The sequence below is a fragment of the Brienomyrus brachyistius genome, unplaced genomic scaffold, assembly GCF_023856365.1.
Source record: "Brienomyrus brachyistius isolate T26 unplaced genomic scaffold, BBRACH_0.4 scaffold50, whole genome shotgun sequence".
In the NCBI taxonomy this organism is placed as follows: domain Eukaryota; kingdom Metazoa; phylum Chordata; class Actinopteri; order Osteoglossiformes; family Mormyridae; genus Brienomyrus; species Brienomyrus brachyistius.
This window is the reverse complement of record NW_026042325.1, coordinates 1,563,890-1,617,733: the sequence shown is the minus strand read 5'-3', so window position 1 is coordinate 1,617,733 and position 53,844 is coordinate 1,563,890. Positions and strand designations below refer to the sequence as shown.

The window sequence follows — 53,844 nt, the reverse complement described above, 5'->3', positions numbered from 1 at the left end:
GTATGGCATGTTACCTACCAAGAAGATAATCGGGTACCTCATACATTTTCTGCGCGCAGCACATCTTAGTGACACACTGAGTAATTGCGTTCTTATAATTGTATTTAATGCAAAATTAAACTACTCAGTTGGTTTCAAACTGTCTGCCAGCGAAGGATAGGGTTACAGTGTCGCTAAGGTTGCCCGTATCGTACAGTCAGTACACCGATAGGGGGCGCTGCCTGCCTGAAACAAGGAGCAGATGGCTTATGCGCATGATGGGATCTGTAGTCTATGTGTGAACTACACGCCCCACAATGCAAGGGCCGCTTTGTTGCCGGAAAGCTCGAGACCAAGATGCAAGAAAGCAATGTGGAGAGGTAGGCTGTGCTGGTATTTAAATTGGTAACATGGGGAAAAGCCGACCTTTCACGATGCATTACTGCTCAGTTTACCCTCGCTGTTTTTTTTTTGTTTTTTGTCAAAGATGAGGTTTTTGTGCCGGGTGAGCCGTGCGGGTTTCAACCCTGACTGTTGACGCCCCATCCGCGGTCCGTTCTCGTTAAAATGAATCATTGAACTGCAATTGAGGGACTAAACTATTTGGGAAGTTGGGTGTTTAATTGGGATGTAAGCAATACGGAAAAGGGTTCGGGTTCTTCGACACGGAAATGGAGAAAAGGTTTGATATACAAATAGCTTCTATATTTAGATGTAGACGAAAATGCTCCAAAGTTATGAGGATTTAGTGCTGAGCAATGAAGTTCTCTATAATGTAATATAATTTAGTCTGAATTTCTTTTTATTGTAGCTAAATAAATTGTTGAACCTGAGATTATGTAGACTGACTGGAAAGAAGAATTGTCGATTTAACAGAAACGCACCCATACCGATATTTATATTTTGCACGGTAGTGTAACATTTCGCAGCCGTTTTCGTCATTTAGTTTGAGTTTTACATGTAAATCTGGTATGATTAGTTACCTACACTAGTTCCGATAGCGTACAGTATTCGGCCTCATTTTCACCATATTTTACAGTGAAATATACACTAAACAACCAGCAGAGGAGCTTGCGGTTTCTTTTATATTATAAATACCGCTCTATATTAAAACGAATGTGGCCAACACACAACTTACTCTCAGTCCTCAGTGTACATTGCACCTCTGGTTTAAACATATACTTGAGTTTTATGGATACTAGTGGCCAAGGAGAATAAAATGTAGGTGATTAAAAAGGAGTAACATAAGGCTGCAAACGGTGATTAACTGGTGCGTCGTGTTTTAGGGGGGCAGCGTGTGGTTTTTGCTCTGGCCTCTGAAATTTTATGATACGATTTGAAAATTTAGGACGATCTCATCGCGACTCAAATTTTGAGTCCTGCAATTCACTCTTAAAAAATATCTTTACATAAAAATTTGTAAAACATAACCATAAAAATACATTAAATAGACAAAATGCGGTGTCAGTGATAAGTTATGTGTGAGTAAAAAACTACAATGTAGTTTTAAAAAATTATTTCTTGTACTGTTATCTGCAGCTGGCCGGCCAAAGATGGCCATGCGGATGCAGCAGCGGTGGTGCAGGTGAGGGGTGGAACACAGCCCTTAGTGCCGGAGGGTTCGGACGTGGGGTCACGCTTCCTGCAGGTGGAGCTGGAGCTGAACGTCCGGCTGAGGCAGCTGGCGTTCCCGGAGCCGGTCCAATACACGTACAACCCCCTGGAGTACGCGTGGGACACGCACTGCAACTACGTCAGCACCTACTGCCATGGCAACCAGAGCATCCTGTTCCTCGGCATGAATCCAGGGCCCTTCGGAATGGCACAGACGGGGGTGAGGCAGTGCGCTGCCCCCTGGCAGCCCCAATCCTCTCTTATGCAGGCGGTGGCAGGCTGCCCCCCCCCCCCCACTGCTCATTTCAGAAAGGCACAAATGCAACACAGAAAGCTGAGTTGGGACAGGAGAACACGAGCCTCCTCATGTTCATTGACAGATCACACACATACAGACACACACACACACACACACACACACACACACACACACACACAGAGGCCCACGTGTGCTGTATAGCCCTGGCCAAAGAGTTCAAAGGTTGTTAGATCAGCAAAACAAATGAGTCAATAAAAGGACTTGGATGGGTCCCGAGTGCCGAATCCATCTCCACCATGACTGACAGGTCTGTCGATGACTTCAGGTGAAGTAATACTGTGGCATTTGGGAGATTGGGTGGGGGGGTTGATGACAGCAACAGAAGTAGTGTATTATGGTTAAAAGGAGTGGTTCCCTTCAGGGTGTGTGGCACGATGTCAATTCCTCTGATGCTTCCTGTCAATCAAGGCCAGGACCAATTAGAAGTAGAATTAATAATGTAAGAGGAGGGGGGGGAAATAGTCTGACTCCTGCACTTACTTTATACAGTTATCTGGGGGGCAGGCTGATGCCTTTGCTGGCTGCTCTCTTTTCCCTTTGCCTTTAAGGCTGAATTCCCAGCGCAAACAAAAAAATGAGAAAATGTAGAAAACACAACCCCAACTTTACCCTTAGTTTCTGAAGGCGAATAGTGTTATTACCGCTACATTAAATATATTCCATATCATTTTGGTTATATGGTATGTTTGTGTAAAACGTGTGGCTGGTTGTTCTGTCCTGTGAAGTCTGTCAGTGAATGTTTTCTCTCTCTGGGTTGTTTAATTTTCCTTGTGCCGGTCTCCTGGGTGGACCGTATGGATGGATGGATTTTCAAAACATTCCCCCAGATGTATGGTTAGAATTGTTAAAATTTACCTTCCCGACAAGCGGCTTTGTTCTGTGGCATCGGTCCAGTTCAGGGTTTCAGTTCATTTGTCCAGCAAAATCCCTGTTTCCTTCAAGGGAGCAGATATTTAAGGACATAAATACATGACGGGGGAATGAGAGGAAGGAATGGAGATTATATGTGGGGGCATGAGTGGAGTCAGGTTTTAATACAACAGTGGAGAGGAATAAAAACTAAATGTCACTGTTTTGGCATCGGAAAGCATGATGGGAAACATGAGACATTGGACTCAGGCTTCAGGGGAAACACAGACATTCATTTTATAAGATCTGTAGTAAGACCCAGATGAATGACCTTACTTTTCATTGCTCTGTCTTTCATACTTCAACCTGCCATTCATAATTAATATTGAACAATGACATTCAAGTATTATATAAATTTTCATTAAATACTACGACACTAATCATTTCCATGTTTTGGAAAGTTATTAAAAATTCACAGAGTATCTTGTACTAGCTTTTAAGACATCTATACAGTGATGAGGGGCGGCATGGTGGTGCAGTGGTTAGCACTGTAACCTCACACCTCTGGGACCCGGGTTCGAATCTCTGCCTGGGTCACATGTGTGTGGAGTTTGCATGTTCTCCCCATGTCGTCGTGGGGTTTCCTCCGGGTACTCCGGTTTCCTCCCACAGTCCAAAAACATGCTGAAGCTAATTGGAGTTACTAAATTGCCCGTAGGAGTGCATGTATGAGTGATTGGTGTGTGAGTGTGCCCTGCGATGGGCTGGCCCCCATCCTGGGTTGTTCCCAGCCTCGTGCCCATTGCTTCCAGGATAGGCTCCGGACCCCCCGCGACTCAGTAGGATAAGCGGTTTGGAAAATGGATGGATATACAGTGATGCTTCGTTCATCCTTAAAACATTACATTTAGTAAAACATTGGTGAAAGGATCTGAATAGTTGTCACATTATTTTGTGATCAGTATTTGTCATAATGATCTCATCTGATTGCTTAATTCCCCATTTGTGTTGCATTCTTCTGCATTCTAGGTCCCTTTTGGGGAAGTGAGCTCTGTCCGTGATTGGCTGAAAATCTCTGGGGAGGTGGGCCGTCCGCCTGAGGAGCACCCGAAGAGGCGAATCATGGGGCTGTCTTGCACACGGAGTGAAGTGAGCGGGGCTCGGTTCTGGGGGCTGTTCCGTAAGCTGTGTGGGGAGCCACACGTGTTCTTCAGACACTGCTTTGTGCACAACCTGTGTCCCCTGATGTTTGTGAGCGGCAGTGGCAAAAACCTGACACCTCCCGAGCTGCCGGCCGCGGTGCGGGACGCCCTACTGGCCCGGTGTGATGATGCGCTATGTCAGGTGGTGCAGGTGCTGGGTGTTGCCACGGTGATCGGCGTGGGGAAGGTCGCCGAGCAGCGCGCCAGGCGGGCGCTAGCAGCCGCTGGCCTGCAGGTACGTGTTGTGGGACTTATGCACCCCTCACCCCGTAACCCCACGGCGAACAGGGACTGGGAGGGCGTGGCCATAGCCAGGTTAACGGAATTGGACATCATGAAGCTGCTGACTCCATAGCTGCCTCTATATGCGTGGAAGACTCAGTCACTCAAAAGCTGCTGCTGGAGTCCTATCTAACTGGAGGAAGTCGTTAGAGGAATTGCGCCTTAGAGCCAATATCTCCATGCTCCTTTACAGCTGTACTCCGTGGAAGGACTTAGAGGTTCCATGCATTGTTACTGCTTCCGCCATGAGTTGGTGTTGAGTGTCCTGGCTGAGCCTTTACATCCCGGAACATCACGTCAACCTTATTGGGATCAGACCTTAACCGCGGTCATTTCCAACAAATCACAAAACAAGTCCCTCAGGGCCTAAGTTCTGTTTGGGTCTTCAGCATGGATCAGTCTACCTCACAGACACTTTGTAGACTCAGCGGAGCTGGTTAGCAGACATGCGACGTTCGCTTTCAAAGAGTAGTTTCTCTGATCTTACCTACATGGAGAGGAATTCCTCCCAAAAAAGGTGTTTAGGTTTTTTTTTTTTATCCATACAGTTCAAAAGGAAACTGCATTGAAGCCGTAAAGAATGATTTATACGTCTGTCTGCCCTTGTTGGCACCATTCACATTCACTCATGCTTGTCCTGTCGAGATGTTTAGCGTTAAAACGACCATCCTTTTTGTGGTACCGGAACGTGAATGGTGCTGTTAACCTTTGTTATTTCTGATCCTTGGCTTTGGCTCTCAAACGTCTAAGAACGGGAAAGAAAGGCGGGTTACCGTCTGAATGTTGTGCTTCTTGTACCAGGAAAACAAGTGAGAAGGTAATCATTTTATTTTTAGAAGTAAACATTGGGTATCAATTCTTATTGCACAAGGCATAACATGTAAAAAGGAACAACAGCATATTTGTGGTTTAAGAGAAATCCAACATGTGCTGTAGATGGGAAAAAAAAACATTGCATATAAATTAGACCAATTCATCTCCAGCCAGGCAGGTAGGCAACACTAAAGATAAAAGCACTGGACAGTAAATAGCATTATAATCCTTTGTTTTACAAGAAACAAAGCAATTCGCAATTGCAAATAGATGTTTCTGTTTTTGGCTCAGGTATTTTTTTCTGTGGGTGAATCTTCTACATGGGGCAGAGCTGGTCCCCCTGGTTTTGTGTTGCGTGTCCAGGAATTAGGCTCAGTCCCGAATTCAGTGGTAAATATACAGCATTTTGGGTTCCTTGATAAAGGATGCTGTAATAATGTGTGCTGTATTTACAATGGATGCATTAAAACAATTTTACTATATGCTAAAGATGTCGATTGATGTGTTTTTTTTGGGGGGGAATTAAAATCCTGTGAATTTAATTTAGTCACTCGCGCAGTACTCGGTTTTGTGTTTTCCCCTCGTTGGTGCATTTTCTGCTGGTTTAAGCAGATGCAGCCTGGAAGAATAAAGGAATTGGGGACAAAGGGCTTAGCGAGACCGAGAGCCGCGTCCGTGAATATGTCCTGTTTGGTGGCACGGAGGCCTCAGTGCTCCAGACGATGAGGTACAGCAGCAGCCGGCTCTCCCAGGCAGGTCTGGCGGGCATGCGATGAAGCGGGACTGTCTGCAGCCCCCACCCAACCCCACCCCCAGCCCCCAGTGCCCCTCACGGCACTGCAGACAGAACACGGCCGAGCCTCAGTAATGACTCCCATTGCTCTCTGTGCCGCGTTATTAATTAGTTCAATGATCCTTGCCGACGGGACCCGGACTGTGAGTTAGAATCCCCACCATCGGCCCCCACCCCAGCAGCAAAACACGCCCGGCTGCTTTGGCGACCCCCGAGCCTGGGGAGACGGGCTCGGCGTCTTTACCGCGGGATGCTGTCCCACTACCACGGAGGGCAATGGCGTGAGACGGGGGGAGCAGGGTCCTGGGCGTCCAGGGCGGGGTCCTGGGCGGAGCCTGTAGTCTCTGCACGGGTCGCTGGCCACGCCAGCCTTGCGGCGGGAAAACGCTGCATGCAGCACAGCGGTTACATCGCTCACGCTTCTGTCATCGCCGTCTTTGCGACACGGGAGAGCCGAGCTATGCCGTGCGATCGTCAGAATAAAAAAAGACGAAGGAAAGGGCGGATAATTCTACCTTTTTCTGCATCAGTACTAATTATGGCTGATAGATTATGTTTTTTTTATACACAGAGTAAATATAGACATGCACACAAATATATGGGGACAGATAAACAAGCAGACAGGACCTTCTGAAAGCAGCCAGCTCTGTGAATAAGGCAGACTGTCTTTGTACAGCGGTCCGCTGTGGCGTATGGCAGAGCCAGTATTTCCTGTACCAGCTTCCTGGTCCTCTGTGAGGTCAGCGGGAGATGACCTTTGACCCCTGAAGTCGCAGACACGCAGAGGTGTTTCCGGGCCAGCTGACCCCTCCCCTCCATGCCCAGGTGCTTGCCCTGGCTGGCACAGCGCGCAGATCTGCCACTTCGAGCTCAGAGCAGCTAACGAGAAAATGGGCAGAGCAGCTCAGGTTCGGTCCGGTCGGCCCTGGCAGGCACCGTGGAACACGGGCGTTTCCGTGGCGACAACTGGGCACGGAGTAATTATTGATTAGGTGGCAGGTGACCTGCCGATGACCCCGAGCTGCGCGCGAGTAAAGGGCAGGGAGTTAGGGGGCGCCACCTGCCTGTCAGAGCCGTCAATACTGTGATGAATGGAGGCGACGGTTATTAAGGCAGAATTAGAGCAGAGAGGGGGCTCGGGGGGGGTAGCGGGGTGTGTGTGTGTGCGTGTTGGGGGGGGTGCGCTGATAAATGATGGGGCAAGCAGTTCCTCTGTGGAGGCTGGGGAGCCGCATGGTACAGACCTGGTATTATTGCTCTTTATTATTGTGAAGGGTGCCCATGACATCAGGGAACAGAGAGGTGCTTAAGGTAGGGCCAATATTCTGCATCACACCCCTCCTTCCGTACGCGTTTGGGCAGATCTGTCTCTTTGTGTTCGCCGGTCGCTCATTTTGGTCGCAACCCAGGAAAAACCCTCCACAAACGGTTACACAGTTTCCTTTATAAAAACATGATTTCCTCGGATTTGTTTTCTGGTAATGAAAACTCATTAGCTCACAATATTTTTATTCAATGTAACAAAAAAAAAACAAGCTAAATGAGGAAATACCTGAAGGCAAAAATCTGGAGAAAAATGCGACGAAATGTAACGGTCATGCAAAAAAATATTTTAATACGAACAAGCTTAGGGAAATGAATCTTTTGGGTTGTTTTTAAAACGTTTTCTCATTAGGAGATAAAAATGTAAGGGAGGTAATGATGTACCTTCTAAAGGTGGAAGTGGTACAAATAGATGCGTTTTGGGGATTCATTAATAAAAACGCCGGTACAGCGCTGGATCCGGCATGAATACAAATGGGCTACGGGAAGCAGGTAAATTATGGTATTTTTGAGCTGTGAATTGTACTAATCACCTCCCTGTTTTTTTTAACCTGGCAGTCTATTCATTGGTGTTTTCCTGAACGTCACTGCAGCCCCCAACTGCCCTGTTTTCGTCACGCCGCAGGGATCATTTACCATGGAAACAAGCCACCCAAACCAATCCGCTTCCATTCCCTGTCAGCCTCGTCCTCACATACCTGCCTGTATTCCACAGTTCCCGTCCGGGGCGGTTAAGTTGTATGTTTTTGCACCATTTTCCATTTTAGGTTTTGGGTATGGATTTTAATTTCTGCCTCGGCATATGATTGATGTGTGTACCTAATCCCTTTGCATGGCATATAGTCTAAATAATTTATATTTAACTTCTCAACACTAGTCAATAATAAGGTTCAGACAGAGAGGGCCTTTAGTGTACCAGTGGTTATTAAATAATACCATTCTTAGAACTGCTTTACTATAATGCCATAGTTCATGACCTGCATTGCTACTAACAAAATTTTCAATTATTCTTCACAATTATTATTTCGAAATCTGCATGCTGTGTGAGTCTGTCTATTTAACTGGCCTCTTTTAACCCTGGTGTTGATCAGCACTTCTCTGTTGATATGGTACAGCTGCCTTATTTTCGCCAAGGAGATCGATTACGCTCCGCTTTAACGGCAGCGCGACCTGCTTGTGTGACGTGGACGTCACCTCTGGTGGCGGGTGGGGGAGCTGTCATCCTCAGAGACGTCTCTCCTCCGGACAGCTGTACATGGTCGTTCTCGTTCGTCTGCTTTGTGTTCACTAAGCCGCCTCTTGCAGAGGTGCAGCAAGCTCGGCACTTCAGGAAGCACACACTCGCTGGCCAGGTGATGATGAACACCTGCTTGTTAACACACACTGCCTACTCCTGCCAAGCGCATGGCTGAAGTCGAATACGTACAGGATACATACAGAAATGACAGGTTCAGTTTCTTTTTAATATAAAGTGATTTAGAATGTGACTGTGGCTGCCAGATGTGTTGGTTCAGACATCTGCTGCTGTTTCCAGACCATGGACAGCAGGGTGGGACTGTTTCCTCCCACCTTCAAGGGCTGGGGGTTCGAGTCCTGCCTCTGGTCTGTGTGAGTGGAGTCTGCATGCCCTACCCATGTTACCTGGTTTACCTCTGGACACTCTACTTTCTCGCACACATCACAGACATCCAGTTAAGCTAATTGGCATCTCTGTATTGCCCATAGCGTGTGATTACGTGTGTGAATGTGCGCATGTAGGTGCCCTGTGATGGACTGCCGTCCTGTTCGGGGTGTAGCCCAGCCTTTTGTCCAGTGCTGCCTAGGATAGACTCAAGCCCCCCTCCCCTTGTGAACATGACCAGGGTAAGTGGTTAGAAGATGGATGGATGGTACAATAACACCTTGTTAATGAGAGAGGTCGGGGGGGGGGGGGGGGAATGGTCAGATTCATTAAAGCTAACAGGACGGCCACAAGCATAGAACTATCACCTCAGAATAACAGTCGTGTGCAGAATGGCTTCAACATACAACTTGCCTACCCTTGGAGTAATTCTAGAGGAAAAAGTAGGTTCTACCTGGTACCAACTAGGTGTGCCTAATAAAGTGGCCATTGAGCTAGTTCGAGCTGCTATTTTATCTATAAAGAAAAGTGAAAGTAATTAACGTAATAAACGGCTAAAATTGTGTGACTTTTATTGACCAAACTGACAGTTACATGTGCACATGCATATGCACCATCTGTATGTATCCCTTCAGGATTGTAAACGTTTGTCTGTATGTGTGTCTGTGTGTTTATATATATATATATATATATATATATATATATATATATATATATATATATATATATATATATAGAGACACACACACATATAATGTTTTATAGATCATATCAGTTTACCATAAAAGATCTGATTCAACCATGACTGCATCCGTGCCTGTGGATACCTTGCCAACATAGTGTGGCTTTACGTAAATACAGACCATGAGATCTGGCCTATATATTTATGTATATTTGTCCGTTAGCCCATATTTTTCCCCAGATATCTGCCTGACACTCTTAATTCACAACAGATTTCAAGGTGACTATTAATTGCACGTTTGATAAGGTTGCATGTGTGATGAATGCGGTAGTTCGTCTCACCCAGACAATAAGAGATAAATGAACGGGCGCCCATTCAGCTGCATCACGTGTCCGGGATACGCGGAGAATGCAGAACAAAGGCCCTGGGTGTCCGTCTGCCGGTCGGCGAGGTCTCAGCCCGGTGATCAGGAGGCACTTCCAGATGAATTGATTGCCCGCCGTTTTTTCCCCCTTTTAAACAACATCGCTGCAGTCTTTAAACTGCCCCGACGTGTCGTTTTGTGCCGTAGTCGATCAGTCACGCAGACGCGCTCGGAGGTGAGCTCCGGTGCAGCCCTTTGTGCGCGTGCTATCTCTGCCGAACACACGCAGACCTGGGCCGTATATCCTCGCCCATCCTCACTTGCACGTAACCCCCACTTCAAAAAAAAAAAAAAACGCTGCTCCAATGAATTAAAGGAAGGAGGTAAAAATGACAGCGGGGTTTATTGACTAAACATTACCCTGACATTATCGGATGATAGGAGATTTATTTATGAGCTGCCCGTAAAGACAGCGGGCCTGAATTATGTGTGAACCGGCTGAGGCACAAAAGCCCTGTGAGGGACTGATACCGGCCGAAGCAGCAAACTCAGGCGGAAGAGCCAAATTCACGGACCTTATTCCCGGCGATGCTCAAACCCATCTTTCCAAATGAATTAGTAAGTGAAATCGGCTCAGATCAAAGGGACCGGCTCTAGCTGCTGAACATTAATGTGTCAGAGTCCATTTACATTTTTGGAAGAGACATATTTAAGGGATACATGCCGTTTGTAGAGGCCTATGTTTGCTTTTCATGCTCATTCTCCAGTTTACTAAATATTATGATTAATGGCTGCCAGTGATCTGCGATCGCCGAAGGCCACGGACAAAGGTATTAACATGCTGTGATCTGCCAGAGCTTTCATAAGGGTAAGCATACATAATCTGAAGTATGACCCTACAAATAGAATAAGTGTGTTTTTTTTTTCCTCCTCGTATGTACATCCCTCCTGCCCCCAATCCATCTTTCTTGGGGCTCAACTAGGTCAACAAACAAAAAGAAATTATGCTGGGCAGCTGCCATTAGAGAGTGGGGTAATTAGGGTGTGGTGCGGACAGCTTCCTTCTAAATAGGTAGTAAAAGCCTCCTCCATCATGCCATGCAGATGACACCCTCCAACCACGGCGCTGACGATGACCTGGGGGCGAGACACAGGCTTATGTGGAAATTTAATTGACCGGATTGGCTAGTAACAAGCTTCTTTTTTTTTTTTTTTAATTCGCTGGGGTCAGCCAGTCGGCGAGGATGACCGGCCAATGACCTTGGAGCACTTGACGTATGAGCAGGTTTGGGTCACTTCTTGGAGAGAACGATGGGATCCAGAGGGCAGGTGGGAACTTAAATATGAGGAGCAGGGAAAGGGAGAGCAGAAAGTGGGCTTGGGTTTGAAAGAACGGAAAAGAAGGAAGAGAATACCTGCAATATAGTGGACAAAACATCTGTTTTTCACTGATTGCTTATCGCCCAGTATAGAGTGCATTCACATGCCAAAGGCAGCTGTGAGTCAGTGATCCACCTCTGCAGCACAACTCTGGATGTGAACATGGGGAGAACATGCAGATGCCTCTCACACGCAGCTGGTGCCAGATTCAAGCCCCCCCTCCCCCCCACCAAATCACTGTGCCCCCTCTTGAGAAAACGTCCTTCTTTGAAATCCTCAGTGGAGGCAAGATTGGGAAGGTCATGCTGCTTGTGCAGTGAATAGGAGGTTAAGTTCATGAACTGGGCTTTTATTCAGCCTGGGGCTAATGGCAAGCCAGGGCACAAAGACCTGTGTGGCAGAGGCAGCGCACTGGAGAATTCTACCTCTATCTCCCGTCTCTCTTTCTCTCCCTCTCTCTCCCTCTCTTTCTTTCTTTCTGTCTCTTGCCTGCTCCCTCTCTTTCTCTCTCTCACTCTCTCCCTCTCTCTCACCCTCTCTCTCTCTCCCTCCCTTTCTCTCTTTCTCTCTCTCTCTCTCTCTCTCTCTCTCTCTCTCTCTCTCTCCCTCCCTCCCACATTCTCCGCCTCTGCCCTTTGCAGATGCCTGATGCAGGGTCATTATGGCAGTCTCCTTCAGGGTGGATTGAGAGTTCACCTTGAATAAGAAATCAGAGTGCGGTTGTGCTTATTTAAGTACTTGGCCAGTATGTGGAGATCTTCAGGATGACAACTTAATTGAAAGTGATACATATATAAACATTATTCAGGCCTCACACAACAAAAGACACTTGAATAACGTGGATTCCTTTCTGAGAAATTCGACCCGCAGTGCGGTAACTGAAACTAGCGTGATCCTTCTTTGACGGGGGAAGCGTCTAGGGCATTATACTGCAGCATCAGCGACTGCAGACAGCATTTACTTTCGGCTCCGCCTCCTCATCAGGCTGCCGGGGGGGGGGGGGGGGGTTATGGGGGCTTACACGACGCAATCGATTCATGACACACAGGTCAAGCTTGGAGACTGCAGGTCACTAAACAGTCATTTTGCTCATCTTATCCTTTAACACAATTAAAGCTCTTTGGTAAGAACGAATACCGATCATTTTTTAAGTCTTCATAAATGTTTGCAGCCAGCCCTGCCCATGTCTGACCTCTTGCTTTTTTATGTCCAAGCAGAATTACTCTGCAGCTGGAGTTGCTGATTACAGCTGTTTGCTTGACACACAGAAATATGCTGAGGCCTCGAGATGTCGCCCGGCATCCCGGTAGGTGAAGAGCACCAGCCTCAAGCACACATTCTGACTTCTGCTGCCCCAAGGCTTAGTTGTGTTTTTTTATAAATGAAAGTTTCCCAGAAGGCATCCTATTTAATGTTATTGAATCATTCCACTTCATGTTGTTGACGTTCATAATAATATTAATAATATGTTCATCAATAATAATGGGAGGCAACAGTAAATAAGAATGTAAAGCCCAATGGAAATGCTATTATAAATGCATGAAATAAATTTCATTATGCATAATTAATATGTCTTGTGTGTATGAGTCTTCTTCCCACTAATGTGGCCGTTTCTTTTGCAGCAGACAGGACAGGAAGCATCTTTGTACGTGGCTGAGGCTGCACCCCCCCCCCCCCATGCACCTACAAGCATTTCAGCTGCAGAGGTCATCCACTGACTTACAGAGAAGCTCAAACGCGTCGCTGAACTGAAAACAACGCCATAAGCGAACGCCAAAGAGAGCCGTGTTGATTCTAAGGATCTAAGACAAATGTGAGGTTTGTTTTTTCTTTGTTTAGCTTCGCTCAGTAAACAGCCTGTTGTGAATACAGATGGTGCACCCAGCAAGACTGTGATGCTGTGCACTGTGCTAAATCGCAGCGCCATCCAGCCGCCCGTCAAAAGGAAAAACTCACCATTCAACCACAGAGACATTTTGTTTTTTTGCTATTTCTCCTCCAAAACTGCTCAATCCAATAAAAAGCCATTTTCTCACATGCTTCCCCCACACCGTCCTTGGGGGGGTGATGCCCACCATACCTCCTGATATTTCTGCTGTCAGTCACCCTCTTCTTTATGTTCCACAGGTTGCAGCCATTGCTGACTGGTTTACCGCACCTGTAGGGCAGCAGTGCTACACCCATAATCCTTTACCATCCAGACAAAACTGCGCCGTGAGCCAGTGAGAGGGCTGCTGTCCGGCAAGGACATCGGAACCCAGGCCAAAGCCAAGGTCTCTGGGTATCCTCAGCACACGCCTAACGCAGCACAGTGGAGCCCCAGCCCAGAACCACGGCATCAATCCATTCCGATTTAATCATTGTATCTGATCTGTGTTTCTATCCGTCCTGCACATTTGACTCTCCCTGCCGGCCCCTGGAGGATGGGCTCCCCCTTTGAGTCTGGTCCCTCCCAAGGTTTCTTCCTTCTAGGGAGTTTTTCCTTGCCACTGTCGCCTTTGGCTTATTCACTGGGGGCTTTGGGTGCGGATGCTGTAAAGCGCTTTGAGACAATGTATATGTTGTGATAATGCGCTATACAAAAATAAATTTGTTGTTGTTGTTGTACCTTTCTGGGGATATTGGGGTAATGAAAAAAAACACAGTACACAATAAACAAATACACTGACTGTGGCTTTATTTCTGAAACAGTATCGTTCATTTGATCAAATTTAGGGTACAACACAACATCAGTGTTGCTGTTTTGTCATATGATCATAACTGTCTGGTATAGAAATATAGTTTAAAGGTAATAGACTGTCACCTCATCTTCAAACTGACCATATATTTATGCTCGACACCTCTCACAGGTTTACATTTCTGCATGAGGATTGGTGCATATATTTTAATCTTTACCAGCAAGAACAGAAGAATCAATAAAGGTAAAAAATATTTTCTAGGGTCACTGGCCTCGCTAATATATTAAACATTTGGAGATTCTATGAGGATAGAATAACGCTGAATTTTCACATATAACCTACAGACACCCCCATTCAGGTAATTCCTGATGCCACATCACCTGGACATACAAAAACCTAAAGCTTTAATGCTCATGCTACTACGGGCCATGACCACGGCTGACTCGGGTAAATGCACTGCACTGAGTATATTGTGCTTAACTGTGATTCAGTGCATAGTTATGATGATGATTTGTGCAAGTTACATTTTAAAAGTGCATAGAAAATGCAGCCAGAAATGTAAAGCAAACAAAACAGCAAAATCAAAAGAAAAATCGGTGCTGAATCATTAGATCAGAAAATAGACAGAAACTGCTGATGCTGCCAAGATCCAGTGTAGCGCAAGCAGCATGGCGATGGCCTTCAGAGAGACGCTGTGCGAGGACCGCAGAGGACGATAGGACATGCTAGAGCCACAGAGGACGATGGGACATGCGAGGACTACAGAGGACGATGGGACAGACGAGGACCGCAGAGGATGATGGGACAGGCGAGGACCGCAGAGGACGATGGGACATGCGAGGACTACAGGGGACGATGGGACATGCGAGGACTGCAGAGGACGATGGGACATGCGAGGACCGCAAAGGACGATGGGACATGCGAGGACTACAGAGGACGATGGGACATGCTAGAGCCACAGAGGACGATGGGACATGCGAGGACCGCAGAGGACGATGGGACAGACGAGGAACGCAGAGGACGATGGGACATGCGAGGACCGCAAAGGACGATGGGACATGCGAGGACTACAGAGGACGATGGGACATGCTAGAGCCACAGAGGTCGATGGGACAGGCGAGGACTGCAGAGGACGATGGGACATGTGAGGACCGCAGAGGACAATGGGACAGACGAGGACCGCAGAGGACGATGGGACAGACGAGGACCGCAGAAGACGATGGGACATGCTAGAGCCACAGAGGACGATGGGACAGACGAAGACCGCAGAGGACGATGGGACAGGCGAGGACCGCAGAGGTGATGGGACAGACGAGGACCACAGAGGAAGATGGGACATGTGAGGACCGCAGAGGACGATGGGACATGCAAGGACCACAGAGGACGATGGGACAGGCGAGGACCACAGAGGACGTTGGGACATGTGAGGACCACAGAGGACGTTGGGACAGGCGAGGACCACAGAGGACGTTGGGACATGCTAGAGCCACAGAGGACGATGGGACAGGCCGCCTGAAAGACCAATCCAGCTTTGCACTTCTTTACAAAGGCCGATCGCATTGTTAGCCCAAGCCTCCAGCGTCCTTCACCTATTCCACTGCTTTCACAAAGAAACCGTTTTCCTGCCATACAAGGAACCGCGCAGATTACTGGGCCATAATATCACACAGCTACACTGACAGTATTGACTGTCACTGTTTTTCCTAAATTATCTTTTTCATATAAGCAGTTTGCTTTTATTTATCCACAAATCTTATTCCTGGAAATTTTCAGCATCTTCTTGGCTTATTATAATCAATTATATTCTTGACCTTATAAATATAGCCTTTTTATTAGGCTAAACTTTTACTTGAAATTTCCATCGCAATAGAGCAACAGGAATATGGGTTTTGAAGCTGTAATCAGGGTTATAGTAGCTTGTTTAGGAGACCTGATAGTCACGTGCACCTCATGCTGATTTCCGGATTGGGTAACACCCATCAGTAAATTACCTCGTCTTTTGTACTGTGATTTAATGCCCTTGCAGTATAACCAGCATACTAGATGACATTAAAGAATTTATTTAAGCATCAATATTAATCCAGTACTTACTAACTTAATTTTAATGTCTGATTTTGGTATTATTTAGTAATACGAAGGTTTCTCAAAATAAGTATATCGGTACACCACCGGACAGTCCATCAAGATCGCCTTTCAGGCGCGCGGCTCTGTGGCGCAATGGATAGCGCATTGGACTTCTAGTCTCGTCACTATGAGAAGTGATTCAAAGGTTGTGGGTTCGAGTCCCACCAGAGTCGAAATTTTTCGGCCCATTCAACAAACACCTGTGAAAAATATAAAAGAAATGTGTGAATTATACATACATCTCAAATAGACAACATGTAGGGCATACTAACCTAAAATATAGAACTACGGTGTCGCAATTCCATCCGGTAACGTAATTACTGGAAAATTGCCTTACTGTCGGCCTGTTCAGCCCGAGTGTCTTAAATGTAATCGATAAATATTATTAAAGGTGTACTCCCATAACACAGAATTAAAACACAGGCCGATATCCAAAGAAATGTTATAAAACCGTATAACATATACACGCTAGTTACCCCATTATTTGACGTATGAGTTTTTAAAACTGAGAAAGGCGCCTTAGTTTAGGTTGGATATTCTGTTCTGAACAAACATCAATTACATAAGTGCCGAAGTGAACAACCACATTTTCCAAAACATCGAAAAGCCGAACGCAAAAGCGAAAGAAAACCATGTGTCCAGGGCAGCGTGCTCGTACTTGAGAAGCGTGAGAGTGCACGACTGGGATCAGTGGAGCGCGATTGCGGTCTGCTTTAAGGATGCCGATCTTTAAATGGTCAGTTCCAATACTCAGCGCATAATCATGTGTTCATTCTAATCGTATTATAATATTTTATATTATTATAATTCTACTATTATTAGAAGTCACTTATAGAAATTATTGTCCCGTTGCAGCAAAACATTTGTCTGAATTCCAGAATAAAGCTTTGTCGGTTTGTGTATATTCTTCTTCCTATATTTGGCTCCAAGAATGTAAAGCCGTGTACGTAAATTGCCAAATTTGCCTAGCGCTTCATGGTTAGAATGAACAAACCATTTAATTAACTCCAGTCTTCTTTAATATATCCTTTTTAGCCATAAATCGAAAATTATTAATATTACTCATTTAATAGTATAACTTTTTGTTGTACAGCACTAATCGGATAGCTGTACTGACACATGTGTTGCTTGGTACACGTGCTTCGAGGTGCAAGTGATTAGATGTCTAATAGATGGCATTTTCTTTGCAATGATGTGAGTCATTACGCTGGGCGTCACGCAAAGACGCATGACACATATCAGACAGTGTCCGTAGTAGTTCGTAAACTTGCTTCATCTTAACATGAGACGTCTTAATATGTTTTTGCCTGCACAGGCTTCGATATAAGCTCGATCCTTAAACTGCAGGGTACCGCTATACGTCTAGTGGATAACGGAATGTTGTTCAGATGTACTCTATAGACTATAATGTGATGTTTATTATATTTTATATCTTGACTAACCGGTTTGCGTCTTTTTAAATGTTGGTTTAAATTATTTAAATGCATTTATTCTATGATTTTGGTATTCGAATGAATGTAATGATACCTGTTGTATTATCGATAATTGTCTGTGACTGTGCTGTGAAAAGAAAAGCATTTATTATGGCATCTGTTCCTAGGTTTAGTGAACATTCGCACAAAAGGGCTTTTCTGCTGGAACGATCAATAATACACTTCGGCCCAGAAATGCAGCCTCAGCATCCCTCGTATTCGCTGGCCGGAGAGGTCTGCCGTCTGTGTTGACAGGCGCACGCTTAAAAATTATGCTTAATCCTTCATTTGAAGAGAGCAGCAGAAGGGCAGCGTCCAGGATTAGAGGGACAAATATCCTCTAATTTGTTTGTAAATGCAAGAGACCGAACATCATACGTGCACAGTATCATTAAACCATGATAATTAGCCTGCAAAAAACCCGTTGCAGTTCGACCAGCTCTGGCTATGCGATCTAACCCCCCTCAAAAAGGTTTCATTATTAGAAATAATTATTATCAGCCTATACTGTAAATCGCAGGTCAGCAGAAAATGCAACAAATAGGTGAATTACAAATACGTGATATTCCATTGTTTGTTTTATGAAATGTTCTCCCTTTAACAATAAATATACAACATTCAGTCAATGGCTGTAATGTATACGGCTGTCACAATCCTTCATCCCGGCCTTTTATATCGATAGACTCGGACCCGAGCCAGTGTGTCTGCAAGTAAATTAGATCCCTTCCGTAGAAATCTACTTTTTAACAAATGGAAATTATAAAATTAATTTGAGCGAAATAGATTTTTTTTATTTGGCTTACACATGTGCGCTAAATTTCATCAAATAGTCTACAAAAATAGCGAAACGCAAAATTCAGAAATCAAACAGTCAACGAGCAGTTTTCATTAATTACACTAACTAAAATGGCATGAAGATGTTGATTAGTTTTATGACTCAGAGACACTTGTTTATGTCACAAGATGGGTTACAGTTGTAAAAGTCGTATTTTAGTCAAGTTTGTTTTCATATTACAAACGTTGAGATACAGCAGTCACGTAAGCAGTCCGCTTCACGTGAATTTACCAGTTGTAAGTCTCAAAAATACTGGAACGATATAGGCAGATGATAGAAAGAGAATGCAGCACTCGCGGAATGTTGTGCAAATGAACACGAACTCCTGATTCACTGAGAGCCAGTGACCGGGTTAGCCTTTTCCCAAGACGCGTTAGAGGTGAAGAGGTGAAAGTTGAACTAGGGAGCGAATTGCATTTGTTAGTCTGATAAGGCGCGTGCATTGTGCGCTTTGAAGGTTTCAAATCCACCTGCCAAAATACATTTAATTATGCAATCGCGGTGCATTCATTTGAAAATTACCTAGGCAAACTGTTAAAACCAATAATAATTTCTTGGTATACTTATTCTTTGGCGAATGTGAGTTTATTTCATGTTCTTCGTCGCTTCTAATGTAGTTCCTATCATTATTACTATGTACCTACATACAATTTGTGATAAATTCCCAATTGGTAAAAATGCATCTAAAATAAAAGAATTAAAAGATGATTTTCACCACCGTTTTCCATTACAACATCGAGTCCGTTGATGGTTACATTTCATTAATAGATTTGATTTTGTGTTTAATTCTGTTGCTGCTCAGCATTTTCTGTCATTCTTGGGATTTCACTTGCCGGGCAAATAGGAAAATTCTACGGATAAGGAAAAAATGTTGTCAACCAGTGTTTTGATGATATTATACGATAAGTAATCCGCACTGCTCATTAGCTGTAACCCATGGAATTGGGTTATTAATGTATTTAATATTTTCATGTGTTGACTTTGCGTAAACCTACTTTGGCCAAACTGCTCCAAAGTTTTAAAGGTCCGGGGTGTTTAAAATAACTAATTTCTATCTTACAACTTGCGCTTACTTTTCAGCATCTTTTATTTTTGGCATTTTATAGGGAGACACAAAAAACAAGCCTACAAGTTAATACTATAATAATACACAAGTGTAAATGTTAAAATTTTATTTTATTCCCGATAAGAAACTAAATTTAAATGAGATTCATTTATTAAATATGGCTGTAGACGGAATGATAGCATGAGAAAAACCTTGGTTGCCTTTTTGCATTGCATTACAATTATTTCTTTTGAGAAATACGAATTTACCAACGAACTTGCGCTGCCTCGCGCCTTTCGCATGTTAGATCTATAGTACTTGCTTTACATTGCGTAGCAAACAACATACAGGCCTATCGGCTACCGATGATGCTTTTTGAGTGGCTATACCTTTAATTTGCCGTGTTATATTGCATAAGTGTTAGTTTGTGCAGTAAACTGCTAGGTGCCTTCAACACAAAATTAAATTTTATTATGTATTAAACGAGAATGAATGATAATATATAGCCTTTACATAGTGTGACTTTATCGCAGTCAGATTTATTATACAAAACTGTAGCAGTAAATCGTGTTTATGTAATCAGCATGCCGTGGACAGCGCTGAATTTCAAATGCCACTTTGTTGTTACAGAACTGTTTTACTGTAAATAACGTGGGAATTAACCCACAGTCCTTTGCAGGTATAAATGAAATTATATATTTTACCATGTGGGGTAAAATGAATAAATATATGTAAGTATATGTATCGCTCATGGAAAAGAAGACTGGTACAATGGTACAGTGTAGGTACAGTGTAGGTACAATGTATACTACATTAATATATATATATATATATATATATATATATATATATATATATATATATATTTTACAAAATCGGTAGTACTAAGCTTGAGGACGAATCCAGTCAATATTGGATTACAATACATCGTCATTGATATAGCAATGCTCATTAAATACAAGACAACAATAGCTGTGACATTAGAAGACTTTATTTAATTATCTGATTTGGTGATGGCTATGCAAGTTATTTCGCTTTTAAAGTATAAAACGTTTTAACAACTGAACTGTAAGACAAAAGAATCTTCGTTATAAAATTTCTTATTGACGCAGCCGACAAGTATATTAGACGCGAGCAAAATTCACGGCAAGAATTTAATATTGACGCTACAGCACGAACCTGATCCAATAAATGTACAGCGGAAGACTGCTACATAAATGTAATATGCGGTTATTTGGAGCTTCTTCATTGTACCTGCACGATTTTAGAACTTAAACTGTGTGAATCATTCGCCAAGAATATCAACCGCGGATAAATTAACCCGTAAAAGTTTAAATATATTGGTTTTCAAAGCTTTTCATTTCTTTAGTCTTTCAGAATGACAGAATTAACTACCGATGGTAATAAAACAGCAAGTATGTATCACAGCAATTCAATTTCAAGGAACTTTAACGTCGCTCTGAATTTAATTAAAGAAGTTATATATTCGCGTAATGGAATCCATGGTGTACTGCAGTCGACAGTGTATGAAGAAGCGAAATACGGTATTTACAGAAATTTCCAGAAAGTGCATGTCCCGGTTCGTTTTATGTAGGCCTATGCGGTTAAAATTTTAAAATTAAATACAACTGATAAACTAATTTGTCAGAAATAAAAGAATGACAGTGTTTATCCAAAAATACCAAAATTAATCAATTTCATGCATAGAGTCGTTTTATTATGTTTAACAGTAGCAAGTATTTCAGTTTCGTGGCTCTTAATTTTGTATAATCATTTACGATGAAATAGTTGTGTGTATTTGTGCAAGACTAAATTCACTGTCTAGCCTCAATGACCTGAAAATAAAGATCATGAAAAGCCTTTTTAATTTAGTCTTTTTCCAAAGTTCCACACAGAAGTAAAAATCAACCGCTGAACAAACACAAGAGTGACACAGAAAGAATAACATGTCGATGCGCAAAAACTAAATTGTAAACCATTCAGCATTAAAAGGAATACAAATGTAAACGATAGATGGCGCGTGCAGAATCACTTCGTGAAGCGGACAGAGTTTAAGTGAGTAAGTCTCTGTGTATTGCTTCAGAGCGACAAAGCTAGTTCTGGATCAAGTGAAATAAGAATATAATAAATCCGCATGTTAGCATTCAGGAAATGATTGTACATAGCATTACTGCGCTGGATTCCTGCGGAAGGATGTTGCACTAATACAGACACGTCGAACTTTGGCTACGATTCTCTTTAACTCAACAACTTGACTCAGCTTAGAAATATAAGTGCAAACTGTTCTTAATTAAGGCAGTCAAATGTAATAAATTATTTGACAATTTAATTACGGTGTTTCCATACCTCATATTTTCTCTGTATGACCATTAACAGCATTCATCTAACAATATCGTCCTAAATAAATAAGAATTAAATAATAAAAATATTTACATGTGTGGAGTTATGATTATAATAAAATCAAGGAGTGTAATCAACGCCAGGTTTCCAGCAGACCCCCGTTTGTAAAGGAGACAACCCTGCAAGGATGTCCTTTGATAAAGGTTTGCTTGGAGGAGGGGAGGGGGCAGGAGAGGGTACATTGTCCGGCTTATCAATACGACAGACATCCTGGCTACTGTTCGAGGACGGCCAGAACCCAAGCAGACGGCCTTCTTTCTCCCTTTTCTTTTGTTTCATCCGTCTGTTTTGGAACCAAATCTTTACCTGCGTTTCGTTAAGTTGCATGGCGTTGGCGATCTCCACCCGCCTCGCGCGGGTTAGGTATTTGTTAAAGTGGAATTCCTTCTCCAGCTCCGTTAACTGTTTGGTGGTGAAGCTGGTCCTCGGCGCCCCGCTGGCATTTAGTCCATCCTGAGTGATGCTCTTCTCGCGGGCACTTTCGGTACCGAGGCTCAGGCCAAAACATCTCGTTCCGCCGACCTCCGTCAGAGGTTTTGCTGTAATGGAAATCACAGTTTGGAGTATATCAATGTATTACACATATGACCGATGCGTGAACAATTTAAGCAAAAAAAAAAAAAAAAAAAAAACACCCAGACTAAGAATAACGCTGGCAACGAGTGTAGATAAATATGACAAGAGCGCGAGATGAATAAGAACATGGCACCAGGGTCATAAGAGAAATTACACTATTATGGGCAAGTTCATTCCATGAATGACAATCAGGAATATAAAGAAGTAATGGGCTCATCAGTTTAAGTGAGAAAATATGATATTTGTGGTTAACAAATCCAAACCCGTGAACCTGCAGTAACTACATTAAATTAATCACAACAGTGTATAACAGTTTCAGTCATTCGAACCGAGGCTTCCTGCGGGACAACGCGGAAGGAAATATCACGCTCAGGAATTCGCATCATGACCTGGCGTATTATGGTGAATTACTCGTTTTAGCTGGTTTATTAGTCTAAGTCATCAGATCAACTCGATGTATTGACTTTTTACATTTAAGGCAGTGTGGACCATACAAGCAATTTGGTTCAAAACGTTTGACGAAAGGACAAAAAAAAATAAACCTAAAGAATGGTACAAGTTCAACAGGGTCAGAACTTCGCAGTGCTCGCTAGTACTTTGAATTGTTTGAGTTTTCTGTGCCCATTTGAAGGCTGTTTCTGAAACCCGGCAACAGTGTAATCATCAAACAGCTCGTTCGATAAATCTTCTCGAATTAGGTACTCCGTGACTTTCTCGTTTTGGGGATTGATTAAACTGAAGCGCACCATCGGAAAACTCAGGTATTTAATACCAGTAAGGAGTGTATCGTGCAGGACGCTACAGAAGAAGCTGCGGCAAGACAAACCTTCATCAGCTACACCTGAATAAAGCATGTAATGAACTGACATGAGAAATGCCTTACAATGCCTGAAATATTTCTTTTCAAATATGAAACAATCAAAAATAAACATGTCATAAAATGTGTGTTTTGTAGGTTGGCTAATAGTACACTAGATATACGTTTCAGATTACCATTTATTCTTGATAAAAAGCACCAAAACACAAAAATTAACTTATTAACTTAAACTTATAGGCCTATAACTCGTAAATTGATGAAATATAATTTGACGGCACGTTAATACATTTAAAATACGAACAAATACACAAATGTCGATTTATGACGTCAATAGACCTAGTTTCCTATACATATATAGCCTACCTATGATAGGTATGTGACCGAACAAATTACATGAAACAGTAGGCGGCTATAACATGAAACCAATCACAATAGAGGTCCCTGCTTCAGCGGTCATGGCGCTTGCTGTCTAATGCTGTTCAAACAACCCTTGACTCTCCGTAAGCAGTAGGATAAAATCGTCTGTATATAATCTCTTAAAATATCTTAATCAATATTACATATGTTTGCTCTTTATATCATGTTTATGCTTTCAAAATAAACAGTTTACTGCAGCGGGCACAGTCTCCCACCCACCCGAGTAACCCACCCGAGATTGCATATTAAAACAGGCTTGGGAGACCTTAATAGGGACATTAAACGCTCAGGTACGACTCATTGTTATTGTAGGCCTATGCTTCAGGTCTACCTTCCGCCCTCCATTTTGTAGATCAGGAACTAATAAGTTGTTTATAATGGGTTGTCATAACATCCAGCATGTGACTGAACAGGTGTTGCCAAAATTTCGTTGCGGGAGATTAATATGGCAACGCTGCTTTCATTCCTAATAATACAGTTTGGGAACTATATCCGGGCTCTTTAGGGCTGGGCACCTGTTACCTTATTCGTCGGGCGCGAGTGTGTGTATGCGCGTGTGTGTGCGCGCATTTTATGTGCGTATGTAGCGGGGGGGAGATGCTTCTATTTTCCACAGCACTGAACTGTGCCCCCATTAAACGTGACATTCAGATTTCTGCACGCCATATATAACAAAATAACTACAAGACGTCGAACATTTCAACACTATAACAACACAGAGACGGAAATTATGTCAATTTACCAAATGTCCTCATTTACTCTCAAACAGGTAATGAAAAAATGTAATAATGGCATATTTACAAAACAGTGTGTACCTCAGCTGGGGAAAACGTCAAGGTAAATATTTAGTGACGAAATGCGGGGAAAAGGGACAACTATCGACAGACTTTGGGTCATACATCTGGGCTCCATCCCATAGTCATTCAGCTACTGTCAAGATATAATTGAAGAGCTGCGCGCTGGGAATACACGAGTACAGGGAAAGTAATGCGTCAGAATCAGTCCGAGGAATAGCAGGAGATACTGCACCAGCATGTGCAGCGTACTCCTATGAGAAATATCATTTAAATGCAAGAGACGTAAGCCAAGTCTCATGACCAGATGGTAAACAGAGTTCAGTTTGTTGCTAACTGACAAAAACACAGACAGTAACTTACAAAATCCGATTCAAAGACTTCAGCACAAGATTTAGCCTAAGTGACCCCTTTTCGTTGCTAATAACGTATTTAATCGTTTTGTTTCTCTTTTTTACTGTGCTTACTCGAGAGCTTGGTCCATTTATGAATGAAACCGTTTTTATTTCTTCAAACAGTTACTCTAAATGAACCCAATAGAAGTCAAACTTCAAGTGAAAGTAGAGTAGGAAAGATAAAGGATTGTGTCGGGATTTATTTTCTCTGAGATCCTCTGGATACCCTTCTGCAAGGCCCCGAATTAAGGCCTTGGTCACCAACACTCAGGAGATTTGTAAGTATAGGCTATAGCTAAAATGTCCTGTTACTGAATCTGAAAACAGCGTGAAGAATACATTTGATCAGCTTTAAACGTGATCCTTGAGTGAATCACATCTGATATTGAAACCCTAAATGTGCTGACATTACAAGTAACATAATTTAAAGCATATTGCCTTTCTGCTTTAATTAAGAGAAAGGTCTTGGTTAAGGAATGATTATCGGTGTATCTTTTTTGCCAAATAACTCACTGTTACAAAAACAGCCTCCGTTTATTCTCAATTCCGCCCATTTTAGCTCCAGGCTGTCGAATCCATTATATGCATGTGCGCAAAAATGGGAATTTTAAGAGTGAAGCGATACCAGTACATCAAAAGCCCACGTGTGTATGTTTGGACTTTGTGTCTTAATGTGTTACGTGTCATGTATGACAACACGTTTCATCGACACAATTCTTGTTCATCTTTAGTGCAATCGTGATAAACAACGATAAACTACTTCATGAGAAAGTGACCGTTTTTGAACTCACCTGTCCTGGGTTGATTTCGCTTTACTTTCATCCACTGGAATGTTTTGCTGAGGTAACGGTTTTCATGAAGAGGGCTGATACGGTCCTGGTGAAAACTATCCTTAACTGTCAAGGGAATCTTTGTTCCCTCCCGAGAACAGACCTGAGAGTTTGAGTCAAGCAATTCCGGCGCGAAGTCTAGCCCAGAAAAGCTTGCAGGAATTTCCTTAGCCAAATGCAATCTGTGTCCACTTACGTCCAACTCTGGAAAATTAGAGTGAACGGCGGGGTTAGAATAATGGAAGTAAGTCGAAGGGGAGGGGTGGCTCTGATCTTGCGAGAAGGTGCGTGTAGTAGCGCTCCCGGTACTGAAGGGTGGTTGAAGGCTCTCGGACTGCAAGGTGTTGGTAGTATGGAAGCTGTACTGATGAGCGGAGGTCGGGGCGGGAGTTGGGGTAGCGTGGTGAAATTCTGAAACCTGGTGTTGCACGGGGAATTCGGTGCCAATCAGGTGGTTTTCTTCTGCGTTACAACAAATTAAATTTTGACTTGCTCTTTGATCCATGCTGTGCAGCTTGACCTCCGCTGGGAAGTAAACTCCAGCACACTGAGTGCTGCTGTCTCCGCTGCACAGTAAGTCTCGGTACGAATTCATTTTCCTTGCCGTTTTAGCATCCTTTGGGCTGTCCTTCTATTCGACACTTAATGGAATACATTCACTGGGCCGGGATAACAGTCGAAGAGGAAACAAATATTGCCAAGAAATTCGATCCGTAATTTAAGATGACGTGCCCTCTTAGCTTTGGCCAATGGCATTCTGCGCCCCCTCACCCGGCCCGCCCTCTCCATTTACAGCGAAGAGGAATACTTTGATAAACCATTCCCAAGTGGTTTGTAGGTTAAATAACTTACGATGGTAACAACAACTGAGCTCCAAGTAACAATAAATAGGCTGTGACCGCACCAGGCAGTTACCTTTATTACCCTGTGAAAGACTCATTTAATTTGGAAACGCACATTTGAATTCCGTGCCCAGTAGACCTTGCATCTGCGTTTTTTTTTTCTCGCATTCACATAAGTAAAAAGTCACTATCGGTCACACACAGATGGGTTAACAAGGGTAAGTGACGCGAAAATTTAATTTAAGGATTTGTTTGTAAACACAAGGCCGTGAGGTAGAAACTTCCCCACCACATTTTAGGAAGCGCACTCATGTAAAACGTTTGTCAATATTTATTTGCCCATCCTTAAGTTATGCGTGCGCATTCTCCACTTTGATCTGATTGGCTGAACACTCCTCACCAGCGAGGATTATGAATCTCGTTTCTGACACTGGCTTTTAATGTCAAGCACCAAAAAACTGTAATATAAACAAATCTGAATATGCAACACCACCGCGATGAACAAAGAACGAGAAGCATAATAAATATTTAAATATCTAATTTAATAATTAAAAAAACCTCTATGCGGACGTTACGTGGCGTAGCTGTACGTTATTTACGGCTCCACTGCTGTCCCATGATCGCACATCCGGCCGATAAACATGCTGCATCTTACGCTTAGACTACGGCTGAGATCGCAGCGAATCACGTCCGTATTCTTCCCTTCCCTTCCCTTCCCTTTCTGATCGTAAAGAACATCCGGACTGAACACGAGTTGGTTGCTGTACCTTATGCATGCTTTTATTGTATCTTTTAATTGGTGTTCACCAGGCTCTAAATTTTACGTAAATAATTACGAACAACTTCCCAACTAATCGGGAACGTACATTCGAGTTTCAACAATTTCATTTGTATTTTTTTCAACATAATTTATGGCTCTGAACCAATTGAAATTATTCATTCTTATCTGTGTTGTAGCTTTTCATGAACTTAACGTTGTCTCTGCAGCAGATTAAGTGGCGTAGTTCTCTTATGAAGAAATGACATTGTTGAAGTTATACGTGTCTGAATAGTTCAGTTTAAAAAATGTTATGCGTAGGACGAAGGTCTGAGTGCCACCACTACTGGAAAAGTGGGAAGTGTAATGGTTTAAGACCACTACGTCATGCGTATGGTGGATAGTTATTCGCAGCTTCTTATTTAAATGTGACCGCTTCACATTTGTTACGTATTTATGAAAATGAACAAAATCATATTCCCAATAAATTGAAAAATGTAGGGCTTGCACTAATTCATTAGTTAATATAAAGAAAAGGTTTGGAATTTTGTGAAAAAGGCTAGATTGAATAATGAAAGGTGACATTTATATTAATTTATAGGAGAGTCACGATTTATGCATTTTCCCAGATGAGTTTTGTATACAGAGAGAACTGAATTTAGAATTTGCACAACAACGAAATTAGTCCTCTGCCTTGAACCCATATGTGACGTCATGACGTAGCAGGGGGCAGCACCCGGGGAGCAGTGCTTGGGGGTACAGTGGTGTCTTGCTGCTCAGGGATTCTGATAAATATAATTATGAAAAGCTCTATAACACGTTTGACCTGTATTAACGCAGGTCTTCTCTGTGGAAGGCTCCGTGGTTAGCCTTCCAGGCTACGACCGACCTCTGATCAAACCTCATGGAGGAGTCAGGAGGCCACGCAGGTCAGTGCAGAGGTCACTGGCAGCTGTTGCTTAGCAGTTCATTGGCAGCCTGACTTGTAATAAGCAGTTTCTTCTTCAGCATAAACTAAAAGGTGCTGTAATACACGCTAATGAAGAGATTTATCCTGGTTTTTGGGCTGCATCTCGGGAGACGGCAGTACCAGCCCTGGAGCGCCGCTGACCATTCGGAAAAGAGTGTAAACAACAGGGATAAGTGGCTCCATTTTCATTCCCAAAATCTGCTTATTAGTTTATGCTTTTCCCAAAGTGCTTGCAATTTAAGCCTGCAGATTTTAACAGCATGTCACATTAAAATGATGGAGGGCAGTTCGGGGTCCAAATCTTCCATTATTTAAGATAAATATCACAGTTTGTCAGATTATATCACCATTTTTTTTCTACATGCATGCATGTAAGAGTTTAAGTATTGTTTCCATAGATTCATAAGTTATATTATGTTGAATGAGGCTTAAACACGTATATTTGTCTCTTTTTAACAAGAATTTGAAACAGTTTCTTAATTTCAATTATTGTTTTTACTACTGCGAACTGTTAATGACCTTGTAAAAAACACAGTCCCTGTACTGCACTGTTTTAAGTTAATAGACTGTGTATGGAAACTCCTTATTTGCTGCCTAGTATTGTAGCCATTAACTGTAGTTACCAACTAATATTGACGTTCATAGCTAACGTCAAAAGTTACAGTAAATTATAAGTTCTTAAAATTGCATACATAATGCATACGAGGGGTGTTCAAACCTCGAATTTATAACTGTTTTGTGGCTTAAGCTTATAATGCATGGTATAATAAACCGTAAATCTGGGTAATGCAGCATGTAATATGTAATTAGGACACTGTGCTGTAAAAATGGCGTCGTCCTTCGGATGAGACGTAAAACCGAGGTCCTGACTCTCTGAGGTCATAAAGGACCCCTGGGCGTCTTTTGAAAGAGCAGGGGTGGCACCCTGATGTCCTGACTAAAATTACCCACTGCGGCCCTTTGAAATCTGTCCTCCAAATCATCACCTATTTCTAACTGGTGAATTCTGTCCTGCCCCCTCACCACCTTAGGTACTGTGTGGTGAGCGTACTGGTGCAGGATGGCTGCCATTGCATCATCTGGGGGGGACTAAACAGTGGTGGGGGGTTGAAGTGGCTCCCCAATAGTTCTTCAAAGCACTTTGGGTGTAGTGAAAAGTGCTGTATACATGTAACATTCATTCATAAACCAGAGGAAAATATAATTGTCATGACTGTCTCAGCATATCCCGTATGTGAAGGTGTCTGTAACCATGTCTATCTCAAATGCCCCTTTTGTCTGTTTGTTTACTGTGGAGCCACACGGCGAAATCTGGTGAAAGATTGGGCCTTTCTTGCATGACACCGATGGACTATATCAGCAACCATCAGGGCTAGAGCCCACCCTGAACCTGATGCCACCTTCCATGAAGATGGGAGATGGGGAAGATGGTGGCGAAGGAGGTAGTGCTCTCGTTTGGCAGCTGGCGGGTTGCAGGTTCGAGCCCTGGTTCCTCCTGACCCCATCAAAGTGACCTTGAGCAAGACACTGAACCCCAAATTGCTCCCGGTGAGCAGGTTGGCACCTTGCATGGCAGCCTCAGCCACCGGTGTGTGAATGAGTATGTGGATGGGTGAATGTGAGGCATGAAATGTAAAGCGCTTTGAGTCCTCGTAGGAGTAGAAAAGCACTATATAAATGCAGTCCATTTAACATTTACCATGACTGCCTAAACACCGTGGAGTGAAGTGTTTAAATATGCCGGATGCTGCGACATGGCGTAATTACTAAAAATGAGCATTGTGACTCAGTGAGTAGCATTGTTTCCTTACGCTGCCGGTGCTGGGAGTTCTAATCTTGTCTGTGTGTGTGTGTTTGTGGGGGTGGGGGGTTATATATATATATATATATATATATCACATTTTGGGGACCAAATGTCCCCACAATGTGATAAAAACCTGATATTTTTACTTTGAATCTTGTTTGGTTGCTTATGGTTCAGGTTAGGGCTGGTTAGTGGTTAAGGCTGTCACTGTTGTGATTAGGGTTTGTCCCATAGAAATGAATGGAGAGTGTGTGTCTGTGTGTGTGTGTGTGTGTGTGTGTGTGTGTGTATGCCCACGCACGTGCCTGTATATGTGGGCGTCCGGGCGTGCGTGTAGTTTGCATGTCCTCCTCATGTCGTGTGCCCCCCCCCCCCCCCATTCTAAAGACATGCCATTTCTAAATTGCCCGTGGTGTCTTTGTGCCCTGTGATGGATTAGTCTCCCGTTGAAGGTGTTCCTCTGCGCTGACTGCCACAGACTCCAGGCTCTCTGTGACCCTGTACTACATAAACAGGTTGGAGGAAGGATGGATGGGAATCTTCTGCTTTGCGGTTGTGGTAAAAACCCAGGGAAGGATCAAGTGCATTTGTAAAATCACTATATATGTAGCGACTGTTGCTGTTGAATTACCATTTGCAGTGGTATGTGGATGCGATGCTATGGAGTAAACGCCAGAGATATGTCAGCTATTAGGCATGTCAACTTTACTAAGGATGGATCCATATCCATGAGTGAACAGTCACCTCCTCAGAGCATGCATCTGATTTTAATGGAAATCATTACATAGGAGTGTTAATTATGTTAATAATTAATTAAAGGAATTAATTGTCAGTATAATCCAATACAAGGCAAAGGATTAGTGATTTAGGGTAATATTACTTTAACGAATGAGAAATCTGAATGAGTGAAAGTTCTGTAAAATATACCTTTGGCACCATCACATTTTTTCAATAAGCAGTTGTGATATTGTAGGGAATGTGCCTCACACCCCGGGGTTGTGGGTTTGATCCCCATCTGATCCCCTTACCCTGCAGGTTTCCTCTCACAGTCCATAGACATCCATGCAAACGTATTGGCATCTATAAGTTACTTGTAGCTTATGCTTGTATTTGCCTTGCAGTGGACTGGTAGCTTATCCAGAGTGTATGCCAAGCTTGGACCCGGTGTATCCTGATTGGTCCAGGCCATGTGTGACTCTGACCAGGATTAATAGTTAGAAGTTGGATGTATGGAAATGTTACTACATTTAAAATTAGAAGAATATTTTATTTTTCTTGTTTGTTACTGGAAGCTGGGGTGGTAGTCTGTGCCCCAGTCAGTTAGAACACCTTGTCTGTAATCAGTAGGTCACTAGTTCAAATCCCATGGTTAACATAGTGATTTTGCCATTGGGTCCTTAATTAAGACCCTTAATTACAGTAGTTCCAGGGACTTTGTCTGACCCTGCTTTGAATACAAGCATCTGCTAAGAAATAAATTTTGAACGCTAGATTATTACAGACTTTACGGTAAGACAGTAGGCTGGCACAGAGGAAGTTAGAAAATGTCATAAAGATATAAAGTCTTGCAACACTCATTGTAATGTGTTATTCTAAATACAGTAAATACTGAGAAGACGAATGAAAACTTATTAAATAACAGGCGTCTTTTGTGAGCATACGAATTAAAAAAACTTATGTATGATGAAATAATACTCAGTTTATACACTATTCTTAGATGGAAATAACGGAGAAAGCAACACAGTGAGGATTTTGATTATGGGGTGTTTAAAATAATATGTTTTACATTAATGGTAAAATGATAAATGGGGTTTCATTCAAAGAAAGAAATGTGCTCTGCATGCAGAAAGGTTTCCAGTTGTGCTAAGGTGACACATAGGGGTTAATTAACTCCTAAATGTGTGCAATTTCACCAAATGTGTAAGTTCCTTCTGAGCCCCCTAGTGGATATTAATGCACAACCTCCATACTGAACTGCGTTCTCACTGAAGACAAAGTAGTCAGTCAGAAGAATTCAAAATATGTATAGAATATACAATATATACATTGCAACACTATACTGGATGACTGGTGTGGAAAATGGCATGGAGGGGATTATTATCCTGCTAAATAGTCAACTGATGTGCATCCATTCTGTTTGGCCAATAGAGGACAATGGTGCCTTCGAAACCTGTCGCAGGACTGTTGTGCGGCTCTGTGTGTTCGGCCTCTGTACCTGCTGTCAGAATCACTGGTCTGAATCCTGTGCTTAGTGACAGTAGTCATATCACCATGGGCCCTTGCAGTCTGTGCAGTGACAGCACAAGCAGTCATTATAATTATATGTTTTAGCCTGTGGGAGAAAACCCTGTACAAACATGCAGAGTTTCAAGAATTGGAAACCCTAAAGCATGCGGACAGACAGCTGGCATGCATCCCGCCAAGCTACCTTGATCAACCTTTATCTGTTATCTAATAAAAAATACAATTAGTCTTAATATTAATTTTTTAAATGAGATTAATGTTTTTCCGAGTGATATTACTGCAGTTGTCGCCCGGAGAAGCTGACTGGATACAGATGAATTGATTAGCCTTGTTGACGTTATGCTTATATGTCAGTGAGTGTGTTGGGATTGTAAATGCCGGGATGTCATGCTGTAAAAGCTGTTTGCTCTTCTTTAACTGCCGAGATTATTGACTATATGTGGCTTTCTTTTAATCTGCATGTGACATGAGGGTAGCTGTATTCATATAGCACGGGCTCATACCTGATAGGCTTTCAGGCAGCAGCAGAAGGTCAAGAAAATAATTTTTTGAGAATTAGATTAAATCGGTAACACTTTACTGGAGGGGACACAAATAATGTAGTATTATGCTCCTACTTCTGTATCAATTCACCACATATTAACTGCTGGTTGCAAACTGATCTCATGTTTGTTCATCATTAATGATTTGTCACGGTGACGCACTGGCTGCTGGTACAGGGTCCACCCTGCCGCCTTACATGAGCTGCTTCAGATAGACTGTACTGATTATGCGGTTATAGCAGGTAGCCAGATATATGGAGTAGTTTCATCTGGAAGTGATTTATTTATGCCAACTTCATCTGCTCCTTGTTCTCCTAAATCTGAAATTAAATGGAAATGCATCTCAGTTTTTTTTCAGTCCAAGTTTCCAAAGAATTTGACTTCCATTTCTGAAATAAAAAAAGACTCGGGTGCGAAAACATGGATTAATTTCTTAAATTTCACTTGTTAACTATTTGCAATGTATACCTGTATACCATTTTACTTCTCCTTGACAAATATTTATTCATGCAGCCTTAATGATGATAAATGTACGACAAAGAGAGTTACTTTGTAATCAGCTCATTAAGTTCTTTATCGGTCTCTATTAGAAGAGCATCTTTAGCTGAAGTAAACAGCTGCCTCCGAACACACCTTACTTAAAAGAATGAATAACTTTGGCGTGATTGTGGACGTCCTAATGGCTTGTCATTGTCCTTCTGCTCTGTCTCATTCCATTTGCATTTCGCCCAGAAGCCCAGACCAGGAACACGTTCCTGGGCTAATGTCGCGGTTTTTAGGTGGTGTGGCTTTAGCAATCTGCATCTTTTTCGGAGCCTGGAGAGAAGAGGCCGGACTACAAAACGTACGTAAAATGAGAGCGACGTCACTGACGACAACCAAAATTATTATTGTTACAATTACTCCGGTCGTTGTTTGTATGTAGCAGATTATTGTTGGGTTTATTGTCTGCTGGCAGTTGCAAGGAAATTTATGGCCACAATTGTTGATAATGAGTGCTGCCGTATAACATATTCTCACAGCGTATAGCGGTGAAGGCGTAGCCCCAGCTCGGGGGGAAGGGGGGGGGGTTGATGGAATTCTAGAAGCAACGGTGACTGAATGCAATTGCTCACAACGTTCATTTGCATGATACTCTTATCTGTCTTGGTGTCAGCTTTGGGGTCATGCAGCGTTCACGTACTTGCCTTCCCCTGTCTCTCTTTCAGTGAATAAATCTGTGCGGTTTCTGCGTTTACCTTCGGATATAAATTCATTCACACTTGCTGAGCTGTGTTAAGACAGGAGACACTGTATTTGTTGGTAATGGGCTACATCTGGTACAAACAAGAAAAAAAATGCAATGTATGAGGCGTGATCTTCCTGTACACGTTATACAAATTCAGTTCATAAAAACTGAATTCATTTAAAACTTATGAATCTAGCGGTTCCAACTACTGATTATGACTTTTGCCTGCAAAGACCAATTACCCTCCTCCGGTAATGTAAACGTGAGTCCCTTGCTCATTAGAGTAACCTACTCCTTGCTTGGTGTGAATTAATTAAAGGCTTTTATTAGATAACAACTGAAACTGTGTAATCAAGTTGACCTTTTGTACAGAAATAAATTCAAGCTGGCATCACTGTCAGGCAGCTATAGTGGCAGCACTTTACCTGTTCCTCGTAACAAATGGTAGTGTCCAACCCGGAATGTGCTCAGTGGTACTTCCCAAGTGCCAATGCAGTGAAAAGCACTGCAGTGTAGTTTGTTATGGAACATGACTCCACTTCTAATAAGGGTTTAATGAGTAATTCTTCCATAGTTTCTTTAGTATTGCTCCAAAACTGAACGACATCACATCTATACTGTATGTGGGAAGCAGGAAGTTGGAACTGGCTTGTTTTCAGGAGCCAGTGGCTAATAGCGGCATCGTTGTGTTATTTTTAATGGTTACATTGTTGTGTGTTTATTTATAAAATGGGTTTGCATATTTTCAGCATGTTGTTCTCGGGTTTTATTTCTGGTTTCCCTGCAGTCAAACTCTCATTTGGATTTTCCAAACTGTCCGTAGGTGTGAATGTCTGTGGGTTGGCGCCCTGTCAAAGGGTATTCACTGCTTTGTGCTTCTTGCTTCTGGGATTGGCTCTGGACTTGACCAGTGGGTATGGAGAATGAATGAATGAATGAATGAATGAATGAATGAAATGTGCTTTTAATTTGTAGCTTTTCTATTTTGGGTTTGCCACTCTCTATTTGAATAATCAGTATTACTGGACAAGAACCACATTTAAATTACTCAGTGTCTAAAAACTAGCTGAATAATTGAAAGAAATTTGATGACAAGTATCACCTGCTAGATGGGTTACTGTTTCGCGGTATATCTCTGTCTGCGGCAGAAACATCTCCTCCTAGGTTGTGCGTTTTGAACATACATGCGGACCAGCTGTTTCGACCACTGCTCTTCTGCCTTTTCGTAACGTCACCCCGTTCCAGAACATTCCAGACGGCAACAAAATTAATGACGTGAGAGGCTGTTAAACCAAAAACAACAAATCTCTGTCTTTTGAAAAGTGGCATTTTAAACCCGACGAGGGCCTTTTTTCGGCCTGGCGCTGTGCCTTTCCTGGAGAATACTGATAAAATACTGTCTGTAAAACATTCATCTTTGTTGTAGGATGCAGCCTTTTCAGCGTTTGTCTCTGCTTCATAAATGCCTAGAATCTTGCAGCTCCCTATAAAATGAAATTTCCAGCTACATTTTACATATTTTAAATTTCTGATGCCAAAGGTCTACATATTTGTGTATGTTATTGTAGATTCTCTCAATGTAAATGGATGTAAATGAATCCGATGTATGAAGCATGAATTGCGCACAGAAGGGCCCCCCCCCCCCCCCCCCCCCATTGTATAAGGCTACAACAGGTCAGTGCCTCCACATTTTTCTGTGTTATAACCTGAATGTTTAAGCCTCCTTCACTTCTGACATCCCCGCAAAAGCGTTTGCTCTTTTTATCTTGGTGTTCCAAAATTCACAAAATCACATTCATGGAGCCCAGAGGTCATTCAAAGAGATAACGGTGGATTTCGCCAGTTGGAAAAACTAGCCAAAACCCACTGGAATCTCTGAAAGACAAGCATATTTCTCAGCAAAAAATGAAAATGTCCTATGTTCAGGTCAACAAAGTCCTCTAAAAATGTATCGGTATGGTATATGACAGGAAGAAAGTGGGAAATCCTGCTTAAATGTCTCTTGGAAAATGATTCCCTGTAAGATGACTTATTCACATATTTGCTCCATCTCCTGAAATCCTAACACGGTATCTAACGTCCTACCTGCTGTGAAGCAGGTGGCTATGTGACTGTTGTCCTCTTAAAAGATAAATGTCTTAATACAGACACGCCTTTTAAGAAAACACACTGCAATCCGCAGTAGAGCCAAGTCTGAGATTTATCAGCAAGATGACCCGGCGCTCTCAGCCTGGGTTATACTGTAGTGGCTCGTTAAGAAGGAAGCACTAGTTTCTGAGTGGCCCACTTGAAGCCTGGACCTCAAAGACCGTCTGATCCTCATCCAGCTTCGACGGAATTCTCCTGAATTATGGTGCACAGTCCAGATGGACTCTACTGATATGGACCGTCCTCCCCAACACACTTTCTTCAAGTGTAAGTGTAAACACTTAGCTGACCAAGTATTTCATAGCTATTTTTCTCAATGATTTGTTAAACAGTAAGGAAAAACACCGAAATGCGTCGTTTCACCCAGCCGAAAGAGGTGAATGCTTCCTGCAGGCAGCGTGTGGTGATACAGCCCTGGACTAATACCACGGTAAGCACTGTTACAGTCATGGAGAGCATCTCATTCAGCCTGGGAACCATGCAGAATAGCCCCTGTGTTTGAGTGTTCACTCATTGTCTATTTGGCATATACATGAAAATGATTAGGCAGCGTCAGTCAGCCTGACAGCCCCAGAGAGGTCCCCATGTACTTGTCTGGGATGTACATAGCTGCTCGTGTTTCCTTGTGTAGCAGCGATTGTGCGCCATGCTAGGCTGGTCACGGCAGGAATGGTCCTGATTAACTGGCTTGGCCAGCCCTTGTGGTGCCTTGTAACGACGCCTGCTGAAAAATACAGGAAGTGTCCATTAGGTTTGCAGCGTTCTGCATTGAACACCGCGACTCTTGCGGATAAATCACTGTTGAATCAATGATGGGTATCTTATAGCATTTAATTGCTGTAGATTTGAAATAGTTCTATATTAATCTTAAACTTAGGACAATGAATTGCGTGTGTGTGTGTACAGATTTTGTGTACAAACATACAGATTTTAGCTTCTGCTGTATGTTACATGTTGTTTAACTTGTTTGGTAAGTAAGCTTCTTCATAAGAGCCAGTGTTGGATATTCGATAGAGAACGATGGTACAGCTAAAAATTACCCTAATCTCATTTATTATTATTATTATTAACAACAACAAAGACAAACTAACAATATGTATTTTTCCCCGGCTTCCTATCATTCCGCTTCTCTGTGTGCCGTGTCTCTATGGGATCCCCGCGGAATCTTTTCATAAATATAGCGAAACCCCTCAGTCCTTTGTCAGTCCTATACTGAACCTCTACTCGTTATACGTTCTAAGGCGCTGACTAGTCCCGCTGCACCAACACCAAATGCACGCCTTTGGAAATCAACACGGCATAACCGGGTGGTAAAATGGACACTTCCATCTTTAACATGCAAGATTTTGTTACGTGCTTCTGCGTCCAGCGTGAGCTACTCGCATGCAGTAATTCTAGCCTGAAGTACACATTGTCCACTGTTGGGATGTGTCTGATCTACGCAGCCGGGGTTGAATTGATAGCATTCCTGTCTTTGTCTCCGACGGTGCCTCTCGCCGGATCGTGACAAATGGAGGGAGGAAGGGAGGGAGGGAGGGATGAGGAGAGAGTGGGGAGCTTCGCGGCAACGCAGTGAGCATCATGGAACTGAGACGGCATTTGCTGAAGCTGCAACCAGGGGGTCACCGGCAGGCCAGCTACCCAATAAACCCGCCCCCCCTCTCGTTCACGCGCGGCTACGGACACCAGCGGGATGATGTATGTGGAGCATTAGCTCCCCGCCCGGCCCGACGCAGCTCAGCGGCAACGCAGTTGATTGCTTTAAACAAATTGAACTTCTCCAGCTAACGTCGGGCGCTGCCTTTATGGAAACCCGGCCAGCTGTACCTTCGCCGCGCTTCCGCTTAGCGATCTGTGCGAGCCGTCCTGCCCTTTCAAATGAGGAGTAAACAATAGCAAGGAAACAAAGGCACTTGAAACACTTTTAAATTAAATTAGCAATTTACTTGATATTTTATTTTGTGGCTTTATTTTTAAGTACCTAGTAGTCAAGACAACATCTTAAATTAGGATTATGTCTGGATCGAAAAAAATTAACATTTTGTCAACTAAAGCTTTATCTTCTGAATCAAAGTCTGTATTCCTTACTTAGCTGGTTATCCAGATTCTCCTTTAATTTCCGCAACCTTGGGAGTCCCACCAGGGAACTAAACTTGGAGCTAATCCCCAAGGTTCAGAACAAGTTCCTGGCCACCTGGCATGGTCTTAATTGGGCCTGTTTTCTGCTGGGCAAAAGCAAACCAGGATTGATTGCTGGTCTAGCAGATTTATAATTTAAATTTGATTAAGAAATAGGACACAGTCAGCAGGTAGCATCACCACAATGAGATGGTTTCCTGCTGTTGGGGTAGAAGGAGAAAGTTCGACCACCAATTCGAGAAGAAGAGGTGACCCAATACTCTATCTTTAGGCAGGTGCATGCTTGAGGCCAGGTGCATGGCTCCCAAAGATGGTCAGGACAACACAGGAAGTGAAGGTTATTAAGTAATCCCTCATAGTGCCATTGCTGAAGTTCTCCAGCATAGTAGGAACCACCTGTCAACAGTGTGTCCCACTGTGTGACTGTGTCTCACCAGCACTTGAATGTGGTTTCTGTGGTTTGTTTGAGCTACAACTAAACCATTCGTTCAGTTTTTTATTTAGCTTACAAATGAAAATGACAACATCTGAACATAAGTCTACTTTAATATGTTTAAGATGGAAACTAAGGCATCAGAACATGTGTTTGGGTGGTGCCATCCATCTTGGGAAGGAGAAACGACCACAATTTGTTATTAATCTGGTCCATCTGAGCCTTCTTCACTGCGTTCGCCATAAATTATCCAGACTTGGTAAATGTGACATGTTACTGGATTTTCCCCCCCTAACTGAAACAATTAGTGACTGTTGGAGGAACTGTCACTATTAATGTATTAAAATATGAGCACTGTATGTATATTCTGTATGTTCTCAGTATAGCATGTGCCTAAATATGTACAATTCAGGCCACAGGGAATAAGCCAGAGCCCTGCAGCAGCCGTTCCCAGGAACCCCTGTCACCCAGCGTAGAATCTAGTAGGTATGGATCATGAATGCATCACTGACTGAATATAGAGCATGAGGTCTGGAACATCACTTGCTCCATTTTTAAACAGCATTGTCCTTTATGTTCTTTAACATTTGTGTGAAATTCCATAATTTGACTAAGTATTTGTGTACTCAGTTTTATTTTGTGTTCAGGCCGCATGTCTGCTTGTGGGAGGAAGGCTGGTCTACTGTCCATCTCAGAGGAGTGACTCAGGTTTATCCGACCCTCTGTTCCATGTCCCTGATGTTCCTATATACTAGAATATTCTATTATTTTGTTGATGACCTAGACGTCGCTGCTACAATGAGTTTCCGTGTCTGTTCTGAAAAACAAACAGCTATTTTACATTTATTTATTCAGATGGCTCTTGGTTGTCTATCCTGCTTCATTGCAGCCTGGAAAAGGGAATCCCCAGATGAAAGAATCCAGGCTTTCCCAGCCCACAGTCCCTATGACTGTAAAAAAAAATAACTTCCAAACCAACTGGGAGTCGGAAAACGGATTCATTTTCTGTTGTTTGTCACGCAACTTAAAGATATTGTTAGCCAACTTTTCCCAGGGGTTTGTGCCAAAACGCAAGCACAAAAACATACTGCTATTCAAAACAGGAGAAAGAATTCAAATTGTCACAACAAGCACTGGTTAATGGTCTGAAAGAATTCAGTAGTTTTTCTTTTGCATGGAACAAATAGGTCCCGATCACCTCCAGCTGAATTAAACTGCATTAAGCAGCGTTTGAGTTTCTCTTCTGGATTGACTGTTATTCTTGGCATTCAGACCTGGGATAAAATCCTTTGAATATGCGTGAAATTTACAAGCACATCTCCAGAAGGAGAAGTGGGACATGTTTGGGTCTGTCGTGGCCCGAGGGCCTGTGTGAAATCTCTCCATCTCTCTCACACATACACAGCGAAAATTAGGATGGAATGAAAAAAACACATTAGGAAATTAAACCGTCATTTTTTTCTGCATGGTGTTGAACACTCAGGTCCCTTCTTTACGTGTAATAAAAATATACAGTGAATGATGGATGATTTTTTTTTTGTTTGCGAACAATTTCTTAATGTCTGCTCTTGACTTTCTTGTCAGTCGGCATGAGAAAGCGACCTTCACAAACAGAAATAAGCCTATAACAGCTTTTATGGGACATAAAAACTCATCACCGCTGATGATCACCTTTTTTTTCCTCAGTATAATTCATGCAATAACTGGGAACTAAAACAAAGGGGAGAAATGATGAGAGGCCTGCCCTCACGAGTCACTGCACACATGGAGAGGCCTGCCCTCACGAGTCACTGCACACATGCACACCTTCTGTAATGTTCTCATACACACTCTGGTACTTGTCAGTCAGACTTCCTTGCCAATTTTTTGACATGTTTTACTTGCAATGCATATGATAAACATTTTTGTCCCCTTTGCTGAAGTTAATTTAGAAATGTGTGTTTAATCCACTGGATTTAGGGGGAAAAAAAAAAAGCGTCAGATTGATATGCTTTTAGCGCTAACTTACAGGTAATGTTCTTGATGAAGTGCTTAAAAACAACATGGTCTCAGTCAGGGTCCGGAGCGGAGCACATCATTCCCATCCGTGATGACATCATTTATGTTTCCAGCACATGGCTGGGGGCGTGGGTGGGGGGTGATGCTTCGGGAAACGATTTGAGGCTCCGCCGTGCTCAGTGTCATTACTGGGACTTCCAGCATATACGAGTGGCACTGTGCCAGCGGGCCGCATTCCCTCTGCTGGCCGTTGTTTACCTGCTCCCCCCGGACCCCCCGGACCCCCCGGCACATGCCACCTGTACAGCGGACAGCAGGAGGTCCCCGAAACTGCAGCTGTTCCACACTAAATACCTCGCGGATGAATAATCACAACAGGCCAATGCTGGAAGACGGCGCGCCTAAATTTAGATGTTTGTGTCCTCGGACAAAGTAAAGACAGATGCTTCAAAGCATCATGGGGGTTTATTGGAGAAACACGTCTGAGCCCATTTCACAGGCCGCACCGGCTTTGCACTGTATTCGTCATTGTTTGCAGATTTTATTTTCACAACCGATCCCTCAGCACACAAATTCCCAGATGCTTTGACGTAATGACTACCTGCGTTAAATCTGTTTTGTAAATGAATCCATTTAATGGGGTTTCTTATTGCCTGTCTGTTTATGCATAAGACACAAACTGGACAAAATACATTCTAGTCCATTAAAGTCCATAGTTATGCTCTTTCAAAACCTCTTTTGAAGGAATATAAACTACAAACTGAACAAATATCTATTAATACTGTCTGTACTTTCCCCACTCGACTGTTTGGCAGCCAAAGTTATAAATATTTCAACAAATATTGAATTCTCACTTCACAACGGTCAGTGGAAATCTGAGCAGCGGCAGGTTTCTCTGCACTGACAACAACAACAACAACAAATTTATTTTTATATAGCGCATTATCACAACATTACATTGTCTCAAAGCGCTTTACAGTATCCTCACCCAAAGCCCCCAGTGAGTAAGCCATAGGCGACAGTGGCAAGGAAAAACTCCCTAGAAGGAAGAAACCTTGAGAGGGACCAGACTCAAAGGGGAAGCCCATCCTCCAGGGGCCAGTCAGTCCATACAGCTGCGCCCTTTTAACGCACTGCAGATACGCGGAGGAATGGCTTCCCTGACCGTCGTTACGAAGAGCTGCTTTGCGGTGACGTCGCCTGAGGTGGAAGAGTGCGGCCCAGCAGCTTCTGCAGGTGGTTCTTCACGCAGGGGCCTGACCGAGGTGCGCAGTCCTGGGAGAGAGTTTGTATCCACTGGGAATGGAGCTGCCTGCGAGAGCGGAGGATCACTGTCCTGTTCCGAGACAGTCGTGCTCTTCCAGAAGCTTGGGGAAAAATGTCATCATCCCAGGACAAGCCAAGGGCTTTGGGCTCCATGTTCCTCTTCACATAACTCTTCATATCAAGCTTAAAGGTCCCACAGCAGCTGGCTTGGGAATCCCCATCTCGTGCGCTGCAGGACTCTGGCCAGCTCCCATTGCTGAAGGTGACACTCCATTTAAGGGAGGTTATGGTTCCTGTTTCTGCTACAGGAACTTAGTTCACCTGGAGAACAAGGGTTAGGGAAAAGGGGTAAGTATGGAAATGGTGGGTATTATGCAGACAGCATAATGGGGGTGGATGGAACCCATGTAGTAAATGCAAACTGCTTTTTACGCATCAGAAGAGTGAACATTATCGCTAATAAAGCAGAGCCAGCATCATATAAGCATCAATTTCCACCGGATCTGTGCAGACTGACCGTACTACTTCAGCAAACTCAAAATCAATACATTTACTGGCACTACATCTACACCGTTGCATATATAAAACATGTCTAGTCCTTATGGAATCTAAATGGTTTTCTGAAAACCATATGAAGACAAACATATACAGGAAAGAAAACCATTCACCAGGAGACCTTGGTGGCTGCATATTAAAAAAAAATCCAAAAAAATGTGTGTCATCGTCTTCTCTCCTGAAATCCCGCACTGCACACTGTATAATTTTGAATGAGGTCATCATAATATGACCTACTGGGCAATCAGATTTTTAAATTATATTTTTGGAAGCTAGCCATAATCGCGCAACATCTAAATACAGATATTTTAACTACTGAATTTAAATATTTGATACTACCCATATATTTACTACTTGCTCTTTGCTATTGCCCACCAGTTTATTCCAAATAGAAACCATCATGTTAACCAATAGGATGTTGGTGCCTGATGATGTCTGGCAGGCCTGCCCACTTTGGGCTTGGAGGCCTCTATCAATTGTGACACTGCAGGCCTCAGAGCGAACCACCTCAGGCACAATATGTCGTCTATCAACGGGAGTCGGAGGCACGATAATTAAAATCTGTACAATCCTGAAGGGCTGCCAGCATATACAATTCACGGGAAATTTATGATCTAAAGAGGTTTTGGGCACGTTCTAAGCAAATAGTTCTAAGAAATATGTTTCGGGTTGTACTGGGAGGTCTGCCTCGTTCTTCCAAGCCTTGCCCCTAGCCATAGATTCCAAGAATGTACACAAGGAGAAACACAAGAAGAAGTGCAGCTTTTTGCTCTCATAGCTGCAGTGTCAAAGAGACAAATTATTCCTGCTATTACTCATGTATGTTTTGACACCTGATCTGAGATCTGTTAACTGAATGCATTTGTAAATTCTAAATATCAACACTTATAGGACAGTACAATTCAAACCACGGGTGCTTCAGACATGATTAAATGTTGAAAAGATCTGGAAATAATACATTGAATTGCTATTGCTGATTGACTGATTACTATTGCAGATTAAAACTGAATTCAAGTGGGATTTAGTGGTTTCATTTTTCATCATGTTTACTGCAGAAGATATCTGCTATATACTGCTGGAAACAGTCATTTTCTGTATTGGTTCCTTTTATGTGCTTCGCTGAATTGTACTCCGAGTGAACGTAGTGCCTTCATTTCGTTTATTCTTTACCTTTTTATAGCTCCAAATTTGCATAGGAAATTGAAGTTTATAAACCAAGAAAAGGTGAGGAAGTCCCTCTCCTCTCATCCAAAATCAGCAACGAGTAAATATCAACACCGAAACATCGCATGACAGATTGATAGACACATGGCAGGTGTTGAAATTGATATTAGGAGAATACCAACAACTTGGAAAGCACATAAATTTTATTCCATTTAAGCTGTAGACTTCCAATGCAAATAGCAGAAATGCCCGCAGGCTTTGTCAGAGGGTGGAAATTATCTGGAGATCAAGGGAGGGAGTTTAAAGTAAACTGCAGTACACTTTCTCTCAGGAGGTTTTCCCTAAACGACCTTTTTTGTTTTTGTAAATTCCCCTTTAATGTTGCTGTAGTGCACTCTTTGAGTGCATTTTTTAACTATGCATAATGGGATTTTAGGTTACCCTTAATCATGTTTTTAGTTTATACTTTTTAGGACATTATACACATTCTTGGGGAAAAAAACTAACTATTGCAGGTACCAATATAAAACCATCATAATGAAATGCCAGTAAAACCTGATTAAATAACAACTGAATAGTTTGGTATTATAATAGCTGTTCTCACAAACCATGTTTGCAGTTTCATGACTCACAACTTCTTTAATAAACCAAGGCTACTCATAAAACCATAATTCAATCTACCACCCGCCAGACATCTAAAAGCTTATGAGAAAACCCTCAGACTTCAAATGCCTGACAAAAAAAGTAGTAGAGCACTAAGCATCACTGCATCTCTGTGATGACTGTAACACTCACATCCACAACTGATTAAACGGAATCAACTGGGCAGGTAAATATAAGGGCTGCAGTTTCTCAGAACATGAATCATCTTTACGGTTAAATATCCGTTATATACCATGCATATAAAAGTACACAGACACACACATTAATTCTTTACGGTTAAATATCCATTATATACCATGCACATAAAAGTACACAGACACACACATCAACTCTTTACTGTTAAACAGCCGTTATATACCATGTATATAGAAGTACACAGACACACACATTAACTCTTGATGGTTAAACAGCCGTTATATACCATGCACATAAAAGTACACAGACACACACATTAACTCTTTATGGTTGAATATCCATTATATACCATGCACATAAAAGAACACAGACACACACATTAACTCTTTACGGTTAAATAGCCGTTATATACCATGCACATAAAAGTACAGAGACATACACATTAACTCTTTACAGTTAAATAGCCATTATATACCATGTATATAAAAGTACACAGACACACACACATTAACAACAACAAAGGGAGGTTCAACCTCAAATAACAGTAGAGACACTTCAGTATATATAATAAGTGATACATTGGTCTCCTGTCCAGGATTCGCCTGCCTTGTGCCTCGTTAATGAAAGATGGATGGATGGATGGATGGACGGACAGACACACAGATGGATGGATAAATGAAAACCTGACACTACCTTTATATGCGGTTAGTTGTTTCCTTATCTTGCTGTTTCTCTGTTGAATAATTATTCCAATAATGGACATTAAACACAGAGCTATTGGTCGTGTTTCACTACACTTTTCTAGTATGCATCCCTCAGTATCATGGACATTCCAGATATATGATGATATTTAAAGTATTGTTAACAATGGTAGACCTTCCTGCGTATGATATACCCACAGATACATATACATTCAAACACGCTTAACTGTTAGGTCACCCAACCTAGTCCTGCAGCTTAAACTGAGTGTTAACCTGACACTAATTGCTCTCTGTGTTTGCCTCTTCTAATGATGGATGTTGACGAGAAGAATGCAAACCCAAGCTGACCCTGGCTGGTCCCATCTGATAGAATCCAGCCTGGTCAGATCAGGTAAAACCCTCATGCCATTTACATTCTCTGACTTGTGTTTTACAACACAAAGATAACAGAAAAATCCACATTTAAAACTTGACTAACTTAGAAAATTCAAAACAGGTTTTTCAACGGAGGGTTAACAAATGTTTAATAAAAAATTTACAAATTTACTCCATTTACCAGATCCTCATTTATCTGATTTCGCTTTTACAACAGTTGCGCTATTTTGATTATGATATTAGATGATATTATTATGCTTCCTACCAGGAGTACAAAGCCAATAGCGACCTCGACTTTCCTTTGTATCAGGCCTACCATTTATTGTTGCTCAAAGGGAAGCCAACGTGTTCACTGGGCTCCAACTGTTACCATTTATGACTCTCAATACCCAATAAATAATTCAAATCGTAAATATAACGCGAATTCAGCTGTTGAGTCAGAGTGGCTTCCTTTAAATTTAATAAGAACTTCCCTATGCTACAGCAGTACGGTCCCCTGATAACTAAATGCAAAATAGCATATTCTTAAACAAACCGGTCCATGGTCTTTGTCTTGAATGCAACAAATACAACAATTCAAATGAGAGTGTTGAAAAAAAATGTGTTCCATGGGGATTAAAAGGAACTTTCTGATACTTTAATTTCGATACAGTACATTTGTTTCTGTTCCAGAGATACTTAAAGTTTCATTTTTCTCTCTCCAAATGAAAAATGCGAATATCTCTGGGGCAGCACTGCTGACAGTGGGGGCGCTAAAGGGCGTTTGTGCGTGTTTTGGTGAAAGTGGGTGATAGCAATCTGACCGCATGCTTTTCACAAAATAAATGGAGACTGAATTGTACGCAACAGGACATTGGGCTACTACTACTTTCCTTCTTCTAATCTCTTTTAAAACTGTTTGTCATTATTTTCAATATTTGCTTGGTCAAGTGGTGGTTAGCGGCCTAAAGGGAAATCTGTATAACGCTCGTCATACTCACACGATGCCAAAATGGAACTATTCGGATTCACTAATTCAATTAAATTGCAAGCTTCGATCTGACGAAAAAAATAAAAATATTCGGGGAAAGACCCGCCGCCGTGTAAATGTGTACAGCGGCTACTCACTACGTTGCTCTTATCTATATGTCTGTTTTTTGTTCAGCTCCCTTTCTGCGTCCTGTGGGATGCATTTGTCAGTAACACTTGTCTGACCGATCATTTCCCAGCAACGAGTCGATTTTTATCGGTTTGTCGCAGCTGATATGGCCTTGTTTATACGATTCTGTATAGCTGATCTTTTGAGAGGCCATTACCAGGAGTGACCGATTCAACGACTGTCTCTAACATACCAATTCAGATTTCTAAAAGTCCATTTGAATCCATTTGTAATTTTCACAAAAATAATACTGGGGAAATTATATTCGATCTGTCGTTGATCTTGGCCTGTTTGACAACTTTCGGAAGAGTATTATAACTAAACTGAAAGAAATACATCGTTTCAGTTTTGCCTGTAATTGTATTTGATACTATTATAATATAATCAATTATTTAATCACTCAAGAGTACTTAATAGTTAACGGCTCCTGAACAATTCAGTACTTTAATAATTCATTAATCATAATTAAGTCGAATGTTAATTTACGCTGTTATTCGAATTGATTAAAATTAACCTGATCAAGTTAAGCTAAGTCATTTCACTTTTTATTTGCATAAAACGTCGTCATGTGATCGATATTTTGCAGTTTACTGAATGACACATGCAAATAATTTTTTAATAGCCAAACATACAGATTAAGCGGTTAGTGGGAATTAAACCACAACACACTGTATATTCTGGTACAAGTTGAAAGATGACAAAGGGCACAACAGGTACAACAGGTGAGCTAAGATATTCCGATCCTGTATCCTACTGTAGGCCTGTAGATCTCAAACTAAGTCCAAGACGACGTTCTTTGGCCGTGGTCGCCAACGAAAAATGTCCTTCCTTACCAATGTTTTATTTTAAAAGGATATTGTTTAAACCATTTTAACACATTCTGATTATTAAAAACTTTTTCAAAGATACCAATTTTCAAATTTAGTTTATTAAAGCTGATTGTCGACCGCCGTTTATAATTTACCGCACTCGCCCTTTTCCTTCTTTCAATAAATTTTTAAGATGTTCAAATTTATTTCATGTATTTCCGATGTGCTTTTCTGCTTGATTTTTAAAATCATATTTTACATTTTTATTTTAAATGGCCATCGTTGCAATTATTGGGGAAAATGATCCTCAACGAAAACGCGTGAATTGCCAACAGAAGATTGCTAAAGCAAGACAACTTCTGGTCGTCGGGATGAAGCAATTCCTCGTGAACTCTGTTTGAACCGCCCCAGCGGCCATAAATCACGCCCCTTTTCTTTCGCGCAAAGCGCGCCGTTCTCTCTTCTAGTCAGTCCGTTGTTTTTACTATGTAACTATGCAAGGGGGGAATTGGGAAAGACTAAAAATGTGTGATTATTATAAAACACACGAAACGTACAGATCGCATCATACGTTTGTTTTACATGCTTTTATTTGTTAAATCAATCATTATTTCGTAGGTGCCTTTTTATTATTTAGGATTGTCTGAAAATATAACCATCCGCTGAAATAAAGGCTGACTTGAAAAAACATAATGTAAGTAATTTAGATTTTCATCCATCTAATCATTATGCAATAATTAATATGTAATTAAAGAAGCAGGATAGTTATAGTTATGTCAACAAATACAATCTCTAAATGACACTGTCCGTAAATTTGACTAGCGTTGGTGCAAACGACACGAGAACAACCTTGGCGATGTAAATGTAAACAGAGACGGAGTTACTCCACTTCGTATATCACAATTATATATATATTTTTCCTTTTCAATTCGATGTCATCTACTAAAATTAGCCTAAAGTTTACCAACTTTAAGTTATTTCTAAATGTCCCAGTACTAAATTTCAGCCAATACAACAAATGTAAGTTTCTTCCATAAGGACACTTTGTATTGTTTACTACGGGAGTGCTTTATAACACACGAAGACCGACGAATTACAACTTTTTTTCACCTCAAAAGCGAAACACCAAAATCAACGATGATGATAATCCGGCTGTTGTAAATAACTGACAAACTGAAAACTCAGACAATATAAAAATGTGATTTTCACTGGGCTGATTTTTTTGTCAGGATTTTAGATACTACATACAAAACAAAACCATTTACTCAAATTACGATATATACCTTCCTTTGAGTGCTTCCTTTTGTGGTTGTGGGTCATAACATTTCCCAGTACTTGGAAAAATACAGCAAGTGAATCTTTCTCAATATTATGGAAAGTTAGCAAGTTAGTTCTTCGGACTTCGGAGATTTTTTTCTGTTTGGCGTTAACACTTAGTTCTGTTTTTTCACTGAAGATTTAAGACAGGTTGACTTTTTAAGGGCGAATTCATTTATAACCTTTAATATTTATGTTTATATGAAAAATATTTGAGTAATATTGAGTGAATTGCAACATATAATATATAAACACTTATAGAAAGCAAGGTATCTCTGGAAGGTTATAGGGGTGGAAGAACATAATTCGTAGCTACCGCGAGATATGCATTGAAGCGCGGAAGTTCCAGTCGTTTTCCTAAGTTAAAGTCAGCGCCCCTCAGAGTTGAACCCATTTTGTCCCTTCATCTTAATCACCATTAGGTGTTAATTTTGTTTCGAAGATATCCCAGTTCTTTATTAAACCGGAGGTTTGGGGACTGGGGAAGCGAGAGGCCGTTTCAACAGACGCACAGGCGTAGAGAGTCGCACCCAGGAAGGATGACAAACATCTGCTGAGAACGCGGCCACTTTGAATGGAGGAGCGGCCAGATTTATGACATGCCACTTCAGCCAATGTGGGCGCCCCCTGTTCCTGCACAATGGCTGCGTGACCCTGGTTTCAACTTCAAGCTCCCATGTCTATTGCCATAGACATTGTGTCGTACACTCGTGTTTTTGTTAAATTTTAACTTTATATTGAAATTCCAAGTTCCAGATCATACGCATATTTTTAACATATATACTTTGAAGCGAAAGGTACGATCAAGTTTTCAGAAACGTGACACTGTCTGATTACCTTAGACACTATGACCAAGGTCTTTATTAAGTAGTTAGGTTGCTGACCGTGGCACCTTCCTCAACGTGCTTAGAAAGCAGCTTTCAGTTTGGCGGCGTTTGGGGTGTTTGAATTTTTTTCCCAGAGGCGGGAGGGCGGAAAAAAAACGTAAGAACTATAAATCAGTTTTCTACCGCGGAATGTTCTACAGGAATTACACTGAGCAGACGTCCTCAACCACCGAAAGCCTTTCGGTTCGAGACAAAACATGCGGTCTCACCCGACCTGCCTGTTACACAGCAGAAGAGAATCAGCTAGTTTAACTTACGTAGGAAACTTTAAATCAACATAATAGCTACTCAGATTAGTTGTGAATTTGTAAGTGTCAACCTTCTGTTTTCATTTCTTACTCTTTGCTTTTTATTTTATATTTTTGTGCACCATATGAACTTCCTGCTGTCAATGTATGCCATTAACTTTTATTGATATAATACCGTTACGTCGTTTTACATACTACATATGACCTTAGACATGAGTGGAAAGTCCAGGAAATATATCCATCCATTTTCTCTAACCGCTTATCCTATTCAGGGTCGCGGGCCAGTATGTATGTATATATATATATATATATATATATATATTCTCCCTCTCTCTCTCTCTCTCTCTCTCTCTAAATATTCTACTTCACATATTTTTTTATTAAAACACATGCTTGTCTCAGTCACGCATCTGCTTATACATTGCATCGTAATACAGGCTGATACATCTGTTTCTTCAAAACCTAGCTTGAAATTATTATATAAACCGAAAACAATAATTTAATTTAATTAATTCTGAATGGAAATTCTCAGGGCGAAGAGCTGTAGGTTCGGATTCATAAGAATTTCATACACAATTTGGTCAGTTCGCCCTCACTCTGTTATACTGTAATAATACTTAAATCTGCTGTGAGGTCATTATCAGGAGTGAACTCAGTATTTGATTTATTTTATTTAGATCTTATTCAGAATATTTTGAATTTACAGCCTGGATTGTTATAGAGGATCAAAATGCATTCCCATTCCAAAAATCACACTTTATAAGGCGTAAAAGGAAATCTCATCGTTCTGTTTGATCAGTGAAAACTCTTCATATTTCGCTTAAGTTTATTGTTACATTTAAAAATGAAAGGAAGCTGTAAACAATTGGCTCTTTAATTCGACTGCAGGCTATTTGGTACAGCTCTTGAATTTCGAATTTTTGAGTATGTCTGTATGTGTATTATATATAATACATACTGTATATGTAAGCATATGTGCATATATAGCGACTGTCAAAAAAATTTCCATTCATTCATTATTCACTGTATGTTTATAAAAACTTTTAATATATGTATATATTACTCTATGTAGTGTCATGCACTGTTTTGTTTCGCTGTTTTAAATATTTTGTCATAATATATATTTTTCATCATAATTTTCCATACAAAAATACGTCATATAAGTAGAATTTTAATATACGTGATAATTGTTTCCAGAAGATAACCCACTGAGACCATTTATAGCCATGCTTCGTTTCGGTAACCGATATTTCTATTGAAACGAAGAATTGTGTTCGCAAAAATATTTTTTTTTTGGCGAAATTGCTGAAAAATGCAGTACGTGAGCTGCAATGACATTTTAACCGAATTGAAATGTCTATTTTTTCTTATCTCCACGAGCCACATCAGGATAAGCGGTTTGAGAATGGGAGGATATACGTGTTATAAAACATTTAACTACAATGAAAATTAAGACGAACATATATTCAAAATGTAATAAGTTTTCATTACTGGCACCAGAGTTCATTCAGTGAAACCGAAACTGAAAATTTGTGTTGACATCGATGTTTGATTGTATGCCTTAATTCAGTCCTTCAAGTAGGCCTATTTTAACTCTCAAATGAAAAAATACATTTTAAAATATAAGGATACGTAGGTTATAAGTCATTCCGTCTTACAGAAGTGAAATACCGTTATATGACTCTGTACAGAACATTTAGCTAGAATATCACCTATGTCATTAATATTTGCGGTACATTAATTCTGACACAAGTTTACAAGACAGGAAGATTAAACCATTGTGTAAAACCTCTGCTAACCTTTAACACGTTTTAAACGTAATGTATTATCACTCCACGACACATGAAACTAGTAGAGCAATTTCTAATTACCCATTCACAAATAAGAGAGCATAGAAATAAACTACATTAATGTGATTTGCGGGTAAATAAATAAAGTAAAAGACTTGGTTCCTCAGTCTGTTGCAGACCAACACCTGAACAACAATAAACGCTCAAAGGTCAGTTACATCCATATCCATTTGGCAGGTATCGCTTTACTATCTTCATAAACAGAATTTGCCATTCTGAACAATTGTATTATGAACAATTTATTTTCCCGATAAAATCTGATAGATTTAGGAAAAGATGTAAGATTCTTGTGCACATCTAAAACTACTTATTCAACTTATATTAGGCCTATATCTTACATTTTATAGTATAGTCTTCCAATCACAAACAAAAACGACTGGGAAACAGGACAGCTAAAAAAGTAAGAACATACTGAGAGTACCAGCCAGGTCACAGGGTTATAAAGGCCAGCCGGGCTGAAGTGAGCCCAATGTGACGGAAAAGCTGCCCCCGGCATGAACCCAGCCTTCTCGGCGTAATAAAGTACCTTTTCAGTCACACAACGCACAAGCGACAGAACGAAAAGGGATGGGGAGCGTGGTCCGTGTGTGTCTGTGTGTGTGTTTGCGCGTCTGTGTCTGTGTCTATGCGTGTGTATGCTGGGGGGTGGGGGTCCGTCGCTGGCACATTAATTTCTCTGGTGTCCGCCAAAAGAACGGGTTTGGAATTCTTCTCTGGCCTGCATGCTTCCACGCGCTTCGGGCGCTATAACCGAAGAAGAAAATTTAAAAACACAGTCTCTGTGTTTGTTGTTTATGCTACAAATAATTAAGTTGAATCACCGAGTCAAAATATCGGATTAGGGTATTTAGTTATACATAGCGTTTATTTTGAATTATTTTCTAAAGCATTTTGTCGTCGACCAGGTGGTGAAACAGTAATTTTGTCTGAGACCGCCACAATTACATAAGTATGAAAATTAAAATCGTCTGAGAGTGGAAATTCTATTGCAATATAAGTTATTTTTTTGGAAACAACGCTTTGTCACTCACCATACAATTGTTTTGGGGAGCTACTTTTATACTAACCTGGGTTCAAGATAAATTTAAAGTATTTTTGTCATTAGGGCGAGTTTCATAAAATGAAATGCATGAAATTTCACTGAAGTCCAACAAACAAAGTTTCGGTTATGAACTGAAATGTTCACGTGTCACAAAAAGATCATGCATTCCAAACCAACTCACTACATTGTTCGGCGTAGTTTGTTGCAGGTTATTATATTAAAAAACAAACAGCATTTTTTTTATATTTTGACATACGTCAATCTAATAGGTTTGTTAAAATAATTCACCGATAGCACAGGCATATTACTAAAGATTAATAAATAATTTTTCAGAAAAAAACGCGGCGATTTCAAATATAGGTCTATGTGTATATATAGGCCTATCTCATATTATATATAGTCACAAACGAACAGCGAATTGTAGAGTGTGTATATATATATATATATATATATATATATATATATATATATATATACACACACACTTTTCTGTATGTTATTTGCCTACTGCAGGCCTCTTCAGATGTAAACTGAAACCGGTGTTTTTAAATAATGAATCTTGAAATAACAATTCATGTGTAAAGAAAAAAACTTCCAAATGACTTGTAATAAGATAGAACAGCTATAATAGATTTGTTGAATCAAAAACAAAATTACGAAACCAAAACGAGTGACGCAAACATCAGAATGTCTGTGAACAGAGACCCCATCTTATGACAGTGGGTTTGTCTTTACTTACATTGTCTGGTGATTTAGACTATTTCGAATTTCCCCCAGAAATTTTTCAATCCCAGCCAGTTAAAGGTTATGCAAACCAAGAAGCTGAATTGCCGTGAGAGGACTGATAATGTTTCTTTTATATAATGTTTCTTATAAATTACACCTTCTCCCCCTCTTTTGCCAGGCTAATCGATTTTCAATTAAATCTGACCGTAAGCAGTAAATTCGACGTCATTGTGTTTCTGCCATTAGTACGTCAAGAAGA

The 53,844-nt window shown here is 41.6% G+C and overlaps 2 protein-coding genes and 1 non-coding gene across 8 annotated transcripts; 2 read left to right on the top strand and 1 right to left on the bottom strand.

Moving 5' to 3' along the window:
• Positions 1 to 303: 303 nt before the first annotated feature.
• Positions 304 to 13,039, top strand: smug1 (single-strand-selective monofunctional uracil-DNA glycosylase 1). 5 transcript variants are annotated; one of them, XM_049000409.1, is made up of 5 exons: positions 304 to 359; positions 1,519 to 1,813; positions 3,791 to 4,198; positions 12,490 to 12,527; positions 12,844 to 13,039. In XM_049000409.1, the coding sequence occupies exons 1-5, from the start codon at positions 337 to 339 to the stop codon at positions 12,971 to 12,973; spliced, it is 894 nt and encodes a 297-aa protein (XP_048856366.1). In that variant the 5' UTR covers positions 304 to 336; the 3' UTR covers positions 12,974 to 13,039. The 5 variants fall into 5 exon arrangements, with proteins under 5 accessions (XP_048856366.1, XP_048856369.1, XP_048856365.1 ...); XM_049000412.1 differs by lacking the exons at positions 12,490 to 12,527; positions 12,844 to 13,039 and adding an exon at positions 4,439 to 5,541 and having other exon boundaries at positions 3,791 to 3,910; positions 4,106 to 4,198; XM_049000408.1 differs by lacking the exons at positions 12,490 to 12,527; positions 12,844 to 13,039 and adding an exon at positions 4,439 to 5,541.
• An 842-nt stretch (positions 13,040 to 13,881) lies between these two features.
• On the bottom strand, positions 13,882 to 26,923 carry LOC125723529 (homeobox protein Hox-A1-like). 2 transcript variants are annotated; one of them, XM_049000207.1, is made up of 3 exons: positions 25,566 to 26,923; positions 22,082 to 22,314; positions 13,882 to 16,223 (listed from the first exon to the last, which is right to left on the bottom strand). In XM_049000207.1, the coding sequence occupies exons 1-3, from the start codon at positions 26,197 to 26,199 to the stop codon at positions 16,149 to 16,151; spliced, it is 942 nt and encodes a 313-aa protein (XP_048856164.1). In that variant the 5' UTR covers positions 26,200 to 26,923; the 3' UTR covers positions 13,882 to 16,148. The 2 variants fall into 2 exon arrangements, with proteins under 2 accessions (XP_048856164.1, XP_048856163.1); XM_049000206.1 differs by lacking the exon at positions 13,882 to 16,223 and having other exon boundaries at positions 21,071 to 22,314.
• On the top strand, positions 16,103 to 16,196 carry trnar-ucu (transfer RNA arginine (anticodon UCU)). The gene is made up of 2 exons: positions 16,103 to 16,139; positions 16,161 to 16,196. It is a non-coding gene; the product is annotated as a tRNA-Arg (tRNA).
• Positions 26,924 to 53,844: the final 26,921 nt, after the last annotated feature.

Bases quoted from the DNA above. Each gene is read 5' to 3' on its own strand.
- smug1 (XM_049000408.1), top strand. From the start codon at position 337: ATGCAAGAAAGCAATGTGGAGAG. The intron at 360-1,518 runs GTAGGCTGTGCT...TGTTATCTGCAG, and splicing joins CAAGAAAGCAATGTGGAGAG to CTGGCCGGCCAAAGATGGCC. The intron at 1,814-3,790 runs GTGAGGCAGTGC...TCTGCATTCTAG, and splicing joins TCGGAATGGCACAGACGGGG to GTCCCTTTTGGGGAAGTGAG.
- LOC125723529 (XM_049000206.1), bottom strand. From the start codon at position 26,199: ATGAATTCGTACCGAGACTTACTGTGCAGCGGAGACAGCAGCACTCAG. The intron at 22,315-25,565 runs GTGAGTTCAAAA...TTTCCATTACAG, and splicing joins GCGAAATCAACCCAGGACAG to CAAAACCTCTGACGGAGGTC.